The sequence below is a fragment of the Triticum urartu genome, chromosome 5A (assembly GCF_056163025.1).
Source record: "Triticum urartu cultivar PI428250 chromosome 5A, HENAU_Tu73, whole genome shotgun sequence".
In the NCBI taxonomy this organism is placed as follows: domain Eukaryota; kingdom Viridiplantae; phylum Streptophyta; class Magnoliopsida; order Poales; family Poaceae; genus Triticum; species Triticum urartu.
This window is the reverse complement of record NC_141877.1, coordinates 358,700,064-358,772,152: the sequence shown is the minus strand read 5'-3', so window position 1 is coordinate 358,772,152 and position 72,089 is coordinate 358,700,064. Positions and strand designations below refer to the sequence as shown.

Here is a 72,089-nt window from a genome sequence, read left to right as displayed (position 1 = left end):
GCTTCAAGGGGAGGACTGAGTAGTAAAGCACGAAGCAATTCAGTAGCTGGTGCCGTGTAGTGAGTGTTTTCAGACATCCAGTCCAGCACCCATGAATTCACATCTTCAGAATCTCCTGTGATGTGCAACATCGCATAAAATTGAAGAATGAGTTCTTCATTCCAATCACAGATGTCAGTGCAGAAATTTAACAGTCCAGCGTCATGAAGAACACTGAGGACTGGCACGAAGCATGGCAGAGATTCCATATCCACATGAGGAATGTGCTCATGGTAGAAGATTTTGTCTTTGTTGAACATCACTAAGGAATAGAAATTAGTCTGGCTGGCAGTCCAGAAACGCCTTTTCCTAATGCGAGCAGAGTCATAAGGGTTGTAGTCTGTGAAGAATACATGCTCGCCGAAGAAATCATCAGCCTTGATTTTTTGCTTCCTGGAGAATGGATCCTTTGGCTTGGGTAGAGGAGTGTCAGTGAGTTGCATCGCAACCTCAGGAATCGCAATCTCACGTTCTTCAGGCTGAGGAATTTCTGGTTCCTCTTCAGTGGCAGTTTGCGTCTTCAGATGTTCAGCAGCAACAGTTTCTTCAGCACTAGTGGTTGTAATTTCTTCATGTACAGACGAAGTGGGGTGAGTTTCTTCAGAGCCCATTTGAACAGTTTGTGCAGGGAACTGAGGTATTTGCTGTAAAGGTGTGAACAGTGGAAAGTTGGGATGCTGACTTTCCCAAAAGTCATCATTCATCACTGGTGTGGTGCAGCCAATGTCCACATCTTCATCTTCCATTTCTTCAATGCTAGCCTCTTCAGCTGTGAACTGACGCATAGGCGAGGAAACAATTGTTGTTGAAGGGATTTGATCCGCTTCAATTTCTTCATCCATCTGCTCTGACAAAGCAGCAGAAGGATTTTCTTCATCAGATCCGCTAGGGATCACATATTTTTCATCAAAAGGAACAAGGTCCTTTGATGGCATGGTTAAGATCGAAACAGCATCAATGGGATTTGCGAACGAACTTGTCATAGACTTCATTTTCTTTGGAGCTGAAGAATCTGAAGTAGCTGATGCTTTCCTTTTCTTCACAGCTGCACGCTCTGCAGCCTTGGTCTTCTTCACATCTGATGCAGATGGAAGGATCGGAGTTGGTGTAGGTGCAGCAGGAGCAGAGGAATCTGGTTGATTTTCTTCAGGCACAACTGGTGCAGTTGCCCTGACTTCTTCATTTTCTTCAGGCGCACCACTAGTGGATGCCCTGGCAATTTCTTCAGCGGCTGGAATGCAGTCATCAGCCCTGGAACTCACATTTTCTTCAGCAGCCTGAAAGTCATCAGCGGTGCTGGCATGTTCTTCAGTTAGCTGAGCAGATGCTTCAGCCTGAGGAATTTCATGTTGTGATGGAGCTGCAACATTTGAGGTGAACTTCTCAGTCAGTTTAACAAACCTGACCTTGGCTCCTTGCCAATCAGCATAGTGGGCTTTGAAGTCATCGCTGAGGGTTTTGATTTCAGACTGGATTTTTACAAGTTCATCAGTTGTCATAGTGACAACGTTGTTCTTCAGAAATTTCTCCTTCTTATATTGTGCTTTCTTGATCTGCCTGGCCTTCTCATATTTCCATTTTTCTTCTTGGATGAAATGGGTCAGCATGTGACTTTGGCCAGGAGTCAACTTGAAATCAGGCATAGGAGTGTTTGGGTCCTTGTGCCAGAGATCAATATAGTCGAGGATCAACCTTGGATCCAAAAGCAGTGGCACATTTGTGCCTTTAGCTCTAGCGGCCCTGACTTGCCTATCTCTGATGATCTCAGCAAGTTCTTCATCATCAGCTTTGTCTTCTTCAGACAGCACTTGGAAGGCGACCTGCTTCTTCTGAGGACTAGGGCGAGGACATGTCCAGCAGTGGCCTTTGTCTTCAGCAGAGAGGGTCCCGTTGAAGAATTGGGTGCAGCTGAGGAACTAGCTGAAGCTCCTGGGGCAATAGAGATGCATGTAGTCCTTTGGCACGTGGCAAGATGCACAGGTGTAGAGTACTTCTTCGGAGCAGCTGAGGACTTTGGAGGAGCTGCTGAGGACTTTTGAGGAGCTGAGGATTTTGGAGGAGCAGGAGTAGCATGAGGAATTGGCCTTGAGGGCTTTGAAGATTCTGGCCGTGAGGGCATTGCTGAGGAACTTGGCCTTGAGGGAACTGAAGGTGAAGCACTTGGCTTACTTGCAGGCTTCTTTGCCATAGATTTCTTCGGCTTGACAGAGGCCTCGGTGGTAGCAGCAGCAGCAGAGTCTTCAGTGAATTTCCTCACTGCTTCTTTTGCTTGTTTGGCCAACTTGGCCTGGCGCTTGGCCCATTCTTCGGGAAAGTCCTCACCGTGCTTGACACTGGTGGGATCCGCTTCTTGGCCAGGTGCCAATGGAGGTCTTGAGAAAGGAGGGGTAACAACGAATTTCTTCATGTATTTGGGAGTAACATATTTGTACTCCCTCCACTCTCTAGCCCATCTCCTCTATATCTTCTGAATGCGCACCTTACGCTGATTTTTATCTTCCTCAGGAGGTGTGCAGTACCCAGCATAGATGTCATCTGGGATTTCAAACACTGTGTTGACCTCTGGCTTCTTTCCTCCTTTCTGTGGCTTCTTACCGTCAGCGATTTTCTTCAGTTGAGGAATTTGAACAATCGAATTCTCTGAAGAAGTATGCAATTTTTCTTCGAGGAACGCTACAAATGAGTTAAGTTGATGAGAACCTAGTGATTCAGCAGCGGACATGAGTACCTGTGAACAGAGTATAGTTGCGAGGAATTTGGAGAGGTCATATGCGTTCTCAGAAGGTTTTGTAAAAAGAACAAGTTTGAGGAATTTGACCAGATGAGTCTTGAAGAATTTCACTGAGCGTTCTTAGTCTTAGGTTCCAGAGTTGTACAGATCGAAAATCCACACATTTGAGGAATCTTGAAGAAAAACATAGCTTAGAGAAACGAATCAAGAACAGATGACATGTGAGGTGTTTTAGTGTGTGAAGATATGAAGAAAAACACCTTTGAGGATTTTGTAGAAATCATTTGAATCAAAGAGGGCAGCAAAAGTAACTTTTAATTACCCTGTACGAAGAACACAACGAATTGGGAAGTGGAGATGTGAAGTTCGTCAGTGCAGATCTTCCACGCCCTAACTCGGCATAGGAAGACAGCTACGGCGGCGGCGGAGTGAAGAAATCCGTGGCCGGCGCGAGTACGACGACGAGGTCAAGGCAGTGAAGCTCTTCCTCACCGACGACGATGAAGTAGCGGCGACGCTAGGGTTTGAGAAGCTCGAGCTGGAGAAGGAGGTCAAGCGGAGTAAAGGAAGTGAGGAAGGGGAGAGGGGGTATTTATAGCCATGGTGAAAAACTGTTCGCCTGAAGAATTTGGACGAACGTGCCCCTGGCCCTTCTCATTCGCATGACATGTGTCACCCACGTACTAAGAAGTGGAGATCGTGTTAGATCATCGGTGAATTGATAAGTATATCGTGGGATGCGGAACGGTTTGAGCGGCAAAGCCAAAATTTTTGGATAAGATAAGTTTTAACGTTCTGTTCGCAAATTCTTCAGCTGACAAGGACACGGTGAAGATTTTGAACGAGTTTCAAATAGAACGCACATGAAGAATTTGTGAATAGATTGGGTTGAGTTTAGCATAGAGGGGGAAGGGTCCGATCACATTCACTTAGCAGAAAAACCAACTTGAAGAATTAGCAATAAGTGAATGCTGTAGAGGACATAAACTCATATATATATATAGTCAATGAAGAAAAACGACGGAAACAGTGAAGACAATGCAAAGTTGAAGAATTTGAACAACTGAGGAATTTCAACTTTTGGTGGTGGCAAGACCCACCGTATACGAATGATGATTTCAGACACCGCGTACAATTGTTGTAGGGTTCTGAGAATCACATTCTTCATTAATTTCTTCACACTTAGAGTGTTATTCTTCATTGATTGAAGAAAAACGTTTCTTCATGTGTTGCACATCTAAGTCATCAATTTTGCATAAGTGTTAGGATGAGTGTCCTTTTCAGAGAACATTCGAAGATTCTGGGATATTTAGCTCACACCGCAACTTGCTAAATCTCTTCTCATCCAAGGGCTTTGTGAAGATATCGGCTAGATGTTCTTCAGTCTTCACATGCTCAATAGAAATGTTGCCCTTCAACACATGATCACGAAGAAAATGATGACGAATCTGAATGTGCTTTGTCTACGAGTGCTGAACTGTGTTGTGAGCAATCTTGATGGCACTCTCATTGTCACGGAAGAGAGGCGCATTCTTCATGTTGACGCCATAGTCCTTGAGAGTTTGCTTCATCCATAGCAATTGAGCACAGCAAGAACCAGCGGCAATGTACTCAGCTTCAGCAGTAGATAGTGATACGTAGTTCTGTTTCTTCGAGGACCAACAGACCAAAGATCATCCGAGGAAATGACATGTACCAGATGCTGACTTGTGGTCCACACGATCACCAGCATAGTCAGAGTCAGAATATCCAATGAGATCAAAAGACGAGCCCTTGGGGTAACATAATCCAAGTGTTGGTGTGTGAGCTAGATATCGAATAATATGCTTCACAGCCTTATGGTGTGATTCCTTAGGTGTAGCTTGAAATCGGGCACACATGCAAACACTAAGCATTATATCTGGTCTAGATGCACATAAGTACAGTAAAGAACCAATCATGGAGCGGTATACCTTATGGTCGAAGTCAATACCATTTTTCACAGATGGCCATTTGTGGGCATAGGAATTTTGACGCCTTTGCAATCTTGCATGCCGAATTTCCTCAGTACATCCTTGAGGTATTTCTCCTGAGATATGAATATGCCATTGCGTTGTTGACGAATTTGAAGACCTAAGAAGAATTTCAATTCTCCCATCATAGACATTTGATATTCTTCACTCATCATATAGGCAAATTCATCACTATAACGTTGGTCAGTACAACCAAAGATAATATCATCAACATATATTTGGCACACAAACAATTCACCATCATAAGATTTAGTGAAAAGAGTAGGGTCGAGTGAACCAGGTTTGAAGCCTTTCATAAGGAATTCCTTCAAGGTATCATACCACGCCCGTGGGGCCTGCTTGAGGCCATAGAGGGCCTTATTGAGTCTGAAGACTTTGTTAGGATTCTTTGGATCTTCAAAACATGGGGGTTGAGCAACATATACTTCTTCCTCAAGCTTACCATTGACGAATGCACTTTTCACATCCATTTGATATAGAGTGATATCATGATGGTTAGCATAAGCAAGTAATATGAGAATAGCCGCAAGTCTAGCAACAGGTGCAAAAGTTTCATCGAAATCAATTCCTTCAACCTGTGTGTAGCCTTGAGCTACAAGCCGCGCCTTATTCCTTACCACAAGGCCATTTTCATCTTGCTTGTTGCGATAGATCCACTTTGTGTCAATGATATTGTGCTTGTGAGGATCTGGACGTTTGACCAGTTCCCAGACATTGTTGAGCTCGAACTGATGTAATTCTTCTTGCATGGCCTGAATCCACTCAGGCTCCAGAAATGCTTCATCTACCTTAATGGGCTCTGTGATAGAGACAAAAACATAGTGCCCACAAAAGTTAGATAAATGTGAAGCTTTTGAGCGTGTGAGAGGACCTGGCGCTTTAATGTCATCGATGATCTTTTCAACATGCACTTCTTTTGCAATGCGAGACTGAGCTGGTTGTGGTTGATGAATTTGATCAGCATTTTCTTCAGCACCATTTTCTTCAGTATTTTCTTCAGGTGCATTAGCTCGACGTTCTTCATGTTCTGGAATGAATTCTTCAGCAGATTCTTCAGTAGGAATGACATCCTCAGTAGCCTTGAACTTGATAGTTTCCTCAGGTGCTGGTTCATCTATCACAATAGGTAGGTGCAATCTTTGCGAGCCATTAGTTTCATCGAACCGCACATCTACAGTTTCAACAACCTTGTGAAGAACGTTGTTGAAGACTCTGTAGGTGTGCGAGTCCTTTTCGTAACCAAGCATAAAACCTTCATGTGCTTTCGGTGCAAATTTTGAGTTGTGATGAGGATCTCTAATCCAACATTTAGCACCAAAGACTTTGAAATAACTTACATTGGGTTTATTATCAGTGAGGAGTTCATAGGCAGTCTTCTTGAAGAATTTGTGAAGATATACTCTGTTGATGATGTGGCACGCAGTATCAATTGCCTCAATCCAAAAACGACGAGGTGTTTTGTATTCATCAAGCATACTGCGAGCCATCTCAGCAAGAGTCCTGTTCTTGCACTCCATGACGCCGTTCTGCTGAGGAGTATAAGGAGCAGATAACTCATGAGTAATACCAAGTTCATCAAGATAGTCATCAAGACCAGAATTCTTGAACTCAGTTCCATTGTCACTTCTGATGTGCTTGATCTTCACACCAAAGTTGGTTGAAGCCCTCGAGAAAAATCATTTGAAGACTTCCTGCACTTCATGTTTGTAAGTAACAATGTGTACCCATGTGTATCGAGAGTAATCATCAACAATAACAAAGTCATATTGAGATGCCTCATTTGAGACTGCAGAATAATGGTTAGGACCGAAGAGATCCATGTGAAGCAATTCAAATGGACGAGTGGTGGTCATGATAGTCTTCACTGGATGCTTAGCCTTTGTCACCTTCCCAGCTTCACAGGCTCCGCATAAGTGATCCTTGAGGAATTTGACATTCTCGATGCCAATGACATGCTTCTTCTTCGCAAGCGTGTGCAAATTCCTCATGCCTGCATGACCAAGTCATCGATGCCAGAGCCAGCCTTCTGAAGCTTTTGCAAGTAGGCACATGGCTGGTTGTGGTCCTGTAGAGAAATCAACAATATACAGGTCTCCTCTCCTAAAGCCTTTGAAGACTTTGGAATTGTCAGCTTCCATAAACACAACACAACGGTACTTGCCAAAGACAACAACCATATCAAGATCGCAAAGCATTGAAACAGACATGAGGTTGTATCCTAAGGACTCGACAAGCATGACTTTGTCCATGTGTCGATCCTTTGTGATCGCAACCTTACCTAGACCCAATACCTGACTTTTGCCTTTGTCAGCAAAGATGATATGCTTCAGATGCGACGGAGATAATGGAGCATCCATCAATAGATTATTGTCACCAGTCATGTGATTTGTACATCCACTATCTAGGACCCACTCAATGGCTTTGGGTTGATCATCCTGGAGATGAATTAGTGCAGCTTACGAACTCATATACTTCATCAGTGAAGAATATGACATCAATTCATCAGATCAATTTCATCAAGCAATAGAACAGATAAAGCAGTATGAGGACGTGAGAAATGAAAGTTCATTTCTTCATGGTTAGCCTGCGTCCTATCAGGCATACTCAGGTCTCCAGCAAATTCTTCAGACGATTACGTACGTCTGGAGACCTGACCCTACAGAAGAGATTAGTTCTTTTTCTTCACCACCCACATATGAAGGGGTGGCAAAGAGTTCATCACTCTGCGAGCTCCATACGAGAAAGGTGGCATAGAAGGCAGTCCATTTCGTTTCACATAAGAGAAGTTAGGATAAGCATATGAATAAGTAGAGAAATTCTTTGAGGACTTATGAACATGATGATTAGAAGAATAATGCTCATATTCATAGCCCTTAGCTCTTCCCTGTGAAACAGAGTTGTTAGCACAATGATATTCATGTGAGGACTTTGATCCTTTTGAGGAATTTGGTCCATATGAAGATTTTGATCTGGGGTTCCTATTCTTCACAGGTGGTGTCCTGAGGACATTCACCTGAAGACTTTCAAGGCACCTTTTGGGAACCCAGATTTTCTTCGTAGGGGAACCGTTCCTGCAGTTAGTGCCAACATATCTAGCAAATACTTCACCATTCTGATTTTTGAACAGTTTATAGTTGGATTCAAATGACTCATCATCAGAACGAGGAGATTCACATGCAAATCTAGATAAGTTAGATGGATCAACTGGAGGTCCCTTTGCAGCAACCAATGAGGTTTTGGGGTACTGCTCAGGCTTCCAATATGTACCATCAGCATTGAGTTTCCTCTCAAAGGCAATACCCTCTTTCCTGGGGTTCCTATTGAGGATCTACTTTTTAAGCACATCACAAAGAGTGTGATGCCCTTTGAGGCTTTTGTACATGCCTGTCAGGTACAATTCCTTCATGCCTGCATCGTCAGTGATACTAGCAGTGTCCTCAGATGAGGAATTAGTGATAGCAGAGGCAGATGAAGAATTTGAAACAGTAACAGCATTTGAACATTCAGGTGAAGAATTAGCAGATTCATGTTCAATGCACTTCAAGCATGGAGGAACAAATTCTTCCTGAGAAGTGTTGATTTGTTGAGCAAGTAATGAATCGCGCTCCTTCTGAAGATCTTCATAACTCACCCTTAGCTTTTCAAGATCTTGCTTTCTTTGAAGAAATTCATAAGAAAGCTTCTCATGATCAGATAAGAGAGTGTTATGATGACCTTGAAGGTTGTCAAACCTAGTCTGAAGTCTTTGAAGATTTTCAGTCAAGGCTTTAGTGCGATCCATTTCTTCACCCAACATATCATCACTTTTGTCTAGCATGTTTTGAACCTTTTCAAAAGCCCTTTGTTGTTTCACGGCAATCTTAGCAAGTTTAGAATAGCTGGGCTTGAGGTTTTCATCAGATTCATTCTCACTTGATTCAGAGGAGGTATATTTGAGTACCTTGGCACCCTTTGCCATGAAGCAATAGGTGGGAGCGTAGTCATCATTGCCTTCATCAGCCTTGTTGGTGAGGTCATTTTCTTCAGTGTTGAAGATAGACTTGCTGATGAATGCAGTAGAGAGGGCTAGGCTCGCCACACCGGATTCGGACTCCTCAGATACCTCCTCTTCCTCATTTTCTTCAGATTCAGCCTCAGAGTCCATTTCCTTGCCAATGAATGCCCGAGCCTTCTTGGAGCTGCTCTTCTTGTGAGATGAAGACTTTGAGGATTTTGATGATGAAGATTTTGAGGATTTCTTCTTTTTCTTTGCATCATCAGAACTGTAATCCTTGTATTTCTTCTTCTTCGATTCCTTTTCCCACTAAGGACAATCTTGAATGTAATGTCCAAGTTTCTTGCATTTGTGACAAAGCCTCTTCTTGTAGTCACTGGATGAGGAATCATTGCTCCTTGAGGGTCTTCCAAAGTGACCACATCTTGAGAACTTATAGAATTTATTCACGAGCAGTGCTAGCTCATGGCTTAGTTCTTCAGGATCACCAAGGCTGCTACCAGAGTATTCATCTTCGGACTCAGATACTACCTTGGCCTTCAGTGCACGTGATCTGCCATAGCTCGAACCATAGAGATCTTCTTTTCAGCAAGCTGGAACTCATGAGTATTTAGCCTCTCGAGGATATCAGCGGAATCAAGTGACTTGTAATCAGCAAGTTCTTGTATCATCAATGCTAGAGTATCAAATGAGGAATCAAGCGATCTCAGTAATTTCTTCACCACCTCATGGTCGGTGATGTCAGTGGCACCTAGTGCTTGAAGCTCATTTGAGATGTCAGTGAGGCGATCGAAGTTCTGTTGAACATTTTCATTGTCAAGTCTTTTGAAGCGGTTGAAGAGATTGCGAAGAACATCAACTCGAGAGTCACGCTGTGTTGAGACTCCTTCATTCACCTTGGACAGCCTATCCCAGATAAGCTTAGCAGCTTCCAAAGCACTCACTCTTCCATACTGTCCTTTGCTCAGATGGCCACATATGATATTCTTCGCTTGAGAATCGAGTTGCTTGAATCTCTTCACATCAGCAGCATTCAGAGAAGGTGTGACTGAGGGAACACCATTTTCCACATCATAACAGAGATCGTTATCAATTGCCTCAAGATGCATTCGCATCTTATTCTTCCAGTAGGGGTAGTCCGTCCCATCGAAGGTAGGACACCCAGAAGAGACCTTGATCATACCTGCGGTCGACATAACTAAAACTCCAGGCGGTTAAACCAAAATCACACAGAACAAGGGAGTACCTTGCTCTGATACCAATTGAAAGTGCGTTATATCGACTAGAGGGGGGTGAATAGGCGATTTTTATGAATTCTTCACTGAGGAATTTGCAGGAGAGGAAATTCCTTAGCAAAGAACTACTAGCAGCGGAATAAGTACTCAAAAGTAAACATAACAGAACACAAGCATAGTCATCATGATTAAATGAAGACAGGCACAGAGTACAGAAAGCGTAAGCACAGGATAACACAGGATGAAGACAAATGGACTGAAGAAATTGAACTGAGGAAATTGAGAAAGTCTTCAGTCAAAGTCTTCAAACACAGATATGAGGAAATGAAAGAGTTGAGGAAATAGAACCAGTGAGCTTGATGAAGACAATGATTTGGTAGACCAGTTCCAACTACTGTCTCGGTTGTACATCTGGTTGGAGCGGCTAGGTATTAAACCTAAGGACACACAGTCCTCACCGTATTCTCCTTGAGCTAAGGTCACACAGACCTCGCCCAATCACTCGTGGTAAGTCTTCAGGTGACTTCCGAACCTTCACAAACTTGGTCACTCGGTGATCCACAATTTCTCTTGGATGCTCTAGACCTTGACGCCTAACCGTCTAGAAGAAGCACAATCTTCAAAGGTAACAAGTGTCGGATCCACGCAGGATCAATCTCTTCAGTGATGCTCAATCACTTGGGGTTTGTAGGTGTTTGGGTTTGGGTTTTCCTCACTTGATGATTTTTGCTCAAAGTCCTCGGAGGATGGGATGCTCTCAAATGACAAGTGTCAGTTTCTCTCGGAGCAGCCAACCAGCAAGTGGTTGTAGGGGGCGGCTATTTATAGCCTAGGGAGCAGCCCGACATGATAAGACATAAATGCCCTTCAATGATATGACTGTTAGGTGGGTGGATATTCTGGGACAGCTGGCGCATAGCACAGCAACGGTCGGAATTGTGAGAATCAAATTCCTCAGGGCTATAATGTTCCTCACTATGTAGGCAATCCGCACTGGCGAATTCCTAACTCCTCGGTCAGAACAAGTTCCTCAGAGACCAGAAGAACTTCGTCTCTCTCACTGAAGAATATGACTGAACTGTATGAGATTTCCAATGGCTTCATTCGAAGGGATTGGTAGGTGTAGGATTTTGAGTTGAGCATCACATGGAAATTTTTCTTTAGTATTTCCTCGACCCCCTTTAACAGTACGGTGTTTCCTAAGACTCAAGAAAGAGAAGATGAAACTACAAAAACAAAAGTCTTCACGCTTCATGTTCCTCAAATGAATACCAAGTCTTTAAGGTCACACCAATTTCTTCACTTTCAGAGTCTTCAGAAAGTCTTCAGAAATTCAAAGTCTTCAGTCAAAGAACTTCATTTTTAGGGGTCGACTTTCTCTGTAAATATCAAACTCCTCATAGACTTATAGACCTGTGTACACTCACAAACGCATTAGTCCCTTAACCTATAAATCTTCAATACACCAAAATCACTAAGGGGCACTAGATGCACTTACAAGAAAGAAATGTTAACGGAGAAACTACAGATAGATACAGAGATGGAAATGCTAGCTAGAGGGGCATCAGCTAGTTTGAGTGTTGGAGATGACCGCCGGGTGGTTCAGAGGGTGAAGTTATGTGTGTGTGAGAGAAAGATAAAAAGAGGGCACTTGACTACATGTAGAGAGAAACATACATAGTGTGTATGATAGGAAGCAAGAGTGAGGGCGAGAAAGAAGGTTGATGGAGAAACAGATAAATAGAAATATAAAGATGCGAGTGGATCAGAAGGCTGAGTTATGTGTGTGGGTGTGAGAGAGATGGAGAAAGGGTGCATGTGACTCACATACAAACAAATATCGAAGAGACATGGCATCCCGAGAGACGGAGTTTTGTGTCTGCGAGAGAGAAAGATATTTTCGCAACGAGAGTGATAGCTAGAGAGACATATGAGGGAACACAAGATATCTCTAAGGAGAGAGTGTGTGTGTGAGCGACATACAAAAGAATGGTGGAGAGATATGAGACCCTGGGAGACAGAGTTTGTGTTTGTGTGTGAGAAAGAGATATTTAAGAGAAAGAGTCGTAGCTTCTCATACCTAAGGAGCGAAAATTCATCTCTATGTGAGAGGGTGTGTGCGAGTGGCACACATGGGAATAGTAGAGAGAAATGAGACCCCGAGAGACGAAGTTTGTGTTTGTTTGACAGAAAGAGATTTTACATGGAGAATCATAGTTAGAGACACATAGTAGGGAGCGAGATATACTTAGAGAGAGATAGAGCGATGGAGGTCGAGTGAGAGAGTACCGTCAGTGTGTTACGAAGATAAAAGATCATTGTCGACATACAGGTAGCACGAGAGATACTCGAGAGACGATGAACGTGTATAGGTCTAGAGAGATACTCCTATATAAGCATGAGTGATAGCTATATGAGAAGAATATCTGGATTAAAGGGGATTCAAATATTTAAACTAGAGATCACGACATCGATAATATCATAACGCAAATTGGTGTATCAAACATGCATATTCATTTGAATTTGGGGACACGTGTAATGTTATATAGTTTATCAATATTAGTGATCCATAGATTCTTTAATTAGAGACAATGCATAGTTTATATGCAATTAATGTCTAAATGAGATTACACTATATGTTGCGTGTCTGAAACACATTATACATGTTTGAGAAGTAAAAAAAATAAAAACCCACATGAAACACACATTAATTGGAGACAGTTAGCGAGGAATGCATACATTGGATTTTAACATAAAGTGGTTTCAAATATTTGAAAATCTAAATTAAGATAGATATAGCCTTATGAATCTAAGATCATGCCATTTGTAAACCATATTTACGTACAAAGGGTGTTGTGCTTTTGAAAGTATATATATATATATATATATAAATGATGTATATAGAATTTTATTCCAATCGAAAATGGATCCTGCCCGAACAAAAATAGAATACAATCTGGATTCGAATTGAGTTGGCACGGTAAACGTGCACTCTTGGTCTGCAAAAATTTGAACGAAGCAGGGAAAGTCGCAGTAACCACCCGAAACCAAAATCTGCGAGATGGAAATTACTGCCTATCCCTGCCACGCAAAGCCTATCGGCTCGATTTCTATAGGTTTCGATAGGCGTAGGTTTGTAATTTTGCTCAAACGTGACATAATCGCCTCTCACCCGGATTCATACACGGTGGGCGCCAAAACATAGTGTCTCCTCGGCCGAATCGATTCCCTCCCCGACTTATACATGGTGGGCGCCAAAAACAAACTCTCATCGGCAAATATTCGGTGTATGCGAGATTACCGTCCTATCCCCAACCGATTAATATTTTTGTGATGTAGGAAATTTTAAACGAGGGCTAAGTTTGTAAATTTCCTCGCATTTGAGACAAGCGCGCCCTGAAGACATGGTCCCCCTTCCTATCTCCATCCATTTCCCCATTCGTACTCCGTGGGCGCCAAAACACCCTCTCCACTCCAGCCTCCTCCGTCCGCCACCCCATCCACCGCCGTCCTCCTCCACCATGTCGGAGCTGATACGCTGACGCCATCGGCTATTACAAGAGATCGACCTCTCTCATCCACGGCTTCGGACCGGGATCCTTGCATCACGTCCTCTCGCTTCATCCCTGTCGTCGTCCACCTTGCCGGCGCCGCTCCCACGACCGTCTCGTCCACCGCGCCCCGCCGCCACCGTCTACCCTCCTAGATCTGCTTCCACGCCGCCGACAACCATCGCTACCGCAACACCATCAAATTCTCAGCAAATGCATGCACGGCGCCACACTAGAGGTGGTACTCTTTCGTATCTGCTCAACTTATTTATCGCAGCAAGAAAACAGATTGCCACTTCTTTACTCTGATTTCTTGTCCATCACTTACTTGTTAGTTGAAAGCAAACATTGTTTGTGAAGTTGCCTTTGTCTGGTTTGCACCTTTAGATCCGCCATGGCACGCTCAACACTATACTCGCAATGCTTATGGTTTTCCCCTTCTATATTCCACACTAGTTAAATGACAGTAGACTAAATTTCAAAATTGGGTCAGTCGATTTTTGAGAGCTTGTCGGAGTTCGCCGGTGCAAAGGAAGGGGCTCGGGTGGGGATGGTGGTTGTGGGGGCGGTGGTGGGACCTCGCCGAAGGAAGAAAACTTGACGCGGGTGGGGGCGGGGGTGGCGGTGGGGCCGGTGGTTCGGTTGGCGGCCCGTGCGGTGTTCTGTATGGGAAGCACAGTATGTTCCTTGTCAGGAAGGTGAGCAGGGACATCTGCAGTCGACACCTCTATTGGGCTGGTTCTGCTAAATGATTCCGCACTTCGAGTTGGTCTGCCATAATACCCCGGAAATGGTGGGAGCCGCACGGTCTTTGATAGACTAAACTGATGGTAACAGTTGTGCTCCTTCAAATGAATAGAGTTGGCTTGTAGGTGATCGATAGGCTGCATATTAGTAGCGGCAAAACCCTATGTTTTCCAGCCAGTTCCTCTTTCCCGATTTATTTATGGTGGTTATGGTGTACCCCTATTATCTACACTACGATCTGCCTACTGGCTCTGCGCTCTCGTTATCATGGTTTGGCAATAAACTTTCTATGCGGTACATTATGAACCTATCATCTGCCAACTATCCTTACATTCGGGGCCCCTAACAGGGAGCCTATTTTTTGTGTAGTTGTGCCAGATTATATTAATCTACTCACCATATTACAACACACATGGGCTCTCTCATCAGAATCCAGTGATAGCACACAAGGGTTTATAGGGAGCCTCTATTATATTACAATATCCTCTGCATTACAAAGATAATCTCACTACTATTTGTGTTTTCATGCTTTACAGATATTGTACGTAATCACAATGAATATAAGAATGCGCACATCAGAAGAATATTGCGGAACAGTTCAATGGGTAACAAACTTGGCATCAAGGGATTGAGGTCCATTGTGGATGCAATGAAACCCACATGATCCCGACCTATAGATTCGTATTCAGAATATGATCCTAATGACTATTCTGAGCTCAAGGAGTCAAAGGAAGATGGCCTATCCTGTTCACCCAATAAGGTGCATGTTCTAATTTGGAAAGGTTTTATTGGTTGCACATATCTTGCATAAGGTGTCTTGCATTTCTTTTGCTTCGTTGCACCGCCATCTACTTAGTTTACTCATGGTATATGTGAAGATGCCATGCCCATCCATTATCAACGCCTATTCCATTTGTCGTCATACCATGTTTTTCCATTCAAATGTTGTTCTTGTGTTTCAGACATCCAAAAGGAAGAGGGTGATTGCAGAACCTGAAGGAGTACAAGCAAAGTCCTTGAAAAAGGTGGTGCTACCGAAGAAATCACATAGCACCCAATGTATATTAGCGATAGAACCAGCACCGCAAAATCTAGGATATCGCAACTATGTTGGTTGCTGCTTTGCTCTTGTGAGTACCTATTGTCCTATCGTTGTCCTTACATTCATACCTGGTGGATTATGTGACATCATTGTGCATTATAGCTTGCTTATCCACTGTTCGCTCCAAATTATCAGATCTATATTAATGCTTAAATTAATGTAAAATAAACCCAAAGCCTATGAAGAAATTTAGTTCTGCATTGTTCTTGTAATTATCTGATGTCCTTATATTTGTCAGCTAGTTCTTCATGTACACTTTGCCGCTTATTTTCCCTTGTCCTCCATTTTTATACACATCAGATCTACATTTACTCTTGCCAAAATATTGAATAAAACCAATGTTACTAAAGAAGTTTAGCTCCGCATTGCTCTTGTCAGTGCCTTCTGTCTGTATGCTGTATTTACATTTGTACTCTCCATCTTAAGTTAAATAATCGTCATTTGTTCCTATATTTTCACATCTATATTTACTCCTAACAAAATGTAGAATAAAGGCAATACTCTTGAAGAAGAGTTGAGGTAAACTTCTTGAATTCCCCCCCCCCCCATCAATATGGATAAGGCCTTTATAGAGCCTGTCTTCACTACTAATGTAAGTTTGTTCTCCTTGAGCCTTCAAACTTTGTTGTTTATATTTGGATAGCTATGAGTGCAAATGCTATTTATTTTTGTCGTCTGCATCAAATTGCTTGTTCAAAGTTTATAAAGTAGAAGTACATAAACATAAGTTTGTGTTCTCAATTTCAGTCTTTAGTTGTACAATCTAGTTCCTTATCCGTACCATGTAAATTAAACTAAACATAGCAAGTTATCTTCTTTAGAACTATGTGTATGCTTCTGTTCTTAATCTGTAATCCAGTGGTGTGGTGAGACTACCAACAACAGCACAATGTCATATCCTGCTATGTCTCAACTATGAACAATGCCATATTGTATTAATGTTATTTAAATCATGTCTCTTTATTTACCAATCTGAAATCGTATAAATTGACAGTACACTCACCATTCATGCTTATACGTTGTTTAGAACTACATCTATGCTTGTGTTCTTGATCTGTAATCTAGTGGTCTGGTGAAACTGGTCGCTCCTGCACAATGCCATTTACTGCCATCTTAACTATGAATAATGCCTATTATGTTAATGCTATTTTAAACCGTGTATCTTTATTTCTGACAAAGAAATGAGATGAATTGATAACGCTGATGCTTATACGTGCAAAACCTGTTATCTACCTACTTGTTTCTCTTTCAGGGTGACAATACCGCTGCTAGGAAGAACTGCCACAATGATAGTGAGATGATATGTCTCCGTCGTATCTACTTTTCCAAACACTTTTGCCCTTATTTTGGACTATAACTTGCATGATTTGAATGGAACTAACCTGGACTGATGCTGTTTTCAGCAGAATTGCCATGGTGTTATTTTTGTGCAGAAATAAAAGTTCTTGGAATGACCTGAAAATCAACGGAGAATTATTTTGGAATATATCAAAAATACTGGATGAAAAATCCACGTCAGGGGGCCCACACCCTGTCCACGAGGGTGGGGCGCGCCTACCCCCCTGGGCATGCCCCCTGCCTCGTGGGCCCCCTGACGCTCCACCGACCTCAACTCCAACTCCATATATTCGTGTTCGTGGAGAAAAAATAGAGAGAAGGATTCATCGCGTTTTACGATACGGAGCCGCCGCCAAGCCCTAAACTCTCTCGGGAGGGCTAATCCGGAGTCTGTTCGGGGCTCCGGAGAGGGGAATCCGTCGCCATCGTCATCATCAACCTTCCTCCATCACCAATTTCATGATGCTCACCGCTGTGCGTGAGTAATTCCATCGTAGGCTTGCTAGACGGTGATGGGTTGGATGAGATTTATCATGTAATCGAGTTAGTTTTGTTAGGGTTTGACCCCTAGTATCCACTATGTTCTGAGATTGATGTTGCTATGACTTTGCTATGCTTAATGCTTGTCACTAGGGCCCGAGTGCCATGATTTCAGATCTGAACCTATTATGTTTTCATGAATATATGTGAGTCCTTGATCCTATCTTACAAGTCAATAGTCACCTACTATGTGTTATGATCCGGCAACCCCGAATTGACAATAATCGGGACCACTCCCGGTGATGACCGTAGTTTGAGGAGTTCATGTATTCACTATGTGTTAATGCTTTAGTCGGGTACTCTATTAAAAGGAGGCCTTAATATCCCTTAGTTTCCAATAGGACCCCATTGCCACGGGAGGGTAGAACAAAAGATGGCATGCAAGTTCTTTTTCATAAGCACGTATGACTATATTCGGAATACATGCCTACATTACATTGATGAATTGTAGCTAGTCTGTGTCACCCTATGTTATGACTGTCACATGATCGATCACATACGACATAATCCTCCATCACCGATCCAATGCCTACGAGCTTTCCACATATTGTTCTTCGCTTATTTACTTGTCCGTTGCTACAGTTACAATCACTACAAAACCCAAAAGTATACTTTTGCTATCGTTACCACTACTATCATATTACTTTGCTACTAAATACCTTGCTACAGATATTAAGTTTCCAGGTGTGGTTGAATTGACAACTCAACTACTAATACTTGAGAATATTCTTTGGCTCCCCTTGTGTCGAATCAATAAATTTGGGTTGAATACTCTACCCTCGAAAGTTGTTGCGATCCCCTATATTTGTGGGTTATCAAGACCATTTTCTGGCGCCGTTTCCAGGGAGCATAGCTCTATTCTTTGAGTCACTTGGGATTTATATCTGTTTATCACTATGAAGAACTTGAAAGATCAAAGAACCAAGATTTTTCCCTCAACTACGAGGGGAGGTAAGGAACTGCCATCTAGCTCTGCACTTGATTCACCTTCTATTTTGAGTAAGCTTGCGACACCTAAACATTCTTATGCTATTAATTCTGATATGTCGCATGTTATTGATGATGTCACTTCTGCTATGCATGATACTTATGATGAAACTACTTCTATGCTTGATAATACTGTGTCACTAGGTGAATTTCTTGATGAACAACTTGCTAGGGCTAGAGAGAATGAAATTATTGAAACTGATACTATCGATGAAAGTGATGATGAAGATTCTCCCCCTAGATATGAATTGCCTGTTGTGCCTGAGGATTATGTTATGGATGAAGAAACTGCTAGAGACTTCTTAGATTGCAATGATAGATCTGATCTTAAGAATTTATAAGCGAAGCTTAAAGAAAAATCTCTAAATGCTAGAATGAAATATGATCCTGCTTATGCTACTTCACCTATCTTTGTTACTGATAAGGATTATGATTTCTCTGTCGACCCTGAGATAATTACTTTGGTTGAATCTGATCCTTTTTATGGCTATGAATTTGAAACTATTGTGGCACATCTTACTAAATTAAATGATATAGCCACCCTATTCACTAATGATGAGAAAACTCGCTATTATATCCTTAAGTTATTTCCGTTCTCATTAAAGGGTTATGCTAAAACATGATTTAATTCTCTTGATCCTGGTTGTGTGCGTAGTTCCCAGGATATGATTTATTACTTCTCTGCTAAATATTTCCCCGCTCATAAGAAACAAGCTGCTTTAAGGGAAATATATAATTTTGTGCAAATTGAAGAAGAGAGTCTCCCACAAGCTTGGGGAGGCTTCTCCAATTACCTAATGCTTTGCCTGATCATCCTCTCAAGAAAAATGAAATACTTGATATCTTTTATAATGGACTAACCGATGCTTCCAGAGACTACCTGGATAGTTATGTCGGTTGTGTTTTCAGGGAAAGAACTGTTGATCAAGCTAAAATTTTATTGAATAATCTGTTGATTAATGAAAATAATTGGACACTTCCTAAACCAACTCCTAAGCCAACTCCAAAGAAAACTGGTATTATATTTCTCAGTCCTGAAGATATGCAAGAGGCAAAGAAATCTATGAAAGAAAGAGGTATAAAAGCTGAAGATGTTAAGAATTTACCGCCTGTTGAAGAAATACATGGTCTTAATTTACCACCTATTGAAGAAATACATGGTCTTGATAACCCGACACATGTAGTAAAGGTAAATTCTCTTTATAGATATGATAAAGCTGAAATCCCTCCTACTAAGTTTGCTAGCCAATGCTTAGATGAGTTTGATAACTATATGGTTAAACAAGAAGACTTCAATGCTTATGTTGGTAGACAATTGAAACATAATGCTTATATGATCGAACACTTGAGTGATTATATGGCTAGTGTTAAAGGTGAACTTAAACTTATTAGTAAACATGCTTCTATGGTTACCACTCAAGTAGAAAAATTACTTAAAGCTCAGAATGATTTGCTCAATAAATTAAACAATAAGAATGATAATGTTGTTAGAGTTGTGACTAGAGGTGGTAAAATGACTCAGGAACCTTTGTATCCCGAGGGCCACCCTAAGAGAATTGAGCAAGATTCTCAGAGAACTAATGTAGATGCACCTAGTCCTTCTAAGAGGGAGAAAAAGAAAAATGATAGGACTTTGCATGCTTCTAGTGAACCTGTTATTAACACACCTGAGAATCCCAATAATATTTCTATTTCTGATGCTGAAACACAATCTGGTAATGAACATGAACCTAGTGATAATGTTAATGATAATGTTCATGTTGATGCTCAACCTAGTAATGATAATGATATAGAGATTGAACCTGTTGTTGATCTTGATAACCCACAATCAAAGAATCAATGTTGTGATAAGAGAGATTTTGTTGCTAGGAAGCACGCTAAAGAAAGAGAACCATGGGTTCAAAAACCCATGCCCTTTCCTCCTAAACCATCCAAGAAGAAGGATGATGAGGATTTTGAGCGCTTTGCTGAAATGATTAGACCTATCTTTTTGCGTATGCGTTTGACTGATATGCTTAAAATGAATCCTTATGCTAAGTATATGAAGGATATTGTAACTAATAAAAGAAAGATACCGGAAGCTAAAATTTCCACCATGCTTGCTAATTATACTTTTAAGGGTGGAATACCGAAGAAACTTGGAGATCCAGGGGTACCAACTATACCATGCTCCATTAAAATGAACTATGTTAGAACTGCTTTATGTGATCTTGGAGCCGGTGTTAGTGTTATGCCTCTCTCTTTATATCGTAGACTTGATTTGAATAAGTTGACACCTACTGAAATATCTTTGCAAATGGCCGATAAATCAGCTGTTATACCTGTCGGTATTTGTGAGGATGTGCCTGTTGTGGTTGCAAACGTTACTATTTTAACGGACTTTATTATTCTTGATATTTCCGAGGACGATAGTATGTCCATTATTCTTGCAAGACCCTTCTTGAATACTGCAGGGGCTGTTATTGATTCAACAAAGGCAATGCCACTTTTCATGTTAATGGTAATGAGCATACGGTACACTTTCCGAGGAAACAACCTCAAGTCCACAGTATCAATTCTATTGGAAAAATTCCAACTATTACTATTGGAGGTTTTGAATTTCCTCTTCCTACTGTCAAGAAGAAATATGATATTCTTATTGTTGGGGACATGCATATCCCTGTAGAGGTAACCTAGTGTTATTCGAAAATTCTCCGGTTTCATGTTATTCGAAATGAGTTTGTTAACAAGACTTGATCAGCCTTGTTAGTGGATTCCTTTAGATGAGCATGAGATGGATGAATTTAGAAGGCACAACCTTCTGTACCCTCCTTTTACTTTTTGTTATTTATTTTAAATAAAGCAAAATAGTATATTCTGTCTGTTTTCTGAATTATCCATGCAATAAAAAATACCCCGAAAATAAAAGTTCTCCAAATGCCATGAAATTTAAATATGATTTTTTATGGAATATTTGAGAATATCTGGCACTGAGAACACATCAGGGGGAGCAAGCACCTGGACACGAGGGTCCAGCGCGCGGGTGCGCCCCCCTGCCTCATGGGCCCATGGTGGCTCCCCTCCACTTATTCCAGCCACCACACACTCCTTCTTCCTCCCAAAAAATCACCATCCAGCTCAAGCACGAGTTTTAGCTCATCTTGTTGCCATTTTCGATCTCCTAGCTCAAAGCTCCATTCACAAAACTGCTTTAGGGGATTGTTCTTTGGTATGTGACTCCTCCAATGGTCCAATTAGTTTTTGTTCTAGTGCTTTATTCATTGCAATTTTTTGCTGCCTAGGTGACCCTGTTCTTGAGCTTGCATGTCAAATTTATTTGGTCCCAAGTAGTTCTAATGCATGATATAATCTCTAGGCTCTTGTGGGAGTAGTTGCTATCAATTTTGTTGAGTTTGGGTCACTTTTATTTTGAAGTTACTAAAAATTTCAGAAATTTTCAGAAAAGGATGAAGAGATTTTTGAGGGGCTCGTCGAGCCGAAGCTCGAAGGACAAGCAAAGTGAGGAGGATAAGAGGCCCAAATATAATCTCCCTCGCACCGCGGAAGTTCGGCCTTGTGAATGGCCTTGTGATGATTTCTTGAGAGCAACCGGGATTTATGATGATTTTTATGAGTTGGCTGAGAATGCAGGCCTCACCGACTTCCTCCATGACCAACGCAAACAGTATCTCTTACTCACTAATACTTTTGTGCAAAATTTTCATTTCCATGCTAGGAGGTCACCACCTTAGGTGGATTTCTATTTATATGATGAGTATAAGGAGATGTCCCTTTTTGATTTCTGCCGAGTCTGTAAGATACCCTTTATAGGCAGCATAGAAGAACCACATCGTAGTGATGTGGAAGGGTTTATTGATATGATTGCTGTAGGGAAAACTAGGAAGGTTTCCGATGCAAGAATTACTAGCATACATTTTCCTGTTCTACATTACTTTGCAATATTTTCTAGTAGATTCTTGATTGGTCGCGGAAACTGTGGCAACCTTAGTGCTCCTGATATTGTTATTTTCTGCCATGCCTTGTTCGGTGATGACACATTTAATATGGGTGCTATTGTTGCAAAGCGGTTAAATCTTAACCATACTAAGGGCCCCATCTTGGGAGGTATCTTCGCCTCGCGCCTCGCTGCATATTTTAACATACCTATTAGACATTATGAGAAAGAAGAAAAGTTGTTGCCTCCTGTTTTTCTAGACTATAAGAGTATGGTAGCACATGATTTTATCGTTAAGAATAAGGAAAAGATGCTTAAGTACAAGCTAATTTTTGATAAAAATCACCTGGAGACTATCACTTTGCCTGCTCCTTCCTTGTTTGACTCATCTGCAAGCAAGTACCTTGTTCCGCCGGAGGCCATACACGCCTACTGAAACCCCGCATCAGCTACAGAGCCAGAGCCGGAACCACAATTTGATCCCTCACGACAGTGTGTTTACCAGTGGGATCCGGAGGAGATTGCCAACCAGTGGCAACCCGAGGCTCCTTCTCAGTACGACCCCAATTACAACTTCGGATATTCGTCAGGCCATCCGTGGCAATAGACCAACTTAGGACAAAAGCCTAAGCTTGTGGGAGTACGTATTTCTCACCGACATTACATTCATGTTCACACACTCATGCTAGTTGTCGGTGCTCATACTTTTTCATTGTATCATCCATGCTAGTTTATTTTCTGTTTTAAGCTTTCTTCTTGTGTGTTTAATAAACCTTAAGAAAAACAAAAAATTAGTCGTAGCTTTTAACTAGTTTACTTTCCATGCCTGTAGTAGTAGAAATTAAAAAGAAAACCAAAAAAGATTTCTCGTTCTTCTTTTGCTTGTTTGGAGCTTTCCTGTGTAAATAGTTTTATTTCTTTTCGTTGGGGGTCGAGAGGAGAAGACCACGATGAAAATGTTAAAGTGGCTCTCATATGCATTATTGTTGATCTAACAAAGAGCCCATATTACCTTGTCTTCTCTCGTGAATTGAATGCTTGCAGATTCCAGCTTAGTCCAATGCACGTGCACTATTATTATTGTCCACACTATTCAGTCGTGCAAGTGAAAGGCAATAATGACGATATATGATGAATTGATTGAGATGAGAAAAGCTGGTATGAACTCGACCTCTCTTGTTTTTGTAAATATGATTAGTTCATCGTTCCTGATTCAGCCTATTATGAAAGAAACATGTTTGCAATGACAATTAGAGATTGTAGTTGCTTATGCCATGCTTAATTAGCTAGGAGTTTATAATGGTTTACCTTGCGTGCCAACATGCTATTAAAATGGTTGTGATGTGGTATGATGGGGTGGTATCCTCCTTTGAATGATTCGAGTGGCTTGACTTGGCACATGTTCACGCATGTAGTTGAAACAAAATCAACATAGCCTCTACGGTATTTATGTTCATGGTGCATTATATCCTACTCATGCTTGCATTCGGTGTTGATTAATTTTAATGCATGCTCATGACTATTGTCGCTCTCTAGCTGATCGCTTCCCAGTCGCTTTCTAGCCTTCACCTGTACTAAGCGGGAATACTGCTTGTGCACCCAATTCCATAAACTCCAAAGTTGTTCCATATGAGTCCACCATACCTACCTATATACGGTATCCACCTGCCGTTCCAAGTAAATTTGTATGTGCCAAACTCTAAAACTTCAAATAAACATTCTGTTTTGTATGCTCGAATAGCTCATGTATCAACTAGGGTTGTCTGTATCCTCCATGCTAGGTGGGCTATTCTAACGAGTAGTGGACTCCGCTCCTCACTCACGAGAACATGGCTGGTCACCGGGATGCCCAGTCCCATGCTTTAAGCAAATCAAATCAAAATAATTGCAAACAAAACTCCCCCTGGATTGTTGTTAGTTGGAGGCACCCGTTATTTCGGGCAAGCCATGGATTGATGCTTGTTGGTGGTGGGGGAGTATAAACTTTACCATTCTGCTTGGGAACCGCCTATAATGTGTGTAGCATGGAAGATATCGAGATCTCTCAGTTGTTATGTTGACAATGAAAGTATACCGCTCAAAATATTATTCATATCTATTTCAAAACCGATCTCTGGCACCTCTACAAATCCCTGCTTCCCTCTACGAAGGGCCTATCCATTTACTTTTATGTTGAGTCATCATCCTCTTATTAAAAAGCACCAGTTGGAGAGCACCACTGTCATTTGCATCCATTACTATTAGTTTACATTGAGTATGACTTGACTGGATCTCTTTTACCATGAATTACAATGTCTAGTCAGTCCTTGATCTTTAAAGGTGCTCTGCGTTTATGTTTTGTGGTCTCAGAAAGGGCTAGCGAGATACCATCTTGTTATATCCTATTATGATTGTTTTGAGAAAGTGTTGTCATCCGAGATTTATTATTATTGCTCGCTAGTTGATTATGCCATTGATATGAGTAAACATGAGACCTAAATGTTATTGTGAATATGGTTAGTTCATAATCTTTGCTGAAAACTTGAATGCTGGCTTTATATATTTAGAACAGCAAGAGCAAACAAAGTTTGTAAAAGTTTTTCTTTGTCATTTTCAGTTTATCAACTGAATTGCTTGAGGACAAGCAAAGGTTTAAGCTTGGGGGAGTTGATACGTCTCCGTCGTATCTGCTTTTCCAAACACTTTTGCCCTTGTTTTGGACTCTAACTTGCATGATTTGAATGGAACTAACCCGGACTTGACACTGTTTTCAGCAGAATTGCCATGGTATTATTTTTGTGCAGAAATAAAAGTTCTCGGAATGACCTGAAAATCAACGGAGAATTATTTTGGAATATATAAAAAATACTGGAAGAAGAATCCACGTCAGGGGGCCCACACCATGTCAACGAGGGTGGGGGTGCGCCTACCCCCCCTGGGCGCGCCCCCTGCCTGGTGGGCCCCCTGACGCTCCACCGACCTCAACTCCAACTCCATATATTCGTGTTTGGGGAGAAAAAAATTAGAGAGAAGGATTCATCGCATTTTACGATATGGAGCCACCGCCAAGCCCTAAGCTCTCTCGAGAGGGCTGATCTGGAGTCCGTTCGGGGCTCCGGTGAGGGGAATCCGTCGCCATCGTCATCATCAACCTTCCTCCATCACCAATTTCATGATGCTCACCGCCGTGCGTTAGTAATTCCATCATAGGCTTGCTGGACGGTGATGGGTTGGATGAGATTTATCATGTAATCGAGTTAGTTTTGTTAGGGTTTGACCCCTAGTATCCACTATGTTCTGAGATTGATGTTGCTATGACTTTGCTATGCTTAATGCTTGTCACTAGGGCCCGAGTGCCATGATTTCAGATCTGAACCTATTATGTTTTCATGAATATATGTGAGTTCTTGATCCTATCTTGCAAGTCAATAGTCACCTACTATGTGTTATGATTCGGCAAGCCCGAAGTGACAATAATCGGGACCACTCCCGGTGATGACCGTAGTTTGAGGAGTTCATGTATTCACTATGTGTTAATGCTTTGGTCTGGTACTCTATTAAAAGGAGGCCTTAATATCCCTTAGTTTCCAATAGGACCCCGCTGCCACGGGAGGGTTGGACAAAAGATGGCATGCAAGTTCTTTTCCATGAGCACGTATGACTATATTCGGAATACACGCCTACATTACATTGATGAATTGGAGCTAGTTCTGTGTCACCCTATGTTATGACTGTTACATGATCGATCTCATCCGACATAATTCTCCATCACCGATCCAATGCCTACGAGCTTTCCACATATTGTTCTTCGCTTATTTACTTGTCCGTTGCTACTGTTACAATCACTACAAAACCCAAAAATATTACTTTTGCTATCGTTACCACTACTATCATATTACTTTGCTACCAAACACCTTGTTCCAGATATTAAGTTTCCAGGTGTGGTTGAATTGACAACTTAGCTGCTAATACTTGAGAATATTCTTTGGCTCCCCTTGTGTCGAATCAATAAATTTGGGTTGAATACTCTACCCTCGAAAACTATTGCGATCCCCTATACTTGTGGGTTATCATGAGACGAACCCATTGTTTGTCCCTCTAACACATATTCCAGAGGAGAAGGCAAATCATATTGAGGGTAGGGATACAACCACGAAGTCACATCTTGATGTAGTGTCAAACTTACTCAGTGACACAAGCTCGATGAAGTCGCCACCTAAATCTGTTCGACTTCTTCAGTCTAAAATTCAAGCAGAAATACATGCTTCCGCTCAAATACGACAGGAACTCCAATCTCTATGCAAGATTAATCGTAAGTACATGATGTTTATTGATGCTATGCAACTTAAGTTGGTGGATATGAGCGCCAAAGAAGCGCAGTCTCATCAGGTTGCTAAGCTGCTTGCGCTGCAGCTGCTGGGCCAGGCTAACTTTTCTTGAACTATGTTGAAGTGTTGTCGGTTCTGTCTATTATTTTGTCCGCCTATTAACTTCCGCTGGTGGCGACCTGCCCAGTTTATGTAATCTGTTGTCTGGTTGCCCTTTATTATCACTGGCGACGAACTTTGATGCCAAGGGGATGTAATATGTTGTAATTTATTTGTTGTATAGTCTAGGTTTATTCTTGGTCGGTATGCTGTAATTTAGGGCGGAAGGTTCATTTGATATCAGTGTTGTCGGTCTTCAGGGCAGCCCGTTACTCATATGGGCCAAAACGTGGGCCTATAATCATCTTGGGCCATTAGCACGTCTAAACCTTATGGTTGTTTCCCGCCTTTAACAGGTCGAATAAAGTTCTGGCCAGCTGGGCCAGAGAATACAATGGGCTTTTAACAGGCTAAAACCTAGATTGGGCTAGCATTGAGCCAAAAAATTCAAGGGCCAATACAGGCCGAAATTGCATAAGGCCCATGTTTGGCCCAAATAGGACGAGCAATTAACAGGCCAAAATATGTCTCGGGCCCGTTTGGCCCAATAAAATTCTGGGCTTTAAGCAGGCCGGTATCTACGCGGACCATAGGCCTAAAAGTGTCACGGGCCATTATCAGATGGGCTATAAGCAAGCCGTATTCAACGCGGGCTGTAATTAGGCCCAACTGTTACACGGGCCATTAACAAGCCGGTAGGCCAGTTGGGCTGAAATTTATCCACGAAGACTATGGGCCGTTAAGAGGCCTAAAGTTACGCCGGACAAGAAATAACCCAGTGTCCGCATGGGCCATTAAATGACCTAAAGTTAAACTAGGTCGACAACGTCCCAGATGCACCACAGGCCGCTAACATGCCAAAACTATTATCGGGCCAAACTGGTAAACGGGCATTTAATAGGCTGAAATACAAACCTATCTTAGAATGGTCCCAAAAGAACAGTGGCCTATTAACGGGCCTGATCCAATATGGGCCGTAATTTGGCCCAAAACACGGTAGGCTGTGAACGGGCCTGATCTGGTATAGGCCTCAATTTGGCCCAAAACATGGCAGGCTGTTAACAGGCCAGCCCACTAGTGCCTGAAAAAACATGGTGGGCTTTTAGCTGGGCCGGCCTTTTCACCGGAATGGGCCTCTGTTGGGCCGTGCCACGTGTCGACGTATCATAGGCGCCTCCTGTCCAATGAGTGGATGACATTTGTCCCAGCGGTGAGCAAACACGTGTTTCCTCCGGCCAATGAGTATTTTACACGTGGAAAATCCCCATTGGTCTGGGCTGTTAACGGGCTATCGGATCCAAAACCGGACCCGATAGCTTAACGGCGTTCCGTTACGGTGGATACCACGTGTCGGTCACCCTTGACGAAAGCACTTCTATGACGCGCGATTTATCGTCATGGAAGTGGACACTTCCGTGATGATAATTTTGGTAATGTCATGGAACACTTCTACGACAGCACAGGTATGACTATCTTGATTTTGTCATAAAATTGTCATGGATATACATGCATGACAGAAAATGTGACCTACTGTGACAAACACGTATCATCACAGAAGTGTTTTTTTGTAGTGCCTGCATGCTAGGGGAATCACAAACTTCAACACAAGTATTTCTACAGCCCAAAAACTACCCACTAGCATGACTCTAATATCACCATCTTTATATCGCAAAACTATTACAAGGAATCAAACATATCATATTCAATGATCTACAAGTTTTATGTAGGATTTTATGACTAACCATGTGAATGACCAATTCATGTCATCTCTCTAAATAGATATAAGTGAAGCAAGAGACTTTAATTCTTTCTACAAAAGATATGCCCACGCTCTAACAAATATAAGTGAAGCAAAATAGCATTCTACAAATGGCAGTTTTCTATGTAAATATAAACAGGCAATCCAAACTTCAAATGATATAAGTGAAGCACATGAAGCATTCTATAAAGCCATACTCAAAAGAGATAAGTGAAGTGCAAAGAGCATTCTATAAATCAACCATGGACTATCTTATACCAGCATGGTGCATCAAAGAAAAGTGAAAACTAAATGCAAAAGATGCTCCAAGATTTGCACATATCACATGAACGAAACAAAACCGAAAACATACCGATACTTGTTGAAGAAAGATGGGATGCCTTCCAGGGCAACCCCAAGCTTAGACGCTTGAGTCTCCTTGAATATTTACTTGGGGTGCCTTAGACATCCCCAAGATTGAGCTCTTGCCTCTCCTCCTCCTCCTCATATCGAGGCCTCCTCGATCTTTGGTCACTTCATCCACACAAAACTCAACAGAAAGTTCGGTAAGATCCGTTAGTATAATAAAGCAAATCACTACTCTAAGTACTGTTGCAAACCAATTCATATTTTGTTTTTGCATTGTACCTACTTTAATATAACTTTTCCATGGCTTAATCCATTGATAGAAATCGATAGTTTCATCAAAACAAGCAAACAATGCATCAAAAACAGAATATGTCTTAAACAGGACAATTCTGTAGTAATCTGAACATTCACCATACTTCTGGTACTCCAAAGATTCTGAACAAATTAGGAAAAATAAACAATTTTTATAGAAAGGCACTGCAAAAAGTTTCAGAACCATTTGACGTTCCAGTAAAAAATGTAAAATCACGCACTACAGCTAAAGTTTCTATTTTGCACCGCGCAAACCAACAAGCAATGTAAACATACTAAAGGCAAATCTTGGCACATTATTTTTATGATACAATGGAATTGTACAAGGGGATAATTTTTTTTGAAAAGTTTCTATAATCAAGATTCACAAAGTTTCCGTGAGCATGAACAAAGTTCAAGGAGCTCCCACTTTAACAATGCTCGTCTTTCTCACTTTTGCTTTTCTTTTTGAAAAAGTTTTAGGTTCCCCTCTTTATTTTTTTGTTTTTAAACTTTATAAAAGCACACAACAAAACTGAATGACTCTCTAAAACTTTCGGGTTGTCTCCCTGGCAGCGCTTTCTTTAAAGCCATTAAGCTAGGCATATAGTGCTCAAGTAATGGATCCACCTGAATCCCAAGGTATATCAAAGCCAATTGTAATTAACAATGATTTGTGATTTAGTAGTAAGCACAAAGTAACATATATCATGCAACAACGAAGTCTAACTTTCTTCCTATGCATCGGCATGTCATAAAAGAACAATTCATACACATATAGTAAAGGCCAATGCATAGTATAAACACTTTCTTGCAATTTTATCATATTGGAAACATGGAGAGGCGGATATGTAGTTCCTCTCTCATAATAATTGCAAGTAGGAGCAGCAAGCACATGCATATTATATCTATCAAAGTCATCATGTGTAGTAGTAAAACGCAAGCCATCAATATAATCCTTAATAAGGGCAAACTTCTCCGATATAGTGTAGTCAGAGAACTCAAAAAGATAATAGGATTATCATGCGTGGGTGCAATAGCAACAATTTCATGTTTAATATAAGGAACTATAGCAAGTTCATCTCCATAAGCATAATTCATATTGGCATCTTGGCCACAAGCATAGCAAGCATCATCAAAAAGGGATATTTCAAAAGAATCAACGGGATCATAACAATCATCATAGCATTCATCCTTTGGTAAATTCGAAGGGAAATTAAACAATGTATGGGATAAAGAGTTACTCTCATTAGATGGTGGGAATGGGTGATCAATCCGCTCTTCCTCCTTTTGTTCTTCGCTCTCCTCCTCATCTTTTTCATCCAATGAGCTCACAATGTCATTAATTTCTTCTTCCATAGACTCCTACAAAATATTAGTCTCTTCTTGGATAGCGGAGGAGTCCTCAATATATGGTTTAATATAAGGATTAGAACCATAATTATCATAGCAATATTTAAGTATGGCCAAAATTTCAGATTTGTAGAGAGTAGTATCACACTCTTCAATAAAATAAGCAATTTCACAAGTACCCCTAAAAGCAACAAATTCTTCAACTTGTTGAACATCATAGTAATTATAAACACCCTTAGTATACGAAGATACGATTCCATTATCACTAAACTCACATTATTAAGGAAGGTGTTTCTCAGGGTCTTTAGAACAACAAGTACAATCATATATTTCACATAAATTCCAAGCATAGCACTGCAAACGCTGAATTTGATCCAGTAAAAGTTTCCCTTTTTCAGATATGCGGTGTCGCACATAACAAGCATGCTCATCTAAACATGTTCCCTCAACTAAGCTAGTTGGGGTTTCAACCCGAGCACATAGGGATCGAAGATGATCCAAGTAAAAAGCTTTAGTAGTGTGATAGATTTTGAGTGGTTCTTCAACCATTGGTTCAGTAGGTACCACTAATTTTTTTGGTATTTTGCGTTTCCTACCCATAACTAAAGATAGAAAACAAGAGCACAAAATAAAAACTACTTAGTGATAAAGCAAACAAGCACACACGAGAATATTCACCCCACGATATAACTCCCCGGCAACGGCGCCAGAAAAAGGTCTTGATAACCCACAAGTATAGGGGATCAATTGTAGCCTCTTTCGATAAGTAAGAGTGTCGAACCCAACGAGGAGCTAAAGGTAGAACAAATATTCCATCAAGTTCTATCGACCACCGATACAACTCTACGCACGCTTAACGTTCGCTTTACCTAGAACAAGTATGAAACTAGAAGTATAAAGAGCACGTAAATAAAAACTAGGGGCTGTTTTAGGTAAAGAAGCAATAAAGTTAGTATAGTGAGTGTGGAAAAGTGGTGGTAGGAGTTGCGAAATTGTTCCTAAGCAATTGACTACTTTACTAGACCGATAGCAAGTTTTATGTGGGAGAGGCCACTGCTAGCATGTCATCCCTGACTTGGAATTCTATGCACTTATGATTGGAACTATTAGCAAGCATCCGCAACTACTAACGTTCATTAAGGTAAAACCCAACCATAGCATTAAGATATATTGGTCCCTCTTCAATCCCGTATGCATCAATTTCTATGCTAGGTTGAAGCTTCTGTCACTCTTGCCCTCCAATACATAGTCCTATCAACATACAACTAACCCTATGTTGTGATCCACGCGCGCACTCATATGATGGGAACCAAAGGACAGCAACATAACCACAAGAAAATTAAACCAATCATAGCAATTCACCAATTACCGATAGGACAACGAAAATCTACTCAGACATCATAGGATGACAACACATCATTGGATAATAATATGAAGCATAAAGCATCATGTTCAAGTAGAGGGTACATCGGGTTGCGAGAGAGTGGACCGCTATAGATAGATGGGGGAAGGTGATGAAGATGTTGGTGAAGATGATGGAAGTATTGGTGTAGAACACCGTCACACGATGATGGCCCCGACGGCGTTCCGGTGCCACCGGGAGAGAGGGGGAGAGAGCCCCCCTTCTTCTTCTTCTTCCTTGACCTTCCCCCTAGATGGGAGAAGGGTTTCCCCTCTGGTCCATGGCCTCCATGGCGGCGGAGGGCGAGATCCCCTCTGAGATTGGATCTGTCTCTCTGTCTCTCTCTGTTTCTGCGTTTCAGATTCTGGTCTTTCATCGTTTCTTATATTCCCAGAGATCCGTAACTCCGATTGGGCTGAAATTTTAACATGATTTGTATCCGGATATTAGCTTTCTTGCGGCGAAAGAAGGGCACCAACCGCCTTACGGGGTGGCCACGAGGGTTAGGGGCACGCCCACCCCCTAGGGCACGTCCCTGCCTCATGGCCCCCTCGGGCATCGTCTCGCGTTGATTCTTCTTCCCAAAAATCACATATATTCCAAAAAAATCTCCGTAAGTTTTTATCCCGTTTGGACTCCGTTTGATATGGATTTTTTTTGTGAAACAAAAAACATGCAACAAACAGGAACTGGCACTGGGCACTGGATCAATATGTTAGTCCCAACAATAGTATAAAAAGTTGCCAAAAGTATATGAAAGTTGTATAATATTGGCATGGAACAATAAAAAATTATAGATACGACGGAGACGTATCAGGGTCAAGCCGAATTTCAAGGAGGGGGTGAAGGAAATATGCCCTAGAGGCAATAATAAAGTTGTTATTTATATTTCCTTATATCATGATAAATGTTTATTATTCATGCTAGAATTTTATTAACCGGAAATTTGATACATGCATGAATACATAGGCAAAACATAGTGTCCCTAGTATGCCTCTACTTGACTAGCTCATTAATCAAAGATGGTTAAGTTTCCTGACCATAGACATGTGTTGTCATTTGATGAACGGGATCATATCATTAGGAGAATGATGTGATGGACAAGACCCATCCGTTAGCTTAGCATGATGATCGAGTTTTATTGCTATTGCTTTCTTCATGACTTATACATATTCCTCTGGCTATGAGATTATGCAACTCCCGAATACCGGAGGAACACCTTGTGTGCTATGAAACGTCACAACGTAACTGGGTAATTATAAAGATGCTCTATAGGTGTCTCCGAAGGTGTTTGTTGGGTTGGCATAGATCGAGATTAGGATTTGTCACTCCGAGTATCAGAGAGGTATCTCTGGCCCCTCTCGGTAATGCACATCACTATAAGCCTTGCAAGCAATGTGACTAATGAGTTAGTTGTGGGATGATGTATTACAGAACGAGTAAAGAGACTTGCCAGTAACGAGACTGAACTAGGTATGATGATACCGACGATCGAATCTCGAGCAAGTAACATACCGGTGACCAAGGGAATAACGTATGTTGTCATTACGGTACGACCGATAAAGATCTTCGTAGAATATGTGGGAACCAATATGAGCATCCAGGTTCCGCTGTTTGTTATTTATCGGAGAGGTGTCTCGGTCATGTCTACATAGTTCTCGAACCCGTAGGGTCCGCACGCTTAACGTTCGATGACGATTTTATATTATATGAGTTATGTGATTTGGTGACCGAATGTTGTTCGGAGTCTCGGATGAGATCACATACATGACGAGGAGTATTGAAATGGTCGAGAGGTAAAGATTCATATATAGGACGATAGTATTTGAACACCTGAAGTGTTCCGGGGGTACCAGATACGTATCAGGTCACCGGAAGGGGTTCGGGGCACCCCCCGGCAAAGATTTGGGCCTATTGGGCCAAAAGGGGAAACACAACAGCTAGCATGGGCTGCTGCGCTCCCCTTGATGGCTGAATAGGAAGGGGAAAGGAAAAGGGGACGAGAGAAGAAAGGGGCGGCAATTCCGCGTCCCCCTTCCTTCCCTCCTCTCTCTCCTTTCCTTCCCTCTCCGGAAAAGATGGTAAGGGGGGAGGCCGAATTAGACAAGGCCCCAAGTAGGATTCCTCCTACTTGGGGCGCCCCATGGCTGCCCTCCTTCCCCTTCCACCTATATATATGTGGGGAGGGGGCGCCTAGAACACACAACAAACATTGTTAGCCATGTGCGGCGCCCCCTCCACGGTTTACACCTCCGGTCATATTCACGTAGTGCTTAGGCGAAGCCCTGCGCGGATCACTTCACTATCACCATCATCACGCCGTCGTGCTGACAAAACTCTCTCTCGACACTTTGCTGGATCAAGAGTTCGAGGGACGTCATCGAGCTGAACGTGTGCAGAACTCGGAGGTGCCATACGTTCGGTACTTGATCGGTTGAATCGAGAAGACGTTCGATACATCAACCACGTTAAGTAAACGCTTCCGCTTTCGGTCTATGAGGGTACGTGGACACACTCTCCCTCTCATTGCTATGCATCTCCTAGATAGATCTTGCGTGATCGTATGATTTTTTTTAAAATTGCATGCTACGTTCCCCAACAGGGGGATGTTAGGAGCCCTTCCTAACCTTTACTCATACATGTACATGGTCTTGCTTCTTGGGCCTGCTCCGCTCGTGACCCATCATTGCATCTGCAAGTACACGGGAGAAGGCTACAAATAGAGGCCCCCAATGGATCATGGCTTCAGCACGATGACTCCCTTCTCCTACCTTTGATCCTCTTCGTTTCTGTTCTTCCTGATCCCCAAATTACGTAGCTCCATTGCCTCTTTTACTCCAATAGATCGTGAGAGAGACAACTGGTACCTTACACCTAATCATATCATGATTTCCCACACGTCAATTGATTTCAGTTCCATCCCGTTAATTGCACATACGCTCATATGGTTCCTCTCACGACAATGACTCCCGATGAACACATGTGGTAAGCAATCCAAACTATTCAAAATAAAATAAAATAGTGACCACCTCTACAATTGCCCCCGCCACCGACATCGCTTCCACCTGCGGCAGATCTTGGTCTCTTGATGCGTCCGTGTGGTTGCCTGATGTGGCAACTCTCAAGTGTTATGATAGATTTTGGGATGAAGGGGGTGTTTTCAGCTTTCGCTTGCATCATGTCTCAATCTCTTGATGCATCCTTGCTATTTCGTCAATGTGGTTGCCTGATGTGGCAACTCCATCGGTCGTGAGAGGTCCCGACCATGGCGACGACGGGCGATGGATGAGGACAGATGACGATGGGGTGGAAGGTCGGGGATTGGAACGATGGGAGAAGGTGGCCGAAGAAGTAGGGTTTTGTGTGTTGTGGTCAGATTTAAATAGCCCGGACAAGCGAAGCATCGAGTTAACGCGAGCGACCAAAGTAGGGTTCTCGTTCATCGCACCGGTGTGGAAGCCGGGTAGGCGGACGACCGGTCAACCGACGCGAATGCAATGCAGATAGGAAGTCGTCGCATCCGGTCATGTCCACTCTACCTGGTATAAATGCGGCACAAAAAGCGAGTGTAAGTGTTAGGAGAGGGTTTTCTTTTTTGACGAGGTCAGGAGAGGGTTTTTTGGATGGGTTTGACATGTTGGAGTCTGATATGGTGGATGACCAAACTCCCCCAAACCTTCCTCAGTTTTGTTCCGGTTTGTAGGATGAGACATCTTAAGCTGTCCGATCGAACATGTGAGGGTGCGATTCGGTGATACACGTTTGGAGGGCAATATGGACTTTTTGTGTCAAGACATTTATGGCCGATTTGGTCCGCGTTGCTGCCAGATCAGTCGGCTGACGTGTGGTGCGCATTAATAATTCGGGCAGGTCGGTCGTAAAGGCCATCGCCGCACGTGAGCAACTGACCTGGCCTCGCTCGCGTCGTGTACCGTAGTATACTCCGGTACGTGTCCGCGCCAACAAATTTCTGGAAGCATTTGCACTCCCGCTGAGCCCGCCTCTCACGCCACGCCGCACAAACAACAAGCACACGCGTTCCCCCACCTTCTCGATACCCACGAGCCCACCCGCGGCCCACCTCGGCATTTCCTTTCTCGCCGTTGCTTTCCTTGCTTTCCTCCACAAGGCCGGCCGGCGAAGCAAAGCCAAGCGCCATTCATTCCTTCCAGAAGTAAAGCCACTGCAAGCTTTGGCAGCACCGACGAGCGGGCGCAGATCCGGAGGCGACGCCCCCCCGCTTCTCGGTTCATCGCAGGTGAGCCTCCCGCCCCGCCCTCCTCTCGGTTCATCGTTGGTTCGACTTCGACCGCGGAGCTACCCCCTTCGCGACGCGGTTGTCGATCGAATCCTCTCCGAGCAATTCGTCCCCGCATAGTCTCGCTCGGCTGGAGTGGAGTGGAGTGGAGTGGAGATCTCTCCTCCCGGAATCGTCTAGGGTTCTTCCTTCTCCGCGTGCGATCCAGCCGTAGCTCGCCTGGATTTGGGATCAGCGCGAAATTACTGTTGGTTGGTTGGTTGGTTGGCTGGTCTCCCCGTGTTCTGCCATGAACAAGGTGTAGCAGAATACACGTGTTTCCGGAGATTCCCGTGGTCAGATCATGCCGTTTTCTGGGGAGGGAGGTATCCTTACTGTCGTAAATGAACCACCTAAATCGGATCGCATTGAATTAATTCATCTTCTGCTTTGCACTGCCACCGTGTGAAACCCCGCGCAGGCATAATTGCAGGTTCACTTAGTACAACTTCATAACTCTCAAACAAACAATGACCCTATCAAATGCTTATTTTCACCCAAGTGTAATTTCAGAAGGTTGATACTATCTGTTTACGCCTTGTTCCTAGTTGACATCATCCGCGCTTTCTTCTCAATAAAAATGACACGCTAAAAAAACATGCAAATACTTCTGCCACAATCCCATTCTAACTGGCATTTCCTGTGGTAGTCATGAAAGGATTCCGTTGCACTTTGCGCAAATCAGAGCCCATTGATATACTTATGGAAACAATAGTTTGACCAATTTTAATGATTGCTTCTTCAACAATCTTTTTTGTTGATATATGATCCATTTACATGAAGAATGAGTAACCTCCCTTTCACATCGATATGGTCAACATGGTTGCTTTCCTTTGAAGCAAACTGGAAACTTCCAAGTCTGTTTTGACTTGTTCTTCTATCTTATGTTGCTTCTGCAAGTCACATTGTGACGTTTATGTGTTCCCTCTGTAGGAATATGCAACTACAAAACAAAATCTACAAGGAACTATTGTAGTTTTTTTGCAGATAAATGTGAACTGATCATTTGATTGTGTATTCGTTATCAAGTACTCCCTCCGTCCCAAAATAAGTGTCTCAAGTTTAGTACAACTTTGTATTAAAGTTAGTACAAAGAGTTAGTACAAAGTTGAGACACTTATTTTGGGACGGAGGGAGTAATAATATTGATCGTGGACTTCAGTAATGTCTACAATGAACTTGCTGGAGACATGAGAACTAAAATAACTACTTGGATTTTAAAATTGTCAATAACTGATCTTTTGACAGGATAAATGTCATAATGTATTAATATTGCTGTTAGACTTGTTATGAGACTGATGAAGGTTGAGAAACAAAAGAACTACTCATAATTCAAAATTATTATTTCATCTTGGCTTGTTTACATTGTAAGTGCCCGCTCTAAAAGCACAACAATTCAACATGCACTATGGTGTGGAACTGATCCATGAGCCAAGGACCTGTAGATGCTCTCGATGGTTATTTTGGTAGCTTATAGTATCTACCGGTTCTCAATAGATCGGTAACAACTAACAGTTAACAGTTGCTTAATTTTGATAGTAGGAAGGACAATTTTCTTGTTTTTAAAATATTACCATTGTTCACTAGTTTCCTTCTGTTCTGATGCATAACATTGACTATGGTGATACTTCTGTATGTGATCATTTTCTGGTGTTGCATTCACCCTTTTATATTCTTTGCTTCTGTTCGAGGCAGCTATGCATATACCGTCAAGTGTATGAAAGCTATTACTTCACTGGAAGCATACTAACATGCTTCATTAATATGTTTGCAATTCTGTAGTGAAATTTGTGAGGTGCTAGTCAATGGTTCAGATATAGCATATGATCATGGCAACAATTACCGGCGAGAACCCAAACATGTCCATTTTACAAAGATTGACCACAAGCGATTTGCCACTGGTGAAAGAATATGGTCTGCCTGGAGTTATTGGTGCACTTTTACTGGCTATAGTTATCCCTATCTTTCTTTCTTCCATGTTTAGCAAAAAGGTGAAAAAGAGAGCAGTGCAAGTTGATGTTGGTGGTGAAGCAGGCCTTGCCATGCGAAACAGTAGATTTTCCTCTTTAATTCAAGTTCCATGGGAGGGTGCCACCACAATGGCAGCTCTGTTTGAGATGGCTAGCAAAAAGTACACTCAGCACCGGTGTCTTGGCACAAGAAAACTGATTAGTAGTGAATTCATAGAAGCTGCTGATGGAAGGAAGTTTGAGAAACTGCACCTTGGTGAATATCAGTGGAATTCCTATGCAGAGGCATTTAAACGTGCATGTAACTTTGCTTCTGGTCTCATCAAGATGGGGCACCAGCTAGATAGTCGTGCTGCTATCTTTTCTGATACTAGAGCCGAGTGGATCATTGCTGCTCAGGTATAATATTATGTCTGGAACATTGCCCTGTACATTTCATAGGATTACAGAGCTGTATGCAAATACTAATATTTTATTTTGACAGGGATGCTTTCGACAAAATTTAACTGTTGTAACAATTTATGCATCTCTCGGCGAGGATGCACTGGTGCATTCACTGAACGAGGTACAATGATCTGGTTCCTTTTTCCTGAAGTATATGTAGTCTGCACTATATTTCATCTGCTAGGGAGCCAATCCAATTCCCACTATTTATGTTGCTTTACTTTCAGATTGGTAGATCTAGGTATATCCATTGATGAAGTATGAGCATACCGCCACATCTAGTATACCTAAATAGTTGATCCCCACTTAACTCCACTTCTCAATATGAACTATGCCAACTCACCATGCCCCCATGCATGGAAAAAGGCCCACCCCTAACATGCACCATGCATGTTACTCGTATTCAATAAATATTCACAACTATACAATAATAAAATACAGTAACTTATGCATTCTCATGTTAATCTAAATACTAATGTTTCATGCAACAAAATCTCATTGATAATTGCAACCAATTCCCTAGCAACACGCTAGGTATCATCTCTAGTACCCTTAACAGCTTAAGCTTTTAGCCGAACAGGATTGTTGGACGGAACTGTACTTAGATTCCCATATCAACTGGGTTACCTTATGCCTGCTTAATCATCCTCAGCAATTGACACAATCTTGATGGTTTACCTTGCTTTAACATTAGTAGTTTCACTATATCTGGTCCGGCCTCGGGAAATTCTGTTCCAATATATCTGTCATTGAGGGAATCAAGAGTGTATATTGTAGTGTTTCAACTTTGTACCCCTACATAATTGCTTCTGGAATTACTGATTGGTTGTAGGATGTTATTTAAAGTTATTTTTTACGCATTCCCTCTTTAGAGTTGGTGCTTCCTTGGTCTGTGCCCATGGTGACACATATACAAAGGGAGTACTCATGTTTTTCCTGATTAACTTACTAATTTATTGATGTGATCCAAGATATAGGTTTTTACCAATTACAAGTGCAAACTTTCAATAAAGAAAAATCTAACTGGTGTTCCTACATCTGATATATATTTTTATGCCGAACTTCAGACACAGGTTTCCACTCTGATTTGTGACTCAAAACAACTTAAGAAGCTGCCTGCAGTCAGCTCAAAGTTGCAAAGTCTTAAGCATGTTATCTACATTGAGGATGAACCTGTTGAGGCTGACACACTTAATCAACTGAAACACTTGACAACATTATCTTTTAATGCGGTTGAGGAGTTGGGCAAAACATCACATGCAGATGCGAGACTACCATCAAGCACTGATACTGCAGTTATTATGTATACAAGTGGAAGTACTGGTCTCCCCAAGGTACACTTCTGCTTGAAGATATTTTTCTTTCTTGTGTATTCGTTTTTCATTAGCATGAAAATAAAAGGTAAATTGATTGGTGTGCTATAAAATGATAATCCTAATAGAAAAGGTTAGATATTCTCGGGGAATTTTGGTTTTGAACTGTTATCCCCATTTTTAAAAACACATTCGTAACTGTGATTATTCACAGTTATTTCCATGTGCTCCACACAGGATAACAAAAGCTAGTGTTTCCTACAAAATGATTCATTTTCCTGTTGTATAGTTTCTCTTTGGTAAGAAAAATCTGATTATTGTTGTTCTATTATGTGCTTCCGTGTTTCCCCAGTCCACTCAGTCACTCACTTACTCGCAGACATCAGAAGATTTACAGATAAGTAAATGCATACGTCATACAGCTAGTTACACTAGCTCAATAGTATGAAATAATCAATTAAATTTGAGCGAAAAGAAAAATGAAATGGAAGGTTCAGCTTGTCCCTTCTGAATGTCAGAGGTTCAAATGAGCCAATGGAAAGTTGAGAGAGAAAATACTGTATTAACTATGAAGTTTGAAATGTTCTATTTATTGAGTTTGTTAGCCTGTTATGATTTCTGGATGCATGAGTCCACTACTGAATACTCCATGTCGCAACTGGTGGAGGTCTGCTGCCTATGCATGCTAATATTGATAATGTTGGATATTTTTTCTACTCTGCTCTTGCATCTTTCCTCAATTAAATTTGGTGGTTTCCTTTGACATAGGGTGTGATGATCACGCATGGCAACATGGTGGCCACAATTGCAGCAGTGAGGACAATCATTCCAAACCTTGGCACAAGTGATGTTTATCTGGCATACCTTCCGCTGGCTCATGTTTTTGAACTAGCGGCAGAGGTAATATTTTGGCATTCAGAAACATCATTTATAAGAATTACTATGAATATCTCCAGTGACATGGTGCTGTTATGTTGTGCAGTCTGTCATGTTAGCTTCTGGTGTTGCTATTGGATATGGCTCAGCTTTGACAATGACCGATGCATCAAATAAGATAAAGAAGGGGACAAAAGGAGATGTTTCTGTACTGAAACCTACTCTAATGATTTCAGTTCCTGCAATTCTGGATCGCATAAGAGATGCAGTGTTTAAGAAGGTTGAAGTTTCTATTCTGGACTGTCATTTCATGTGCTGCTATCTTATACAATCCATTTTGGCTATTTGCATGGGAAAAACTGTACTTACCCCCACCAAATTTGGTGCCGGGCAAACTTAAAGCTCTCAATTGTAAAACTGAACATCTGACCCTCCCGGCCTTCAAAACTGGTGCACCTAAGTGTCCAAGGCAGTTTTACCATGGTGATTTTGCCATTTTGGTAATGGTTTTCCACACATGCAGCCTCAAATATGGATTTTTTTCCTAGATTGACACATGGCTCGGAGCCCACATGTCGTACAACATTTCAATCTTCCTCTCCCCTTCTCTTTCCCATATCTTCCTCTCCATGCAACTAGATATACAGCAGCCACGTGGGAATACTGACACACAAAACTCTCTTGAAGAGTGATAGGAGCTAGGGTCTCGACCGTAGGTTGTAGGGGTGAGAGGTGGGTTGGCGATAGGTTGGGCGCGGCCAGCGACGCGTCGGTGCCGTGATCGCGCGGGAGGAGGCGACGGCGGTGGTGAGAGGCGGCTAGGGTTTAGGGTTAGGAGCCGGGCAATAGTTATGACTTATTGCTCAATTCCAAAAGGTAGCCTTACATCTGTTTATATAATCCTTGCTGCTAATAAAAATAAGATAAGTTGAGCCAACGGGCCTCCTCCGGCTATAAGTGATGCCGGTCATAACATCTCTCCCAGCCTGCGCAAACAGCTCGTCCTCGAGTGGAAGTCTGGAAAGTGTTGGTGGAACTCGTCAAGCTGCTCCCAAGTGGCGTCCTCCGGAAGGCCTTGCCACTGGATCAACAAGTGCCACACCCCGCGACGCTGCTGGACCTGCAACACCTTTGCCGGTCCTGGAAGAAGGTGCCTGTCGGAGGTCGGAGGAAGTACCGGCGTGGTCGCCGGCGGGTCCCCGCGGAAGGGCTTTAGCAACCCCACATGGAAGACGTCATGGATGCGGGCACCGGCCGAAAGCTGAAGGCGGTAGGCAACCTTTCCAATGCGCTCCAGCACGGAAAATGGCCCGGCGTAGCGAGGACCCAGCTTGCGCTTTGCGCGCGGGTCAAGGGACTGCGTGGAGCGGTGAAGGAGGCGCAACCACACCCAGTCGCCCATCGCGAACACCGCCTCGCTGTGGTGGGCGTCGTAGTAGTGCTTGGACAGCTGCTGAGCCTGGAGAAGTCATTGGCGCACCTCCGCACGCATCTCATCCCGGCTGCGGAGGTCGCCAGCCGCCTCCGTCTGCGCCGTCTCGGGGTCAACCGGGAGGATGGGCGGGGGCGGTCGGCCATAGGCCACCTCAAAAGGCATGGCGCGCAGGGCGGAGTGGTATGAAGTGTTGTAGCAGTACTCCGCCCACGCGAGCCAGTCCACCCAAGCACGGGGACGGTCACCTGTAAGCAATCACCTTGTTGACCACCTCAGATTGACCGTCCGTCTGAGGATGGAAGGCCGTACTCAGGCGCAGCTTTACGCCCGCCATCCGAAAGAGATTGCGCCAGACATGCCCAGTGAACACCGGGTCCCAGTCGCTGACGATCAAAGAGGGAAACCTGTGTAGGCGGATGATGCCGTCGAAGAAGGCCGAGCGCGATGAAGTGCGCGTACTTGGAGAAGCGGTCGACCACCGTAAGGATGACGGACTTGCTGCCCACCTTGGGGAGGCCCTCAATGAAGTCCATGGAGATGTCGGCCCAAACCTGAGAGGGCACCTCCAGGGGCTGGAGCAGCCCGGCCGGTCGCAGGGTCTCCATCTTGTTGCGCTGGCATGTCAGGCAAGACCGCACCCAATCGCGGACCAGGGCCCGGTCGCCGGGGATGTAGAAGTCGGCGCGGAGACGGTGGAGGGTCTTCTGCACGCCCTCGTGGCCGGCGGAGTGGGCCAGCAGCAGGATTCGGTGACGGAGGTTGCCGTGATCCGGCACGAAAAGCCGGTGCCCGTGCAGGAGCAAGCCATCTGCCAAGCGCCATGGCTCCTCCAAGTCGCCAGCGTCGAGGCGCTGCCGAAGGAGCTGAGCGTCCGTAGCGTCCGCGGAGGCCCGGCGGATGTCGTCAATGAGGACGAAGAAGGGCCCCGAACGGATGCAAAGGGCCGCCCCCGCGGGGCCGATGGCGTCCGACTCGGGGTCGGCGTCGCGGCGGAACGGGGCATCGGCCACAGTGTTGAGGCGACCCGGCCGATACTCGACAATGAAATTGAAGCCAAAGAGTTTGCTGATCCATTGGTGCTGCGGCACGGTGGAGAGCCTCTGGTCCAATAAGAACTTGAGGCTGTAGTGATCCGTGCGTATACGGAACGGCCTCCCTAGAGATACGACCGCTAGTGGCGCACGGCCTGCACCAAGCCAATGAGCTCCCTCTCATAGGCCGCTAGCTTATGATGGCGCGCGGTGAAGGGCCTGCTGAAGAACGCAAGCGGCCCGTCACCCTGATGAAGGATGGCGCCAAAGCCCACGCCCGAGGCGTCGCAGTCCACCACGAACGGCCTGTCGAAGTCGGGCATCTGGTTGCCTCAGTATCCCAGGTGAAGGCGAGGCCCAGGAAGCCGTGTAGTGCTCGCGGCGAGTGCGGCGTTGGCCAGGACGCGACAACCGCCACCTTGTCGGCATCCATAGCGACACCCTCGGTCGAGATGACGTGGCCGAGGTAGGCGAACGAAGGCGTGCCGAACAAGCACTTCGAGCGCTTGAAGTGAAGATGATGCGCTTGAAGCTTGTTGAAGATGATGGCGACGTGCTGAAGGTGCTCCGCCCATGAGGCACTGTAGATAAGAATGTCATCAAAGAAAACGAGCACAAACCGGCGCAAGTAGGGACGGAGAACATCGTTCATCAAGGCCTGAAAGGTCGGCCGGGCGTTGGAGAGACCAAAGGGCATCACCAAGAACTCGAAGTGGCCGTGATGAGTCCGAAACGCCGTCTTCGCGACATCGTCTGGGTGCATCCGCACCTGGTGGTCGCCTGAACGGAGGTCGAGCTTGGTGCAGAAGCATGCCCCATGTAGCTCGTCCAGGAGCTCGTTGACGACCGGAATGGGAAATTTATCCTTGAGCGCCTGGGTGTTAAGAGCACGGTAGTCGATGCAGAAACGCCACGTGCCGTCCGCAAGGCGGACGAGGAGGACCGGCGCCGAAAACGACGAGGTAGAGATCCGGATGATGAGGTGAATGCGGTGGTCGTACGCCCGGGCTGGCGGAAGGCCCTGGGGCTCGTCGAAGAGGTCGCGGTGCTGCTGCAAGAGATGATCCAACAGGGGGTGCTCAGGCCCTGCAGCAGTCGCCGTCAGCTGCGGATGCGGCGTCGCTGGGGAGGCGCCATCCACGCCCTCCCACCGGACACGGTGACCCAGGCGCCAGAAGGTCAGCGTCATGGCGTCGAAGTCCCAGAGGATGGGACCCAGGGTCCGCAAGAAGTCGACGCCGAGGATGAAGTCGAAGCAGCCCAAGTCGATGTCGGCGCACGTGATGGTGAAGTGCTTGTCGCTGATGGTGATGGGAACGTTCAGCGCAATCCCATGACATCTGAGGCGGTCGCCGTTAGCTACCGTGACCCGGAGCTGCTCCCCGCCCGTCGGCTGTAGCGCCAAGCGGCGCATGGTCGACTCGGGCAGGAAGTTATGCGTGGAGCCCGTATCCAGGAGGGCCACGAGGCGCTCGCCGTGGACCATCACCGGCAGGAGCATCGTTTGCTCCGCTTGTATACTCGCGAGGGCATGGAGGGAAACCACGAGAGCCGTCGTCGGAGCGACCTCTGCGGCAACTAGCGCGGGCAAGTCGCCGAGCCCGACGGCGGTGGTGTCCTCCTCGATGTAGTCAGCCGCCTCCAAGTAGAAGAGCCGCGGGCAGACATGGCCCGACACGTAAGGCTCGTCGCAATTATAGCAGAGCCCCTGGCGGCGGCGCTTGAGCTGCTCGATCGGGGTGAGCGGCGGAAGGGCCGTGTCGCGGCCGGAGTGGTGGTCGCTGTAGGGGCCGGAGGCGAATGCCCCGGTCCAGGTGGTGTCGGGGGCGGCCTGGCGGGCTATCGGGCGCCCCGAGACGGCGACGCCTGCTGCAATGCCTACACGCGACCCTCGAAGGCGCGGGCATAATACATGGCCGTCTGGAGGTCCTGAGGTCCCCGCAGCTCCACGTCCATGCGGATATGATCCGACAGACCGCCGACGAAGAGCTCGGCCCGCTGGCGAGCCGTTGCGCCGGGCGCGTGGCACGCCAGGGCCTGGAAGCGGTCGGCGAAGTCCTGCACCGTGGAGGTGAAGGGTAGGCGGCCTAGCTCCGCCAGCCGGCTCCCGCGTATCGGTGGCCCGAAGCGAAGGAGGCAGAGCTCGTGAAAACGCTCCCATGGAGGCATGCCGCCCTTGTCCTGCTCGAGAGTGTAATACCAAGTCTGTGCGGCGCCTCGGAGGTGATATGAAGCGAGCTAGGTGCGGTCCGACGCGAGCGTGCGTTGCCCCTGGAAGAACTGGTCACACTGATTAAGCCAGCTCAGGGGGTCCTCGGTGCCGTCGTAGGTGGCGAAGTTGAGCTTGGTGAAGCGCGGCGGTGTGTGATTATGGCCGCCGTGGGGGTACGTCTTGTCGGCGCGGAGCAGCGAGGGGGCCGGCGCCGGGTCGGTGGTCATGGGGGGCCCCTCGTGGAACGGCGGCCCATCGAGGCCGGCGGAGCCGGAGGACCCGCCGTACTGCAGGGTTGGCGCCGGCGGTGATTGGACGTGCGGCGGCCTCGAGGCCATTGTGTAGACTGGCTGCGACGACCCGGCCAACCAGGCCGGTGACGGCGAGGGTGGGAACCTGACCTGGTGGATCGGGACCCCCACCGGCGCGATGAGGGCCGGCCCGGAGCTGACAGGTGGTGGCGGCGGCAGCTGCAGCGGCCCCATGGACGCGGCGGAGGCCGCCAGGGGCGGCGGCTGCAGCCGCCACGGTGGCGCGGTGGCGACGATGGGCGGCGCGGCCGGGTGCGGCCCGTAGGACCCGGCCAGGAACAGGCGGATCCCCTGGACCGCCTGGGTTAGGTTGCGCAGCGCCCCGGACACCTCCGGGGTGAGGACGGCGGGGGCGGGCGTGACGGAGGAACCCGACGCGGGCAGGAGCGGGGCGACGGCCGTGGTGGGCATCGGAGGCGACGAGGTGGCCGGCAGCGGGAGAGACGGGGTGGGCTGCGGTGTAGACATGATCGAACCAAAGCTAGCTGATACAGATTGATAGGAGCTAGGGTCCTACCGGGTCTCGAGACTGTAGATTGTAGGGGTGAGAGGTGGGTTGGCGAGAGGTTGGGCGCGGCCGGCGGCGCGTCGGCGCCGTGATCGCCCGGGAGGAGGCGGCGGCGGTGAGAGGCGGCTAGGGTTTAGGGTTCCGGCTCCTTAAGGGAGCCGAGCAATAGTTATGGCTTATTGCTTAATTCCAAAAGGTAGCCTTACATCTGTTTATATAATCCTTATCTTCACTTTACCATATTACTTGGTTAAGTTCAATCATGACAATACAGCTAACTCCGACCATCCCTAACTAAACGCGCCCAACGGGCCTCCTCCGGCTATAAGTGACGCCGGTCATAACAAAGAGTCACATGCATCAGTTTTGGGAGTTGGGATGGTCGGAGTTATTATTATCCTTGCATTTTGTGATGAAAGTAATTTGACATTTACTTAGATGCCGTGTCTTCTCTAAATTCTTCAGCTCTACATTTTTCTTTTCAGGTTGCTGAGAAGGGTGGCATAACCAAAAAGCTATTTGATGTTGCATATAAACGAAATCTTGGAGCAATCGAAGGGAGTTGGACTGGATCTTGGGCGCCAGAGAGGTTTATATGGAATAGCATTATCTTCAAACCAATACGTGCGATGCTTGGAGGGCATATAAGATTTATTCTTTGTGGTGGCGCACCTCTATCAAGTGAAACACAAAGATTCATAAATATATGTCTGGGGTAATCTTGTCCTATCGCCTTATCTTCACTTTACCATATTACTTGGTTAAGTTCAATCATGACTTAAGGAATAATACGGTTGTCACTCATATAGCATGATAGCTTATTTTGTTTGTTGAACAAAAAATACATCTGAAGGTTCTCTTTTGATAATGCTCATACAGAGTTTATTTTGGGCTAGTTTTTGCTCGTGACAGCTTTGAACTCAGTCCTTTGCTCTCCTAGTCGGCCCTGAGGGTACTTGGAGTATGAATTAGCAAGCTTAGCTTATTTTCACATGATTTTGACGTTCATTAGTTGAAATCACCAGTGTAAGTAGGATAAGATGATCCTTAATTTTACAAAATTTGTTTTATCTTGAATAGATTGTCAATTGAAAGGTTAAAAGCTAAAGTACATTAATCAGACAACATTTTAGGATTGAAGTATCCTTCCATTCTTTAAGGCTGACAAACATTTTTGTATAGTGTGAGATGCTATATTTGTCATGTGCTTATGCATTGCTTATTTGGTACTGCAGTGTCCCAGTTGGTCAAGGCTATGGATTGACCGAGACTTGCGCTGGAGCAGCTTTCTCTGAATGGGATGACACAAGTGTGGGTCGTGTTGGTCCACCCCTCCCTTGTTGCTATGTCAAGGTTTGTGTTGTCCACAGATAAACATTCAGCGGCCCTGGTGTGTTTTTGAATACTATACTCCCTCCGTTCCTAAATATTTGTCTTTCTAGAGATTTCAACAAGTGACTACATACGGAGCAAAATAAGTGAATCTACACTCAAAATATGTCTATATACATCCGTATGTGGTAGTCCATTTGAAATCTCTAAAAAGACAAATATTTAGGAACGGAGGGAGTACTTGACAATACAGCTAACATTCATGCAATGAAATGATAACTGAATGCTCTGAAACATTGATACCTGCAAAACCTGTTTATTCGTATCGGATAGCATATCTGGTACAGATATGTGCGGGATAGGTATCCATGAAGTGTTGGAATGTTCATCTTATTATTATTTCTTCAGATACATCATGGATAACTATCTGGTGTATATTCATATCGGTTTGCATATATCAGTGTTTCAGAGCTCGTATCATCTATACAGAAAATAAACGGAAGATACAGAGGAAAGATCCCTGTAATACAACTCAAATGCCCACCTAACTCATCTTATCCTTTATCCTAATAGCACCAGGCTGGCACCTTCCACTGCCCCTGCTGCCTCAGTCCCTAATGTAGGCAAACCCCTCCAAGCCACTCTACACCGGTTGTTGACAAAAGTGGTGGCGTGGTGAAACCATGATTCACAACCATGCATTTCGTTCCATTAGCATGAGCTCATTACATACAAAGAGAGTAGGACATGGCCTTATGGGGCCAGATCCATGTATGCCATGTCATACTATATACATATGCTTAAAAAGAATTACACAGTCCGGCTGTACGTAAGATGTCGATTGTGACCTTTTCACTCTCTGGCTTTTCCTTCCATCCTGTGATGTTCTCCTTTTGTTTGTATTAAGATGTCTTGGTAGAGCGTTGAGGCACCCCAAAATTTATGAAACTACTGGTAAAATTTCCTTGATGCAAGTAATACTATTACATGTGAACTTGCAACATGCCAGAATAAAATGACTGCACAGTTACAAAAGAACAAGATCTAAACACTTTAAATTGCAATACTATTCATTCAGCTCTTTTTATGTTACTGCTTGGTTACAATTGATCATTTTCTTGCATGAAATCTTGCAGGTTCACATGTTATAACATGCACTGTAATGAATTTTGTGATAATATTTTGGAAACTTAAACTTCCAAGAATATATTGTCCACTCTAACCTCTTTTATCAAATGGTTGCAGCTTATTTCATGGGAAGAAGGTGGTTATAGAATTTCTGATTCTCCAAGGCCCCGTGGAGAGGTTGTCATTGGTGGCCACAGTATAACAAAAGGTTATTTCAACAATGAAGCAAAAACAAACGAGGTGTATAAGGTGATTATCTCCACATCTGCAGTCACTGAATGTATTTATATGTTTTCACTACATGATTGTGCCATATGTCACTTAGGTGGATGAGAGGGGAATACGCTGGTTTTACACTGGAGATATTGGCCAGTTCCATCCTGATGGATGCGTTGAGATCATCGACAGGAAAAAAGACATAGTAAAACTTCAACACGGAGAATATGTATCTCTTGGCAAGGTTTGTTTATAAAACTGGGCCCTGTTATGAGCATAGTTTAAAAAGGCATGTCTAGGTGCACACTTAAGCATGCCTAGGCTCTAGGCGACAGCAAAACGCCTAGCGCTTAAGTCTGTGCTTTGGTCAGAAAAGCCCAAGGCGGTAGCAAAACGCACAATTAACGCCCATGGCTTTTCTTAAACCTTGGTTATGAGCATTCTGTTTGCTGTGTAATTAACTCTCTCTCTCTCTCTCTCTCTCTCTCTCTCCAGGTTGAATCAGCTCTACAGACAAGCAATTATGTGGACAACATCATGGTCTATGCTGATCCATTTCATAGTTACTGTGTTGCACTGGTTGTGCCACCACACCAGGCCTTGGAGAAGTGGGCTCAAAATTCAGGGATAAGCTACAAAGACATTGAGGAGCTGTGTCACAATGATCAAGCAATTAAGGAGGTCCAGCAATCTCTATCAAAGGTTAGATCTGATCCCAAGTGGGGTACTTACCACATTCGTTCAGTTCTTACTTAATTACAGCACGTACAACACTCATATACAGATATAGTTCTCCAGTTTATTGAAAATTATGTAGCCTGTACTCGGCGTGTCGCCTCATGTTGTAGCGGTTATATGGTAGTTCTTTCTGGAGCAGGGCTTCATGAGCAGTTCAATATAATAAACAAAATCCTGTACTGGATGTCTGCATTCCTCCCTTGTGTGACTTTAAATGTCGACCTGACCTACTTGGAACCTGCAAGGGTATCTAATAGGATTACAGCCTGCCAGACCTGTCTTTGGTACTCCCTCCGTTCCGAATTACTTGTCGCAGGTATGGATGTATCTAGATGTATTTTAGTTATAGATACATCCATTTCTCTGACAAGTAATTTGGAACGGAGGGAGTACCTCTCAACGCTTCTATACTGGTTAGACTAAGATGGAAGCATTGGAAACTTATCTGATCTTGCCTATAGTATTCAATCAATCTATTTTGGGATTGATTCTTAAAAGAACTATTTTGGGAAATACTCCCTCCGTCCCAAAACTCTGTACTAAAGTTAGTACAAAGTTGTACTAAGGTTAAGACACTTATTTTGGGATGTAGGGAGTATGTAACTTGGTTGTGAGGAACGCCTTCTATTCTTTGATGAAGCCCACTGCCAGAGTACCCACGATGCTCTTCACCACTTCATGAAGTTTGAGATGAGAAATATGAGCTAGAGTTTTCAAACTCATGTTCTTCAGTCATGCCGCCAGTCCGCCATTGAGGTCATTGCTGAGTGTACTACGGTACCGCTAAGATCTAGTGGTGCGCCTTGCGATCTAGAGCAGTCAGCCGTATTCATTCCCTTGATCAATCCTCCAACTTCCCCGCTCTCTTGTTGTGTTTGTTTTTACCAGGCTGATGCCTACTTTCTTCTTCCTCTTGCTTTGCGAGCCTCTTGCTGCTTCATGCTATGTCAGAGCATGGAATGGAAAGGGTACAAAGTATATGATGAATGTTGTCCCATGAGAACACAAAATAAATAATGAATATTGTTGAAATCTGTCGGTGTGTATTGTTTCCTGTTTTGCTATTTTACTGAGGGCACGTTAGTTGTGAACTGAGGTTTTACAGACTTGCAGCAATTTAGGTGCAAAACTCTTAACTTTTATGGTTGAAAAGAAGATATTGCATTGTCCTAAGCTATGTTCCGTATTCTTGTTCATGATAATATCAAGTATCTTTGTCGGAGATGTGGATTCACAATTCATCTGCTCTGTTTGCATCTCTTGGTTGCTGTCTAACGCAGAGTGTGTTCCAATTGTGCAGGCCGCGAAAGCAGCGAGGCTCGAGAAGTTTGAAATACCAGCTAAGATCATTTTGCTGCCTGAACCTTGGACCCCAGAGTCTGGGCTTGTGACCGCTGCGCTTAAGCTGAAGAGGGAGCAGCTGAAGGCCAAATTTAAAGATGATCTGAACAAGCTCTACCAGTAGTGACCCGCTATTCATGGAACTCTCCGATTAACGTGTTATGAATAATTTGTATTTGTTTGCTAACCTGGAAAGCTTCTTAGTGAGACAGCTACACACAGTTCTTCAGCTTGTAGTCGCTTGTAAGTATCCCTTTATCGTACTGGGTCAGGATAAAGGTGTTACAAATTGTGGAACGAGGAAATGTTGTTTCTTTGACACTAGCTGTATAATCGCTGCTGTAATAAATGGGTAAGAAATATAGGGACCTGTGGGTTGAACGACGTTGGCCTGTGACCTGGGCCAACGAGGCCGAGGTTCGCTGTTTACAAATGTCCCACATCACATGCTGGCAAAGCCCACCACAGTACTCCCTCCGGTCCTTTTTGGTCCTTTTTAGTTCGCATATAAGATTTGACTGAAGTCAAGGATTGTAAAGTTTGATCAACTTTATAGAAAAAAGTGTCAACATTCATAATCTAAAATCAATACCACTAGATATGTCATGACTTAAAGTTTCATATTATATAACTTTAGCATGGCAGATGTTGATATTTTTTCATATATATACGGTCAAACTTTGTGAAGTTTGACTCCAAAGAATTCTAATATGCAGAATAAAAAGGACCGGAGGGAGTACGAGGTGTTGGGGCTGACGGCTCAAGATTTTCCTACATGCGTTCCATGCAAGCCCTTTTTTTTATGTGTGGACGCCTGAGTACCTACTGCTGACATAGCCAAATTGAACGCTGGTTGAGGCTAGTGTTGAGCAAAAGGAAAAGGGTTAGCTTTGATCAAAGATGTGGATCATTTTTGGACACTTTGAAAGAGGTTCAATTCAAGGGTTGCTTATTCTTACCACCGTTGAAGTCAGAGCCACGTTCCTTGAGCACGGACTTGCAGTTGCAGGTCGCGGAGCACTGAGACAGGACTGAACCAGCGTCTCCTGGCCTTGAAGAAATGCATGATGCTGCCGAAATTGAACCAAGCCAGGACCGAGGACTGAGCACCATACCTACTGCTCGCAAAAACATGAGCTGAATTCAGAAAGTGGCCGAGATAGGTGCGAATCCGAAGTGACAAAACGAGAAGAAGGTCTGGTCCAGTCCAAGCAAAAAGAGAGGAAAAGAATGAAGCCCTAAAAGGATTAAAAGAAAATGACCGTGGTCTTGTGCAATTTAGTGACTAGACCACTGGAGAATGATGATGGTCTACTGGATCGCTCTGAATTCAGCCGCCGTAGGAAAGGACTGAGAAAAACGGCAGCATCGCTGGTGTGGAGGGAGGCCCTCTTTCTAGCACCACGAGGTAAAACATGCGCTGAAAGGCAGACCGATCGCGATTCGCCGGTGTGAGAAACACTGGAGACAGGGATTGTGAACCATGGTTCGTGTTGGTGGTATCTTTCTCTACTTCCTTTCTACTGTCGCTGAACCATGTATGTTGGCATACAAGGATTGTGAGCCATGGTTTGCTTGCTCTGAACTGATGCCTGTATTCAGATTGTGTCTATGGCCCGAAACCGAATCATGTATGCTGGCATAGGGGAACTGGACTGCCGTAGATCCTTGAAGGTTCTACTGAAATCATGAGAATATGTACTGAAATCATGCATGAAGATAGCTTGAAACGAAGGAGTAATAAGAAAACTTTGCTGCGGAAACGCCAGCACTCTGCACTGCACACATATGCGACATCATCAGGAGTGAACAGGCCAGAATCGCCAACAACCTTTTTTAAAAGTGACTTGCAAAATCCAATTCAAATAATCTTGCTTTAAGCATTTCATGTTGCCAAACTAAGGGAATAGCATGCTACTCCCAAGAATAAACTTCAACATCATCTAGCACGAACCAAAAGCTTACTTGTACCTGTTCTTATTTAATACGTATGTATCTATCTCGTACAACATGAAAATATTGCTGGATCAATTAAGAGGCCAGAGTTTACAAGGCTATCATTAGTCAGAAGGACTAATGATGCCAGTGAGTTCTTTAATAAAATCAGTTGGGGGATAGGGAGAGTCCATTAGTCAAAATAGAAAGGACCAACGACAAGTCAAGTATGGCCTACCAGTATGCCCTTCTCCCTTGTAATATCACCACGTTTCTTCAATAACATCCTTGTGTTTGAAGTATCCACTTCAAATGTCTCTGCAAAGAATAGTAAACTTCAACATCATCTAGAACGGACCAAAAGCAACTTTGGGCTTAGAAAGTACTCCCTCCGTTTCAAATTACTCATCGCAGAAATGGATGTATCTAGAACTAAAATACATCTAGATACATCCATACCCGCGACAAGTAATTCGGAACGGAGGGAGTACACTCCTTTGTACTCCCTCCGTTCCGAATTAATTGATGCAACGTTGTATAGAGGCTGTGTCAATTAATTCGGATCGGAGGGAGTACCTAAACTGCGGCTATTGATTCCAATAAGCTCAACACCATCTATTTTCAGCACGCAATCTAGTTTCCTCTCATCATGAAGCTGAAATAGCAGTCATATTTAGTGCACTGCTAAATGCCACAGTTCTGTTTCACCAAGAGGATACAATCGAATGAACTAGACTCGTAGGGTGATTTTTTTTTCAGGACAATACATTGTTAGCGTGGAGTTAATAGCATGAATTTTCCAGCATAGTATATAGTTGCAAAAGGGATCATGAGTAATTGGATAGTTCTGGCAAGAAATTGGTCGTATAGAAAAAAAGTTTGATTGGAACATATCTCAGTAAGAGCAGTCATTCCAAGCTTTTTGCAGACGTGAAGCATGTACTTCACATCATGTCAAGATCTGGTAGAACATACATTGAGTAGCCCAGAGAGGGATGATGAAACAACTATACACTCCATAATTCAAGATGTTGTGTTTTGAGTTGAACTATTGTACATCCTAGATCACATTACAATCTTTTCTTTTTAGAAAAGAAGGATGACTCCCGGCCTCTGCATCTGGGAGATGCATGCAATCATTTTATTGATTATTCACAAAGACCTTGCAAAGTAATACATCAATATGTCTGAAGCCGCCATCTTGGCAACATCTGTCGCTACTCCTATCTATTGATGGAGGGGTGCAGAAAGTGTGCCGAATACCCAAACTTCTCACCTAGCCTAACATCTAAAGCCGGAGGCCCCGACCAAGCCACATACCGGGTCTGGGGCACAAACCGGTCCGACGCACTCATAGGTCGTCGCTGCCGTCTCTTCAGAGCAGGTACTGATGCATCGACCTTGCCAGGCCTGCCGTCGACCCCCCCCCCCCCCCCCCCCCCCCCGCACCAGACAGCACCTCCTCCCTATGCGCGTTCATCATCACCCATCCGTCGCCGAGACTTTGCTGTGCATCGCCGCCGAGACTCCACGACGTCGATGCGTCATAGGGAACGCCGCTCCATCGCAGATGCCGTCCACTCGTCCGTCGACCTATGCACACCTCCAAGAATGATGCCCTCAAGAGGGGTACGACACATGAGCGCGCCGTCATCTGATCGATTGATCTATAGTTTTCCTCGGAGGTAGCGGATAGGGGTCTAGATCATATTACAATCTATGTATAGATTTTTTTTTCTGAAGCTTGTTTTTTTGGGTATGGGAGTTACGCACGGCAGCACCAAGTTCCAGAACTTTTCTGTCCCTATGTGGTTCATTTTTCTCGGGGTACATGGTTGATATTCTGGATGGTAATTTTGTTATTGAGGACTACCCAGTGCTCCCACCTCTGACCAAATATTTCTGTTCAGTTTTAAGATGGGTCATACATTCTATATAAAGAAGAGAACGGATTACATTATTTTGGAACGCATATTACTCTTATTTATATACATATACATGTGGTGCACTCCATTCGGAAGCGCATATGCACACCTATTTATGCTTGCTACATAAAAAGTAGCCACAAACACAAATCTGCTCAAAAGAACGGAAAAAACCAACACACAGAATTGCAGAGCATTAATTCAACTCAAGAGCTCCTTCCCGAAAAGCCCAGCAATGGCTCGCCCAGGATCTTCTTCCTTGATCAGGGACTCTCCTACCAAAACCTGCAAACAAGAACATCGCCCTCAATAAAACACATATCACTTAGGGCCCATGTAAGATTATTTACTGGCTCTCAATCTTTCTGAAATTTGGATCCATCATATTAAGAGATTACTACGAAGGTTCTGCTGAAATCATGTGGTGAAGCATAACTTGAAAATGAAGGATAAGTACAAAAACTTACAGCAGAAACGCCAGCACTATGCACATATGCAACATCGTCGGGAGTGAACAGGCCAGATTCACCAACAACCTGAAAACCAAAGACTCGTAAAAATCCAGTACAAACTACTCCCTCTGTCCCAAAATATAAGAACGTTTTTTACACTAGCATAGTATCAAAAACGTTCTTATATTTTGGGACGGAGGGAGTATCTTTTAGCGTTTTATGTTGCTAGACTGAGTAGCAACTATAAATTCTGTAGGCTGTCAACAGTGCCCAATATGTGCATCGAATCAATGCGCTACATTAAGGATTAGATGAAAACTTGATTGTACCTATTTTATTTAATATATTTATTTCGTACAATACATAAGTATATTCAAATCAGTTAAGAGGATTTTATAAGGCTATAGTTAGTTGAAAGGATGAATGATGGTAAATCGTTGTAGCGTGATGTTGGTTTCTTTAATAAAGTTCAGTTGAAGTACAAGGGAGTCCCTTCATTTGTTCAAATAAAGGAGCAACGGTCAATTAAATAGAGCCTACCAATATTCCCTTCTCCTTTATGATATCACCACGCTTCTCCATCAACATCCTTGTGTTTGAAGTATCAACTACGAATGTCTCTGCAAAGGATAATAAACTTCAGCACCATCTATGCACGAACGAATTAAAAAACAATTTTGGCCTCAGAAAGTGATGAAAACTGGTACCTAGACTGCGGTTATTGATTCCAATAAGCTCAACACCATCTATTCTCAGCACACGGTCGAGTTCTTTCTCATCGTGAACCTGAAATACCAATCACTTTTTAGCATACATTTTTTTGGGGGGGCGGAAGGGGCCTATTTATATTTATCACGGAGTGAATAACGTGAACCACTCAGTCACAATATTAATTGCAAAATTGGAACAAGGAGTGATCCATTTTTCATATCAAACTTGAACTGTTCAAACGTGTACAGTATATGGGAATACCACCTGACCCAAAACATCCAAAACATACCTCAATAAGAGCAGTCATTCCAAGATTTTTGCAAATGCGAAGCATGTATTTCATGTCAAGATCCGGTAGCACAGCAGCAATCAAGAGAATCGCATCGGCACCCTTTGATCGTGCGTAGTAGATTTGCCAGATATCGATGACAAACTCCTTGCACAGAAGAGGGCACTGCATTCGCACGACCAAAATCAGGAGACTTGTAGTAACATATATAGTGAAAGCAAAGATAGAAGAAAAAATATTATTCAAACACGATAGGTGCATGTCTCCATCATAGATTCATAGTAGGTACCTGCACACCCGAATTGCGGACCGTTTCAAGGTTCTCAAAGCTCCCCTACAGAATCGAGGGAGTTGCAAATATCAGAAATGAACGAAACCAATTTAATCAATGTGTAACAGGTGTAAAAGTAGTTGATCTAAAAATAGGTATAAAAGTAACGAACCTGAAAGTGCTTCTCATCCGTGAGGATGCTAAGGCAAGCCGCGCCGTTTTTCTCGTATGCCTGCGCGATCTCAACCTGTCGCGAATTTCCAACGTCAGTCGTACGTGATTATTAACACTGCACATGACGAAGACAGAGCTATACATTCAGAGTAAAGAAAAACCCACCGGATTGAAGTTCTCCCTTAGCACGCCCCTGCTGGGCGACGCCTTCTTAACCTCGGCGATCAGGGCAGGCACGCCGTTGCGACGGTGGGCGGCCGTGAGAGCGCCGATGAAATCCCTGGCCGGCGGCGCGTGCTCGCTGGACTCCACGATACTCTTCAGGGGCTTCTTGGCCTTCCTCTGCACGCATGCACGTCTCAGAGGAGTCAGCAACGCCATGGACAACGAACATCAATGCAGTCTTGAGATGCAGCGTGCATGTGAGTATATCAGTGTGTCTGCATGTACTTATTTCTGTACCTGCGACACCTCCACCTCCTTGTCCCAGACGATCTGCTCGAGGATGTTGCGGGGCACGGCCTTGTCGTCGCCGGAGCCCTCCGAGGGGTACCGGGGGCGGCACCGGCGGCGGATGCGGATGCCCTGCGCGGCGGCGATGGAGTTGATCGTCTTGCCGCTCTCCCACTGGATCACCTCTTCCGAGTTGAACATCTCATCGTGCTCCAGCGCGTACAGGATGGCCTCCTGCGACACAGACGAACGCAGATTTTCTTTTTCTAAGAGGAAGAGCATGCACACACGACCCCGTTCGGAATCAGGAAGAAACAGAGCTCGACGCACCTTGGCCGAGGCGCATCGGACGGCGCGGCCGCCCCCACGGATGCTGCGGAGGACAGACGGCGAGTGGGCGGACGGAGAGGACACGGACGAGAAGGCTGCGACATGGAAGGGCGCGGCCGCCAGCAGAGACTCCATTCGGACGAGATGTCTCGTTGGGAAGATGATCGTGGGAGGCTAATAGGCTGACCGAAGGAGTGGATCGTGCCCAGCCGTGATCCCGTGAGGTGAGGTAGACATCATCCGTTGGAGTGGCTATATATAGGCGGGAGCGCAGCGGCAGGGGCAGCCCGGCGCTCTGGCCATTGTTTGAATGAATGGCAAGATGTAATTGACCCAGTATGGCAGTATCACTATCAGCATATGCGGCCGGATTACACCACACCATCTAAAAAGGAGAGGACCAAAGCACGTAGGGGGAAATCTGGAAAGGCATTCAATATTTTTTAGCACGTCGAATGATTGAACGTGCCCTGTGTACAAAACAAAAGAACAAACTCGCATGTTTGAAATAACATACCATTCGCCAATCGTGCATGTTTAGGTAACATACTATATACTACTGTATATATATGCACACTTCTGGAAAGAAAATACCCCTCCCTCCCTTCACAAATACTTTATCCATCCGGAATTAGTTGTCGCTCGAAAGGATGTTATCCAACACTATTTAGTAGTCGCTCAAACGGATATGCCTAGCACTATTTTTAGTGCTACATACATCCGATTTGATCGACAACGAATTCCGGACGAAGAGAGTATAATATGTTAATATGGATCAGATATGGACTAAAATGAGTGAACAAACACACTAAATATGTCTACATGCACAAACGTTCTATTTATGGACGGAGGGAGTATATCCACCATGCATGTATCCTTGGATTTCTATTTTTACACTAGGCCACTTTTGGACCAATTATTGCAAATGGATATACTATATCAAATATAAATATCCGTAAATTCTTAAAGATCTTTCACAACTTTTCAGAGTGGGCAAAAAGGGGAGAGATAGGTACCTGACAGAACTTGTTTTTATGTCTACAATCATTTTCCTCCAATAGGTTGTGACCTAGCCGCCACGGCAGGAACAAACGCCCTGGTACGCGTCACCAGGTTCCCTCACCTCCCCAGCTACTCCGATTGCGAGCGGGAGGAGAACACTGAGACTTTGTTTTTGTTGGTTGTCCATAGCTTTGGCGATATGCCAAATAAGTTTTTCTCCAGATCTCTAACTGAGGCAGTGGTTCTCCTGACTATTGGTATTGGATCTGGATGGCAATGTCTACGCCGTATTAGGTCATTGGGATCTGGATGGGCGCTTTGTGTGTCTTTACGTTGGTATAAGGTAATGATCTTCTTCTTCCTTCTTTTTACGATGAGGGTACTCCGGGCAGCAAACAACTTCAACGATGGAAGGCCATCCCTTGAGGATTGGGGTGATGTTCCTCGCCCCGTTTTTACGCCAATGAAGAGGCCATGGCCTTCATTTCTCCCCTTGAGTGCCTTCTTGACATGACATATCACTCTCTGGTGGTTTGTGTTCCCTCTCGTCGCAGCGATACTCTCTCAGTCGACGTTGCGAGGCTGGCGGAAGTTTTGGATTTTCAATCTTCACAAGGGTTTTATGATGACAACTTCTTCTCCAGGATGTTGGTCCACTTGGATCTTAGCACGACGACTTTGCGAGGCTGGCGGAAGTTTCGGATTTTCAATCTTCACAAAGGTTCTATGATAACAACTTCTTCTTCAGGACGTGGTCCACTTGGATCTTAGCACGTCGACTTTGTGAGGCTGGCGGAAGTTTTTCTTAGGAGATGGTTTGGCTCTAGGATTTTCAATCTTCACAAGGCTTCTATGATGGCAGCTCCTTCTCCCAGGTGTTTCCACTTGGACCTTAGCATGATGATTTTGCGACCACAGGATAAAATGTCAAGCCAACTTCGGTCATGGAGTGGCAGTGGCGGCACACCTTCGGCTTATGCTAAGAGGTTAAGTTTGTTTGGCTCTCTGGCAACCTAGTTGTAATTTTCTTGTTCTGTTTTAGATGTCTTGTATCGTTGGAAGTTTTTAATATAAATCCAGAGTATTATTTGCAAAAAACTAAGGAAAACTGGGGTGCTAAAGTTTAGGGCTGCATTCCCTGGCCAAAAATATAAAATAAAAGAGATTAGGACTGCACTAGGGCACGAACGTCCATACGCATGATCAAATCGGAGATTTCCACGCCATCCTGCCCATTTGGTACCATACGAGCACCCCAAAAGCGTGCACACGCAGCAGATCTGGTGGCAGCGCTCTAGATTCCCTGTAAACCCTCTTCTCATGTTGGAGCCAAAACCGTTTTGCCACCGCTCATGGTAACTCAAAAAAAAAAGCATGACGTAAAAATGAAATATTACCTTCGTCTCAAAATAAGTGTCACTGACTTAGTATTGATTCTCTCCCTAGGGATCCAAGGACAATATATATAACGGCTCATGCATCACGCAAGTTTTATTCCCCGCAAAACACAATACAATACAAGTTTTATTACTGAAAATAATACATGTCACGTGGCTTTTGTAGGCTTGACATGTGTCCTATACTATCCACCCATCTAATGCATGCATTTTCTACATTTTGGGTAAAGCAAAATCTATTTATATATAAAAAGTATTTGACGGGCAACCAGAAAAATAGAAATTATCTAGAAAATCTCACAAAAATTAGAAACATCTAGTTAGTCAAAAAGCAAGACATTAACACATAACATTTCTTTTCAATTTTTTTAAAAATAATCTCTTAAATCATGTACTCAATTGATGATCATGTTTGCTATTAAGCATGCGTTTGAAAATTATTTGCATGTCAGTCGAAATGAGCGTGAGTGAGGAACGCCGACGCGGGCTCATCAGGATGCAGGCGGAACCGACGACTACGTGGCTAGCAGTGGGGTCACAGGCGAAGGCTTGACTGGTTGGGGTACAGAGTGGCCACCGACGCAGAGGACTGTGGGGTCTAGAGGGAAGGTCAGGGGCAATCGCAACACAATGAAGACGATGACTGAGGCTGGCAGGGTAGCGAGGCGGTGTGCAACAGTGTCAATAGATTGGCGGGGTAAGTGGTTTGCCAGACAATTCTGAGCGGCACAACACACAAGTGCTGCACAATGAAGAAGAAGACAACTGTAAGGGATCAGACAACGGAGGAAAAGTGACTAGATTGATTATTTTCACGTGACTCATAAATAGTCGGTCACATTGATGTCTCATTTTCACGGTTGAAACCCACAATATGTTCAAAATTAGACCCCTCATTGATATACATGTACATTTTGACTTTTTATTTGTCATTTGTTGCTACTCCTAGGGAAAATACCCTTTGGTTCCTGGGTGTATTTACATCTCATATGGAATTTTTTTGATAATTAAAACAAGTCAAAAGTTTGGATTTTTTTACAATAAACTTGACTTTTTTTGCACCAGTATATAAATTTTCACGAATAGAAAACTAGCATTGACTTCAGGGCAAAAAGAATTGTATTTGCTATTATAGGTTACTATTCACAGTTTCACACTATTTTGAACGAAAATTTTGTATTTTTGGAAAAGAAGTCAACAAGATTTTTTTCCTTTTTGGATTTTTTACCAGTACAATGGAAGGTCAAGTTGAATTCAAAAATATTTTCAGTTTTTTTTTTGACTTTTTTGTTAATTACTATTTTTTTTTCATATAAGCTGTATATACACCCATAGACCAAAAGTTCTCCTCCCTACTCCTGGATTATAATTACTTACTTGCCATGTTATGCACAAGTTATAGTCACTTGTTTAGAGTAGATTACTGAAAACACCAGTCCCTACACGAATCAGTGTTTCGATGCCACCTCTTCGTTGCCGATAAAACTTCAATACCAACTCCTTGCTTTTACATAAAAAAGTATTCAGCGCAGCGGTAAGCTATCGCAAAACCTATCAACAACAGTAATTATGATTCCCATCATGTTCGTCTCCGAGCGTGACGCGAATCCTGGTCCATTTCCCCAATCAAAAACAGGAGCGCGTGGATCACATTTCACATGACCGCGTGTCTCTACCGGGCTGAGCTCCACCGCCATCTTTGTCCATGCCTCAGCCCGTGACGCCTCCAGGCTCATCTTGTCTCTTCAATCAATCCGGCTCAGATCTGGATCAAGTAATTCCTTCAATTATTTCCTGCTTGGTTCCTTCAGATGCGACTTTTATTTCCTTTTTTGGCCTCCTGCCTCCTAGCTAGGGTACGGATGAGAGTGCGTGGCTTAGCAGTTAGCAATGCATACATGGATCCCTCGCATCTTAGAGATATATTTAGAATACATATATTTGATAGTTTAGAATTTGTAATTTGTCTCTTACCTTATCTTTAGAAGAGGCTTCTTGCCCTTGAAGTTTGTACTCTTATATATACTCACTCTCGAGGCTCAATAATACATCTATTATATCTCATCAATCCTCTCTATTCCCTTTTAATATGGTATCAGTCTAACCGATCCAACCCAAGCCGCCGCCCGCCGCTTTCGCATCGGCTCTGCCCCCGGGGCGGTCGGCCTCCATGACCGCCGCCGAGGGCCGCGCCACCCGTATCTAGGATTCGTCCACCGGTCGTGTTGACCGGCTGCCCTAGAGAGTCTTTTTCCTGATCTCTTGATCCGGGGTTTTTCTCTCTCTTTCTCTCGTTGGTCGTTTTGATCGGCGTTTTCTTTTTTGTTTTCCAATTTAAGACCGGTTTGCATCGCCCGTCGCCGTCGTCGACCCCCGCGCCTCTACTTCGACACCGACGCGACCGGCCGGCCTCTCCTCCGACCCGGCGGCCACGCGCGCCGAGGCGGCATGTCACGGCCTGCCGCCGTCCGCGCGTCGGCCCACCTATCGCCCTGCGTCAGCCGTCGCCGCCCTGCTCTGACCGGGACCTCTCCAACAACACCTGCCTCTGTCGCGTCTATACGGGCGTCCTGCCGGTTGCTTCGGGCTCGCCAGCTGCCTCGAGCTCGGGCGCTGTTGCTGCGCTGGTCGCTTGGGCCTCGCTGCCCGGGAGCTGGCGCTAGCTGCTTGTTCGCACGCCGTTCCCTAATACAACGCGCCCCTCCACCGACCGAGCAACGGATTGCTACTATGTCGCCCCATCGGGCAACAACGTCGCCACCTGGTGCTTCTCTCCGCGGTTGCACCTACTCGCGAGCCGCGCTGCATCGCCCCTTCGGGGCGTAGCTCCGCAGCACACAGTCCCCGCCACCGCCCGAGGCCGTTCCCTAATACGTCTCCAACGTATCTATAATTTTTTATTGCATGCTATTATATTATCTATCTTGGATGTTTTATATGCATTAATATGCTATTTTATATCATTTTTGGGACTAACCTATTAACCTAGTGCCAATTTTTGATTATTCCATGCTATTATATTATCTATCTTGGATGTTTTATATGCATTAATATGCTATTCTATATCATTTTTGGGACTAACCTATTAACCTAGTGCCAGTTTCTGCTTTTTCTTTATTTTTGTCTTTTATAGAAAATCAATACCAAACAGAGTCCAACCGAAGTGAAACTTTTTAAGGTTTTTTCTTGGGCCAGAAGACAACCACGAAGCTTCAAGAGGAGGCTAGAAGAGCCACGAGGTGGCCACAAGCCGAGAGGGCGCGCCCCTAGGGCTTGTGGGTCCCTCGAGAGTCTCCTAACCATAATCCTTGCTCCATAGATATCCAAATATTCCCCGTATACCAGGAGGCACAAAAAAAAACTTTTTCGCCGCAGCAAGCTTCTGTTCTCGCGAGATCCCATCTCGGGGCCTTTTTTGGTACTCTACCAAAGGGGGATTCGATCACGGAGGGCCTCTACACCAACCTTGCTGCCCTACCGATGATGTGTGAGTAGTTTACTACCGACCTACGGGTCCAGAACTAGTAGCTAGATGGCTTCTTCTCACTTTGATCTTCAATACAATGTTCTTCTCGATGTTCTTGGAGATCTATTCGATGTAATCTTCTTTTGCGGCGCGTTTGTTGAGATCCGATGAATAGTGGATTTATGATCAGATTATCTATGAATATTACTATTTGAGTTTTTTCTGAACTCTTTTATGCATGATTAAGATAGCTTTGTATTTCTCTCCAATCTATTGATTTGGTTTGGCTAATTAGATTGATCTTTCTTGCAACGGGAGAGATGCTTTGTGATGGGTTCAATCTTGCGGTGTCCTCACCCAGTGACAGAAGGGGTAGCGAGATACATATTGTATTGTTGCTATTAAGGATAAAAAGATGGGGTTTACATCATATTTTTGAGCTTATCCCTCTACATCATGTCATTTTGCTTAAGATGTTACTCCATTCTTACGAACTTAATACTCTAGATGCATGTTGGATAGCGGTCGATGTGTGGAGTAATAGTAATAGATGCAAAATTGTCCCGGTCTACTTGTCACAGACGTGATGCCCATATTCATGATCATTGCCTTATATATCGTAATAACTTTGCACTTTTCTATCAATTGCTCAACAGTAATTTGCTTACACATCGTAGTGTTCTTTCAAGAAAGAAGCCTTTAGTGAAAACTATGGCCCCCGGGTCTATTTCTCATCATATATTGTCACATCTATAAAATAAAAAAATAAAAAAATACCTTGCTGCAATTTATTTACTTTTACTTTGTTTGCCTTTTTATTTATCTTTTATACCTATCTCTATCATATCTCATTCTTGCAATTTACTATGAAGGGATTGACAACCCTTTTTCGCGTTGGGTGCAAGTATTTGTTTATTTGTGTAGGTGCAATTATTGGAGACTTGCGTGTACCTCCTACTGGATTGATACCTTGGTTCTTAACTGAGAGAAATACTTATCTCTACTTTGCTGCATCACCCTTTCCTCTTCAAGGAAAAAACCAACGCAAGCTCAAGAAGTAGCATCCCCGCGGCTGCAACGTCTCGCGCACCGCTGTTGCGTCGCCCCTTCGGGCCGTAGCGTCGACGCGGCACGTGGTCCATGCTGCCGCCCCGAGGTCTTCCCGATGTCGCCCCGAGCCACTTGTTGTCACTGCATCGCCCCTTCGGGCCATAGTGCCGCGGCCCGCGGTCCATTCCGTCGTTCTCGCGTGTCGACTTCTCGTGGTATGTGGTGCACCGCCTCCCTTGGCTCGGGAACACCACCGTTCGCGCCGGTCTTCGTCACGCTCTCGGTCTCCTCACCTACTTCGAGCACCGCCGCTGCGCTCCTAATCCAGCCATCGCCGTCGCCGCCAGGCCGCGACCGCCGGTCTTCCTCGGCGCCGCTGCTACTCGCTCATCCGAGCCACGCCGCTCGTCCACCCCCTTTGTCTTTGTCCAGCACCAGCCCATCACCAGTGTCGCCATCATCTTCCCAACCACTTGATCTACTCTGAGCCCGTTGGTGACATCGGCCCCATGCCGATTGGCGCCACAACCGTCGTTGAGTCTCCTTCTCTGCTGATCCCTCCGACTCTTCGACATGGCATACAACTCGTGCAGGTCCCTCGTCTACGCATGCCCGGTGCTGGCAACACCGATACATGCCTTCGTCCACGACGTGTCCCCAGGTCTAGCAAGCCTGGTGGGTGCTTCTTCAACTTCGTCTTGGTCCATCTACGCATGCCCGGTGCTGGCAATACCGACGCGTGCCTTCGTCTATGACGTGTCCCCGGGTTTGGCAAACCCGGCGCGACGCCTTGTCAACACCATCCTCCTTCCGGCACACCACTTCCTCGACACCACTGCACCCATTACTAACTCGGCGCCTTGTTGCGCCCGCGGCTTCACGGTGACTTCCTCGACACCGGCCACCATGACACGACATCGACCACGACGTTCTTCGCACGGCTACCTCGACCACGGCTACACCAACCTACGCTCTCTGGTACCTCGACACCGACACAAAGGGCTATCACCTCGCTTGAGCCACTCATCGACTTCCTCTACAGTCAATGCGTCTGCGACACGACACCGTCCATGACGCTCCTGCTACGACTGCGGGGGGATGTCAGCCTGTCGGCTGCTATTCTCTCCAGTCTGACCGTCCGCGACGCTCTTGTTGTTCGCAATGCTACTGCTATGACTGCGCGGGGGGGGGGGGGGGTGTTAGAGATATATTTGGGATACATGTATTTGATAGTCTAGGATTTGTAATCTGTTTCCTATCTTATCTCTAGGAGAGGCTTCTTGCCCTCCAAGTCTGTACTCTTATATATACTCACCCTCGAGTCTCAATAATACATCTTTTATATTCCACCAATCCCATCTATTCCCTTCTAACATCGCAAAAAAAGAAAAAGGAATGCATACAAGATGTAATTTTGAATGAAAATAATATGTGGTTGTAGCCTACTCAAACAACGGGTTTTTGTTGTTTCACACCTAATGTTTAGTCATTTAGGTAAGATTTTTTTTAGAAAATGAATTACCATGTAGCACATTTAGAAAAGGGTGTGGCAATGTCTTAGTTGACTTGATTAGTCTTAGCCAAGTGACATAGTATATAAGTAGAAACAAGAAAAAAAACTAGAAAGAAAATTAACGAAGCCTCGGTCGATGCTATATATGTGAGATTGAATGAATATAGCACCGACTGAGACATAACCAAGTCTCAGTCGACTAAGAATTAATGAAGCCTCGGTCGATGCTATATCTGTGAGATCTTACATTGAGATTCATGCAAAATTTTCCTTTCAACCTTTTCTTTTTCTCTATTGCATGTTATGTCACTTGACTAAGACTTGGTTAAATCTCAGTCGACTGAGGCCTAGCCACACCCTTTACAAAATGAGAGGCGATTTCCTATGCATGATGATAGCTATGCATGCATGGTGGCAGCTATAATCCTTTGGCATAATTGCCTTTTTTGATATATGAGGTGTCGGGTTTCTTATGGCATTGGCACAACTACATTTTTGTATATAATTGACTTTTTCTCACTTTTCTTTGTCGTTTTGTTATCATTTATGTGACACAAATGCCTTTTCGTTGTGTACAAAAGGGCATTTTCTCACTCCTCCCAGTCTTTTTGCTTGCCTTGCTGGTCCAAAGTCATGATATTTTTGTTATAGAGTTATTTTTCATAGCCCAAAATAATTTACCAAAACAATTAGAGATAAACAAAATTGCGGCCATGTGTAGGTACCATCATGGGTAGCAAATTATTTTGATGTCGCTTGAACTACGTCGATATTTCCTCAAAAAGGAAGGGATGATGCAACACAACTATGGTAGATATTTCCCTCATTTATGAAACCAAGATATCAATCCAGTAGGAGAACCAAGCAACACTATATAGACGGTATCTGCACACAAAGAGCAAATACTTGCAAATCGACACTTATGAGGGGTTGTCAATCGCTCTTACAGGTAACAACATAGGAAATTGTCAAGTTGACGGGATAAAAATTATGATGATTGGATAAAATAGATCTCGAATAAACGTGAAATAAAAGATGCAAATAAAGAGTATAGCAAAGTATTTTGGGTTTTTGGGATAATAGATCTAAAAAAATAGATCTCAAAGGCAAATAATAGATCGGAAAGTAAATATGATAAAGAATAGACCCGGGGGGCGTAGATTTTACTAGTGGCTTCTCTCAAGAACTAGCACATGGTGGGTAAATAAATTACTGTTGGGTAATTGATAGAACCTCAAATAATTATGACGATATCCAGGCAATGATCAATATATAGGCATCACGTCCAATATTAGTAGACCGACTGCTGCCTGCATCTACTACTATTACTCCACACATCGATGGCTATTCAACATGCATCTAGTATATTAAGTTCATCGAGAAACAGAGTAATGCAATAAGAACGATGACATTATGTAGACAAGATCTATTCATGTAGGAATAGACCCCATCCTATTATCCTTAATAGCAACGATCAATACGTGTCTTGCTGCCCCTTCTGTCACTCGGAAAGAACACCGCACCCCGAACCCATCACAAAGCACCTCTTCCCATGGCAAGAAAAATCGATCTAGTCGGCCTAACTAGACCAAAGATTCAAAGAAGAAATACGAGACTATAAATAATCATGCATATAAGAGATCAAAACTCAAATAACTTCCATGGATAAAATAGATCTGATTATAAACTCAAAGTTCATTGGATCCCAACAAACACACCGCAAAAAAGAGTTATATCAAATAGATCTTCAAGAGACCATCGTATTGAGAATCAAAAAAAGAGAGAGGAAACCATCTAGATACTGCCTACGGACCTGTAGGTCTACAATGAATTACTCACGCATCGACAGAGAGGCACCAATGAGGATGATGAACTCCTCTGTGATGGTGTCTAGATTGGATCTCGTGGTTCTGAAAGTCGCGGCGGCTGGAATTGTATTTCGTCGACTCCCCTAGGGTTTCTAGAATATTTGGGCATTTATAAGGCGAAGAGGCGGTGCGGGAGGCTTGTAGGACAGTAGCAATTTTCCCTCAAGTTGGAGGCGCAGGATGAAGATGTTCTCTCTCAAATAACCCTGCAATCAAATACAAAAAATCTCTTGTGTCCCCAACACATCCAATACAATGATAAATTGTATAGGTGCACTAATTCGACAAAGAGATGGTGATACAAGTGTAGTATGAATAGTAGATATAAATTTTTGTAATCTGAAATATAAAAACAATAAGATAGGAAGTAGTAAAAGTGAGCAAAAACGGTATTGCAATGCTTGAAAACAAGGCCTAGCACTACTGTAGAAAGGTCCAAAGACGATATTTGTATCGGAGACCATTCAACCAAACAGTGTGCGATGTAACCCGAACTGCATGCGATGTAACAAATGAGAAAAAACGTTTATGATGTCACGATACCACACACGGTTCAAAAACCGCAATTGTGTGCAATGTTGCGCAAACAATTTTTTCAAAAGAAATGTGTGTGATGTAACCTATCATTGCATATGGTTCAGCAAACGCAAACGTGTGCGATGCTTTACACACGGTTTGTACAAACAGTGCGTGTGTGATGTACTCTATCATTGCACACAGTTTTAATGAGGCAACCATGTGTGATGTAATGCACACAATTTTTGTAAAAAGTGTGTGTGTGTGTGTGTGATGCAGCAGATTATTGCACACCATGTTAAAAACACGAGCGTGGGTGATGCCTTGCACATGTTTATTTATAAAAAATATGTTATTGATATAGACTGCCATTGCATACAGTTTCATAATAGTAACCGTGTGATGCCATCCGTACGTTTTTTCCATAGAAAAAAGGTTTTTGCCATATGTTTGAAGGCGAATTGATATTTGCTTCATCGTTTAACCTTGAATTTTTCTAGTACACCCAACATGTACCATATATTCCTCCATATTAGAATTTGGCATTTTCCAGAGCTCGCTTTCTATATTTAAATCATTAAGTGCATTTATATGTATTTAATGGAAATAATTCAGATTTGAATTACGAGTACATAAGATAGTGCACAAAAAATGGATTGAAAAAATATATTTATAGTCTTGAGTGTATTTCCATAACTCATACAAGAAATGAAAAGAAATCTCCAACATTTATGTGGCAAGAATGAGTTACAAACACGTAGTTTATTGTTTTTTAATTCTAAAAATGTAAATGATGTCTGGAAAAGATGAAACTTGGCATACTGTCATGATATGAACTCAGTATGATGTGATAAAAATTTGAGATTGTTTCATGAAAGTTTTGATGTAGACCCTTTAGAAATTGAACTATCTGTGAGGAACGATCGTGGTTTTGAGAGTGAATGCACCAAGTTAGAAGGTGAATTGACATTTCCTTCGTTGTTTGACCTTAAAATTGTTAATACACCCAAGGTATATCATAGAATCCTTTGTGTTAAAACTTGACATTTTCCAGAGCTTGTTTTCTATATTTAAGTCATTAAGTGCATTTATAGGCATTTAATGGATATAATTTAGATTTGAACTGCAAGTACATAAAATAGTGCACAAAAATGGCTTGAAAAAAAATCATATTTACAATCTTGAGTGTATTTTCACAACTCATACAAGAAATGAAAATAAATCTCAAACATCTATGTGGCAAGAGACAATCACAAACATGCAATTTATTGGTTTTTTAATTCTAGAAAATGTAAATGATGTGTGAAAAATATGAAACTTGGTATATTGTCGTGATATGACCACAGTACGATGTGATAAAAAATTTAAGAATGTTTCACAAAAAATTTCATGTACGCCCTTTAGAAATCAAACTATCTCCAAGGAACGACCGTGGTTTTGAGAGTGAATGCACCAAGTTAGAAGGTGAATTGACATTTCCTTCGCCGTTTAACCTTAATTTTTTTTATACACTCAAGATATACCATAGAATCCATTGTGTTAAAATTTGACACTTTTCATAGCTCATTTGCTATATTTGAGTCATTAAGGATTAGCTAATAGTTGTTCTATCATATATGCGATGTTCGGTTCCCTCTTCTGCATAAGGATTAGCTAGCATTTGTTCTATCATACCCGAAGGAATTTCATAACCAATATTTTCTGTAGGTGCAGTAGGTTGAGGGGAGACTAATTGTGGTTCCGGTTGAGGTGAAGATACCCCTAACAAGCCCCTCAAAGGATTGTTCTCCATAGTAACAAGTGACAATAAATTTCAGCACATAGTAATAATTTTTCCTTACCGATTTCTACTTACCAAGAGCGCTTCACTCCCCGGCAACAGCGTCGGAAAAGAGCCTTGATGACCCACAAGTATAGGGGATCAATCGTAGACTTTTCGATAAGTAAGAGTGTCGAACCCAACGAGGACCAGATGGAAATGACAAGTAGTTTTCAACAAGGTATTCTCTACAAGCACTCAAATTATATGTAACGAGTAGTTTGATAGCACGATAATTTGTAACGAGCAAGTAACGATACTGGTAACAAAAGTGCAGCAAGGTAGCCCAAGCCTTTTGAGGCAAATGATAGGCCAAAACAGTTTCTTATAATAAGCAAAGCATTCTTGAGGGTACACGGGAATTTCATCTAGTCACTTTCATCATGTTGGTTTGATTTGTGTTCACTACTTTGATAATTTGATATGTGGATGGACCGGTGCTTAGGTGTTGTTCTTACTTGAACAAACATCCTACTTATGATTAACCCCCTCCCAAGCATCCACAACTATGAGAAAAGTATTAAGAATAAATCTAACCATAGTATTAAACTTTTGGATCCAAATCAGTCCCTTACGAAGTAGCGCATAAACTAGGGTTTAAGCTTCTGTCACTCTCGTAACCCATCATCTAATAACTACTCCACAATGCATTCTCTTAGGCACAAATATGGTGAAGTGTCATGTAGTCAATGTTCACATGACACCACTAAGGGAATCACTGAAGGAAATATGCCCTAGAGGCAATAATAAATTTGTTATTTTATATCTCCTTATATCATGATAAATGTTTATTATTCATGCTAGAATTGTATTAACCAGAAACTTGATACATGTGTGGATACATAGACAAAACACCATGTCCCTAGTAAGCCTCTACTAGACTAGCTCGTTGATCAAAGATGGTTAAGTTTCCTAACCATAGACATGTGTTGTCATTTGATTAATGGGATCACATCCTCAGGGTCCGTATGCTTAACGTTCGATGACGATTTGTATTATATGAGTTATGTGATTTGGTGACCGAATGTTGTTTGGAGTCCCGGATGAGATCATGGACACGACGAGGAGACTCAAAATGGTCGAGAGGTAAAGATTCATATATAAGACTATAGTATTTGGACACCGGAAGTGTTCCGGGGGTGCCGGGTACGTATCGGGTCACCGGAAGGGGTTCTGGGCTACCCCCGACAAACTATATGGGCCTATTGGGCCAAGAGGGAAAACACAACAGCCAGCATGGGCTGCTGCGCCCCCCTTGCTGGTCGAATAGGAAGGGAAAGGGAAAAGGAGAAGAGAGAAGGAAGGGGAGGCAATTCGGCTTCCCCCTTTCTTCCCTCCTCTCTCCCCTTTCCTTCCCTCTTTGGAAAAGATGGTAAGGGGGGGGGGGGGCGAATTGGACAAGGCCACAAGTAGGATTCGTCCTACTTGGGGCGCCCCATGGCTGTCCCCCTCCCCTCCCACCTATATATATGTGGGGAGGGGGCGCCTAGAACACACAACAAACATTGTTAGCCGTGTGTGGCGTCCCCCTCCACAGTTTACGCCTCTAGTCATATTCATGTAGTGCTTAGGCGAAGCCCTGCGCGGATCACTTCACCATCACTGTCACCACGCCATCGTGCTGATGGAACTCTTCCTCGATACTTTGCTGGATCAAGAGTTTTAGGGACGTCATTGAGCTGAACGTGTGCAGAACTCGGAGGTGTCGTACGTTCGGTGCTTGATTGGTCGGAACGAGAAGAAGTTCGACTACATCAATCGCGTTGTCAGGAGCTTCCGCTTTCAGTCTACGAGGGTACGTAGACACACTCTTCCCCTCTCCTCGCTATGCATCTATGCATCTCCAAGATAGATATTGCGTGAGCGTAGGATTTTTTTTGAAATTGCATGCTATGTTTCCCAACAGTGGCATCCAAGCCAGGTCTATGCGTAGACGATATTCACGAGTAGATCACAAAGAGTTATGGGCGGTGATTTTCATAATGCTTACCACCAAT

General features: G+C 43.8%; 2 protein-coding genes across 2 annotated transcripts; one reads left to right on the top strand and one right to left on the bottom strand.

Annotated features, from left to right (window-relative positions):
• The first annotated feature begins 35,746 nt into the window (after positions 1-35,746).
• Positions 35,747-51,305, top strand: LACS8 (AMP-dependent synthetase and ligase family protein). Its single transcript, XM_048673726.2, has 12 exons — positions 35,747-36,027; positions 37,849-38,435; positions 38,521-38,601; positions 39,548-39,814; positions 40,562-40,693; positions 40,776-40,949; positions 46,652-46,881; positions 47,402-47,519; positions 48,744-48,875; positions 48,952-49,086; positions 49,338-49,544; positions 50,881-51,305. Exons 2-12 carry the CDS (start codon positions 37,890-37,892, stop codon positions 51,043-51,045), a joined length of 2,187 nt encoding a protein of 728 aa, XP_048529683.1. The 5' UTR covers positions 35,747-36,027; positions 37,849-37,889; the 3' UTR covers positions 51,046-51,305.
• Positions 51,306-54,743: 3,438 nt separating this feature from the next.
• Positions 54,744-57,777, bottom strand: LOC125555978 (indole-3-glycerol phosphate synthase, chloroplastic). Its single transcript, XM_048718781.2, has 10 exons — positions 57,462-57,777; positions 57,141-57,365; positions 56,844-57,020; positions 56,677-56,751; positions 56,523-56,567; positions 56,234-56,398; positions 55,941-56,019; positions 55,774-55,853; positions 55,249-55,317; positions 54,744-55,066 (listed from the first exon to the last, which is right to left on the bottom strand). The coding sequence occupies exons 1-10, from the start codon at positions 57,594-57,596 to the stop codon at positions 54,983-54,985; spliced, it is 1,134 nt and encodes a 377-aa protein (XP_048574738.1). The 5' UTR covers positions 57,597-57,777; the 3' UTR covers positions 54,744-54,982.
• Positions 57,778-72,089: the final 14,312 nt, after the last annotated feature.

Excerpts from the sequence above, each read along its gene's own strand:
- LOC125555978 (XM_048718781.2), bottom strand. The coding sequence starts at position 57,596 with ATGGAGTCTCTGCTGGCGGCCGCGCCCTTCCATGTCGCAGCCTTCTCG. Across the intron at positions 56,752-56,843 it reads TAAGGGAGAACTTCAATCCG|GTTGAGATCGCGCAGGCATA; the intron begins GTGGGTTTTTCT and ends AATTCGCGACAG. Across the intron at positions 56,020-56,233 it reads GAATGACTGCTCTTATTGAG|GTTCACGATGAGAAAGAACT; the intron begins GTATGTTTTGGA and ends TTGGTATTTCAG.
- LACS8 (XM_048673726.2), top strand. The coding sequence starts at position 37,890 with ATGATCATGGCAACAATTACCGGCGAGAACCCAAACATGTCCATTTTA. Across the intron at positions 40,950-46,651 it reads GAGATGCAGTGTTTAAGAAG|GTTGCTGAGAAGGGTGGCAT; the intron begins GTTGAAGTTTCT and ends TTTTCTTTTCAG. Across the intron at positions 49,545-50,880 it reads TCCAGCAATCTCTATCAAAG|GCCGCGAAAGCAGCGAGGCT; the intron begins GTTAGATCTGAT and ends CCAATTGTGCAG.